Consider the following 71168-nt stretch of genomic DNA (forward strand, 5'->3'; position numbering starts at 1 on the left):
ACCCGCGTGGTGGATGAGGGAAAGGTTGTGGATGTCGTTTACCTGGACTTTAGTAAGGGCTTTGATACGGTTTCCCACAGCATCCTCCTGGAGAAACTGGCTGCCCACAGCTTGGACAGGAATGCTCTTCACTGGGTAAAAAACTGGCTGGAGGCCAGGCCCGAAGCAAGATGGTGAATGGAGTTAAATCCAGTTGGTGGCCGGTCACCAGTGGTGTTCCGCGGGGCTCGGTATTGGGGCCAGTTCTCTTTAATATCTTTATCAATGACCTGGACACGGGGGTTGAGTGCACCCTCAGCAAGTTTGCAGATGACACCGAGTTAGGTGGGAATGTTGATCTGCTGGAGGGTAGGAAGGCTCTACAGAGGGATCGGGACAGGCTGGACGGATGCGCTGAGGCCAAAGGTGTGAGCTTCAACAAGGCCAAGTGCTGGATCCTGCCCTTGGGTCACACCAACCCCATGAGTGCTCCAGGCTGGGGGCAGAGTGGCTGGAGAGCTGCTGGCAGAAAAGGACCTGGGGGCGTTGGTCGACAGCTGTCTGAATATGAGCCAGCAGTGTGCCCAGGTGGCCAAGGAGGCCAACAGCATCCTGGCCTGTGTCAGGAATGGTGTGGCCAGCCGGACTGGGGCAGTGACCATCCCCTGTACTGGACACTGGTGAGGCCCCACCTCGAGGGCTGTGTCCAGTTTTGGCCCCTCGCTACAGGAGGGACATTGAGGTGCTGGAGTGAGTCCAGAGGCGGGCAACGGAGCTGGTGAGGGGTCTGGAGCACAAGTGCTGTGAGGAGCGGCTGAGGGAGCTGGGGGGGTTCAGCCTGGAGAAGAGGAGGCTGAGGGGAGACCTCCTTGCTCTCTGCAACTCCCTGAAAGGAGGGGGCAGCAAGGGGGGGTCAGTCTCTTCTCCCAAGGAACAAGCGATAGGACAAGAGGAAACAGCCTCAAGTTGCCCCAGGGGAGGTTTAGGATAGGTATTAGGAAAAATTTATTCAGAGGAAGTCAAGCATTGGAACAGGCTGCCCAGGGCAGTGGTGGAGTCGCCGTCCCGGAAGGTATTTAAAAGCCGGGCAGACATAGTGCTGAGGGACATGGGTTTGGCGGTGTTGGGTTGATGGCTGGACTCAATCTTAAAGGTTTCTTCCAACGATAACGATTCCGTGATTCACCACAGAGAATAACACTGCACAACTACATCCTTACATGAAATACGAGCATTATGATCTGGGCTCCCTATAGAGAGAAACTCCCTGGTGAATTTTCTCTGAGATTAATTCTGCTGTCCTTTGAGGATACGACCATGGTTCCCTCTGCCTTAGACGACTCAGGTAAGAAGCTCATACCCTTAAAGCCTGCATTGATTCCACGGTGGTATGTCCTCCATTAAGGAAGAGCGGTGCGGGAGTTGGCAGGAGCACGTGGGAGACAACAACGCTATGGAGCTCTTTCAGGAGTAGATGTGGCATGCAGAAAGGAGATCGCTGCTTACCTCTCTCTGAGATGAGGAACGGAGCATCACAGCAGAGCTAAAGCCAAAACTACTCTCATCTCCACCAGCTGGAGCCCACACGCAGAAGACAGAGTACTGTAAACCATACGATGATAAAATTCATAGAATCATAGAACTGCCTAGGTTGGAAGGGACCTTTCAGACCATTTTGTCCAAGGATCCTGTCTCTGGGTCTGTCCACTTCAAAAAGGAACCATTCCTACACCTCGCGGAGTTATCAGCTAGCACTGAGGATGGGGTAGTTGCCTATGGTACAATTTTATACTGAGTACGGACTAGTGAAAAGGAGCAGGAAATGGAGCTAGGCCAACGATGAACACGGCGGCTCACAGCATTTCCTAGCGGCTAAGGCGGCGTCGCTGCCGCAGCTCGCTATCTGCTCTTGTTCTCTCAAGGCAGCATCAAGTGGGCTGAATGGAAACAAGCCCTTCAGCGTGTGGGCTGGAAAAGTCAGCAGGGAGAGAGGAAGGAGACATTCACCTGCTCCAGCTACTCAAGTCCTTCCCTCCGCTTCTGTTGGAAGCCGTGCTATTGATCAGCGAGGACAGCACTTTCCACGAGCGCTGCATCTACCTACAGTTTAGAGGAAAGAACGGTTTAAAGGAAAGCGTTGATTTGCCTCTGGAGCACAGCGGGCGACACAGCGGATCTCCTTTAGGAGAGCGCGTAGCTCATTGCCCCCCCTTTCCCTACACGCAGGAAGGTCCCCTGGGATGAATCATCTCAAACAGCCCATGTGGCCTCTGTGCTGGTTAAATGAAAGAAGGGAACAAATAAAATGCAAAACATTTATTTGAGTGTGTTGTACAAAAAGTTTCCAGTCATAAAATGTATATTACAAATCATTGAAAAAGACAAGACATTTGGCATGCATATTCTAAAAAGAAAAAAAAACACTTTGAAATGATAAAGTCTAGATCATCATGTAGTTTTCCTAAGTTCCATGTGAACATTTTCATCATTTTGTCTTTTTATTTCAATTTGCAACCTTTTTCACAATTCCTATTTTAAAAACTTGAACCTTCCAAAGACTCATCTGCAGCAGCTGAACCAGAGGTGGTCAGTTAAACTGACCCCTGCCCTAAAACCAGAGCTATCTAAATAAAGATGGTGTGAAAAAAGTAAAAAAAAAAAACAAAAACCAACCAACACAATTCAAGTCACAAGGCATCACTGTTCTGAAAATAGAGTTCAACTGAGAAGGTATTATTGTGCCCCAATGGAAAGCGTTTTGGCTTAACTTACTCCAGATAGCTTATTGCTTGTAATTTTAGTGTAATGATGATCTGGGTAGCTGGAATACACAATATCTACCTTATTCAAGACGGAGTTGTCACTTCGTTAAAAAGCTACCTAGAAAATTTGGAAGTTCAATAAACCACGTTCTTTTCCTGAACTCCACGTCAGTTCACTGTTCGTGCTATTCTGAATGGAGTCTTTCAATATTAAGCATCCTTTTCGCTCTCTAGACCTTAGCATTTCAAGAAAGGCATTATGTTTACAAATAATAACTGCATGTAAATATGGTCTTGTATAAAAAAAAAAAACACTTTTAAATTATTTTAAACTGGTTTAAAGCTAAGCATTTGAAGGGCAAATAAAAATTCTGTTTCCCAGGCTATTTTAAGTGAGAAAAGAAACTCTCCAATATAATTTGTCTTGACGTTCCGCTAAAACAATGCTTTGAAAAAATGCAATCACCATCTCACCTTCCACTCACTGGTTCACAACAAGGTTTTGTTTCCTGCTTGCACAGGGTTTGGACCCAACAGTGGCAATAAAATCCAGTATTTAATATAGATATGCTTTTGTTTAAAGACAAGACTTTCAAAAGAAGGTACAGAAAGAGACAGAATGGCTTAACACTTAAGAAGTGAGAGAAGTGGCTACAAGAGATATAAAGCACCCGGCATGCATGTTTTCATACAGCATCAAAACCTTTGACGCACACAAAAGAAACAGATTCTCAAATATTCTGGGGTGTGGAGAGGATTTCTACGAGCCTCTTCTAACCAACCCCTCCTCAGGCTGCAGTTAAAGGGCCTTTATACAGGATGAGCGTTAAAAAAGAAGAAAGAAGGGTGTATAAAAACCAGTAAGATCCCTGAACTGAACATGAGGTGTCCCGTTGCTCAAGGATAAACACGCACGCGAAGTCACCTCCTTTCACAGTACGGTCTGCTTCATGCTGCGATACAATTTTCCTGACTAATGCGAGCTGCAGACGGCCTCGTCTGGCTTTTACATCACAGGTCATGGGAAGCAGGTGTTTTATTTTCTTCCTGAGACTTCTGGTTCCTGCTACAAAAACCAAACTGTGCCAGGCAACGCCTATCTAACAGCAAAACAGTGCTGAAGACAAGTGATCAATGCATCAGTGTAAACTACTGTGGTTTTTTTTTTCAGGGCGAACCCAGCGTCCCGAACTAGCCTAAGTAGACGCACTGGGAAATAAAGCTGTGCAGCAACAGAGGAATGACGGCCGCTCGAGGACTTGGAATAAGTCACTGCAACACAACGGCTGAAGTCACAAACGCGGAAGCGAGGGAGCTGGAAGCGGCACGAAACGTCAGAGGCTCACTGGGACCGTATCGCACTCCGCATGACGCCACGCTCGACGGTTCTGCAGATGGATGGACTTGTTCTGACACAAACGTTTTCACCCGGTACAAACTTAGGAGCAGGCAGTATGCATTTATCATATTTCATATGATATTCTGTTATGCCCTACACTACGAAGATATTGGCTTAACTATTCTGCTGCAGGAATTCTGTTATTCCTTCCCCCTCTTAACAAGTGAGAATCATTTATGCATCTTTTTTACTATTTCATCCAGAATAAAAGTCGCGCACTTATTTTTCTGGAATAAGAACATCCCTATCGAGTAGCTACTCTTGATAAAAGCTATACTGGTTAATTTCCCTTATCAGAAAAGCCTTAAAATAATTTTTCTCTTGACAAGTCAAATCTATTTCTACTTCAAGCTCCACACCTGATATCAGACACTGGAGCAGAGGTGCTGACTACCCTCCATAGTTCTTCAGGAGCGGTTCACATACAGGATCAAAGAGGAAGAGAGGGCAAGACGACACTATATTTTATTTGACCAAAAAGCTTTAATTATCCTGGCAGGGGGGTGGGGGGAATAAATCCATGAATGACCTAAAAAAAAAAAAAAAGAAACAATGCTTTTTGGTTTGGTAAAGCCAAAAAAACATCCCGGTATGGAGCACGAGCTTTAAAGGGACGGTGCCGTTATACCGAAGCTCAGCATCAAAAGCAAGAGGAAAGGATGGCGTTTAGAGAAGACGTGCGCACGCACGCAAGAAAGTACGTGGAATACAGTAGTTTTCCCTGTGTCTTGTAATTTACAGCTAGGAATTATTTCTCATGTTTTTAGTAGCCTTTTAGAAAGCCCTGTGGTGACAGAATCACCCACGTTGAGACTGTTGGCGTTCGGCTTTTCCCACAGTGTCAGTCACTACTTTACATGAACATGTGCATAACACCTAAAACATGGTACTGAAGAAGAAACTAAACTGTTTCCAAAGTTAAAGGACACGGTTACAAATCTAAAGGACAAATTCTGCAGACTGTTACTGAAGGGCACCGGTGCTCATCACAAAAAAAGTCTGCAAGCACCAGTCCGTAAAGCTACAAGACGACACGTTCCCCATACAGTAGCTGTTAAGAAAACAATGGCTCAGGTAGCAAGAGGTTCTCTTTGTTCGAGCTGCCTTTCCTAGCCCATTCTTTGCAGGAAAAAAAAAAACCAAAACAGAAAAATGTAAATACAGAAAAATACAGAAAAAATGTAAATGAACTACACACTCATTGCTTTAGTATTTAAGATCACAGAACAATCTTGAATTTACAGGACAACCTTAAAGAAGAATAAGCAATCTGAAAACTGGCCAGTGTGGAAAAAAAAAAACAACACAGACCTTTAGGAAAAAAAAAAAAAGCAAAAAGCCCTCAAACATTATCTAAATATATTATAGAAGCTGTGGGTCAGAAAGGGAAATTCGGTCCAGTGGTTGGAAGGTGCATTGCAAAAATGCTTTTACATTGATTGCATTCGTTTGCATAACAAATTTAGAAGAGGTAATTGATAACAGTATGTCTGAGAAACATAATTTCACAAGATACATTTTACAGAGAGATAGACATGGTTTACTACATATTTAACCTTCTATTCAAGCAGAGTGGGAAAACTACATTAGAAAAATGGACAAGTACATCAACAAAGTTATCCCATTAGCCCAAACAGCCAAATCTTCATACTGGTTTTTTGTAATGGATCTGCTAATAACAGATTAAAACATAATTCTACATTTCTATTAGTTTAACTTCAGTAATTCAGTCATCCCACTCAAAGAGAGAAAAGTAGCATCTTTGATTTATTTTCAAATGGCAAAATAAATCCGGAAGCTTAAAAAAACCCCTTTGTTCCCACCCTGCTTGCGTTACAAAGCCATCAGTCAAAGCCACTAAACTGACACTCTAGGTTATATCTGTCAGTCACAATACTGTTCAGAGAACATAATGTCCAAAAGCCACCGAAAACATCCAAACCTTGTAGCCCGTTTGATGAGTCTAAACTATTCGAATGACAAGGTCAGAGTTCAAGAGTGCAGGTAAAAACAGGATTCTATGCTGGCGTCAAATGGTATCTAAATTTTGTATTCAAACTAATAACTACTGGAAAAACCCCAACTTTTGCTTGTACAGTAGCCAATACATTCTTTGGAGCAGTCAAGTATTTTTCCTAGTGCTTAAAGATGCACTGCTCTATGAACACTAACCCTTATGGGAGTCAGAGTTACCTCCACAGAAACGCAGCAGAAGAAACCTAAAGCTAAAGGGACACTGTCAGATACAAAATGCGTCATACCGAAATAAAAATCGCCGGCTACTCATAAAAGCATTTTTGTAATAAAAAGCATTATTCTCCCTTCACTCGCTGTTAGACTTGACTTCAAGCACTTGAACGCTGCAAAGCAATGCTTATGTCCTACAGCAGCAGTTCCTTTCAAGAAGTTATTAAACTATTTCTGTACTATTTTGCAAATACCGCTCCTTAAGTTATCTGACAAAGCCCCTTTGAATATAAGAGAAGTATGAACAGGCTGCATCTAGCTCTGATTAAAAGAGCCAACATTTACACAGGATAACCTTTAAAAATCCCTTTTTAACATCTAAAATCTTAACCATTCTGTTTAATGCTTAATATGTCAAAAGCATTAAACTGTGATGCTTAACATCATAAACACCGTGCATCAGAACTTGCGTCCACGATGTAACAAGGTCTCATCGGTGACAATGTCAAACTCCCCTGAAAATAAAACTCTGGTTTTCACGCTTCCATACCTTAAGCTGGTGTCTGTATTCAGTAAGCAGAACCCCTCATTCTCCATCTTCTGAAATAACAATCCAACGCTAAGGTGTTGACAGCCACAGATGTTTTTACCACTAGGCTGTGAAACCCCGCAGCAGGGCAAGATGCTGCCGTCCTGAGCCGAGAACGGCCGAAATGCAACTTCCCTTTGTTACTTCCATTGGTGAAGCAGCATTTTTAATGAGCTTGGGGTCTAATTTTCCTAAGCTGGGCGCTGCTGAGGATACCAGGCAAGATACTACCATTTCTTAAAGTATGGAGGAAACACCACTGTGAATCTCTTCTGCGGCCCCACAGATGCCCCCCCACCCTTTTTTTTTTTTTTTTTAGTTATCCTGGTCACCCGTGCCATTATAGATTTACCATACACTCAAGGACTCTCACCCCACGTTAGCTAAAAACTTCTTTTCTGCTGCAGGTTTGTACATAAGACTTTAAACTCTGTATGGGAAAAAATGTTGTATCCCAATATAGTGTTTAAACAAAGCGGGAAAAATAAAGAAATCTATTAAAAATTCTGGCAGTTGTGTTCAGTAAAGGGTTTTTTTTTTGAATTTTTTTTTATCAAAATGTACCAAGGAGTAAACTTCAAAGAAATCAGATGATGCATATAAAAATAGTTTTCAGTGGCTCTGAAGGGAAAAAAATAGCAAAAGTAAAAGGAAGTAAATGGAACAAAAAAGCAAGTAAGAGCTTCTTTTTTCGTTCTTCACATCACTGCGCATCCTCTAGAGGTTGTTCTGGGATCCCCCTAAAATAAGACAGACATAGTTGAACTCAGTTCTTACCAGCTTCTCATATTGTAAGCCTGGACTCTGGTTATCATCTCAGTTGTCAAAAGCATATTTGTTTTTTTGTAGTTTGGTTGTATTCAGGGAGCATCACAGCTGCAGAGAATGCACAGCCCGTGTTACAGCCTGCTGCCAGGATTAAGACACTGCTGCTCCGGTTGCGGTTTTCTACAGGGGGCTGATTGGTAAATCCCCACACTTCCAACATCAACACAGATGACAACTGAAAATCACGATGCCATTAGCTTTAGAACAGGAAGCGCCTTCCTTTATTTCAAATGATGTTTCCATTTGAGAGAGATCTATGCTGCGTTAGCTGCTGCTTTTGGTAAAAAAAAAAAGTTTCTGTTTCAGCTGCTTTATACTACAAATACACTGCTCAATCTCCTGGAGACCAAAAAAGCTTTCAGAACTCAACTTCAAACCTGCGCAGAATGAATCTTTGTGAAAAAGAGCTACTAATGGCCACTGACCGGGAGAACAAATCACTCGAGTTTGAAATAAATTTAAAGTATTTTCTGATATCACTTGTATGGAGTATCTTTCTCCTTTTCACTCTACCGACTGCTGGTCAGTTATTTCCCAGTACTTAACTAAAGGTTATGAAAACATATAGGTGGTGTTATTAAGAAAAACCAAGTTTATTTCAGAGGTAGCAGGTATGTACTATCACAAAACACACCATAAGCTGAAGCCTCCAGCAGCAGAAGCCCTCCCCTTTTCCTGCTTTTTAGTAGTTATATTTCCCAATGGTTATATTATGCTTACAGCAAGAATACCACCGACTCTTTTTTTATAGAGGAGCAAATACTGGAACGGGAGGAACACTGACTGCTGGAACTAATCTTACTAACCCTAAAAAGAGTCTATGTCATTGCAACGCTGTAAATCTGTGCTCTGTTGCATACCTTCCACAGATACCCTGGCATCCTGACCTGACATTAGCCACTGCTTGAGCTGTACCGTTACTGATTTGAGCAGCAATTCCTGGAAAAATTGCTCACATCACGCCCTCTGCGCGTTGTAGTAATGCTGCAGGGTTGCAAGCCATTCCGAGATCGTCCTCTGCAAGCATCCATTGGAAAAATGGACCAGGAAGCTCAGAGCTGGCAAAAGTTGAAGGGACTCCCCCTAAATCTTATGCCTGATTAATCCAACCAAAAAGGCACAAGTTAAACATCTGGTCTGCATTTTATTACCTGTTGGTTGAAAAGGTCGTCTTCTCCGAACTCTGCTTCATCCTCTTCCTCTTCATTCTCTCGCACAACTACTGATTTAGTAACACTTCTCACTGCAACTTCCTACACAAAGTGAGAGAGATAAGGAGATGGTCAGTACTCTGTCTCTTAAGTTTTTGCTATACCATCAATATAATGCCCCTGATTAAGTTTTGGATGGTTTAAAGCACCTTGCCCTAGATGTAACATTAGCTATGCAAGCAAATACCGGTAATATCCTGCAAACCACAACAACATTCCCATTTCTATCCACTAAAAGGCATGGTAATGCAATTGAGCTTCAGGAAGTTTCTTTCATTGCCTAGGGATCTGAGAAGCAGCAGCCATGTTTCAGGTGGTCGTTAGTCAATTTTATACAAGGCCACGGCAGACCCAGCTACGAGCCATCTGAGACATACCATAATGTGAGAAAGCTTCTCAGTCTGATTACACAGCATTAAAGTATGTTCCTAATTTCTACCAACTATTCTATATCAATTGCATATATCAATTATCAGGATGGTCTTCCAAACCAGGCACTAAAAAGAATTCTAAAACCCCAAGAAGCTTCATTTATTACTACATTATTTTTAACACTTCTTAGTAGTACGAAGTTCTTCTGCACACTTGCACCCTTGAAATCACAGGTGCAAATTTCTACTTGTGGAAAAAGTCACTCTAAACATACACTTCTGAGCAGGGTTACTAAAGGTAACCACAACGGGAACGGACGTGGATTTGAATTTTTTTCAGACCCAGTTTAACCACTTCTATTTGGACACTAAGGCAGTTAGCTTTCTATTTGTACAAGCGATCGGCCCTCTTGGCCCATCCTGCTGTTCCTGCACAAAGTGCTTCCACAGAATTGCCAGCAAGAAAGGCAGCATGAAAACTGATACAACTGTGGTCTGCTTCACTTTCCCATTTGTACCAGATCACTAGGAAAATGGCACATTTATGAATAACAGCCAAAGTAGATCCTCCCTTGCAGGAGTCTTCTGCAGGGATGGTTTTAAGAAATCAGTTGAGGGCAGGTGTAGGACAATGGAGAATATACAGGAACCTGTGCCAAATGAAAGCTTCCGATATGCTTCCAACATTGAAAGGACCGCCCTCTTCCTACATTAATATTTATACAGCACCCCAGAATATCGTAGGTACTATGTAATGTAGGTTTGAATTGCCAGCAGTACTCATTTCCGTTGTCTCTTCTGAAAATACGCACTCAAATTCCCAACAAATTCTGTACTAGCGGGGTGTTTTTCTAAAATAGGACAAAAAAGTCTATGGATGTTATTAGGACAATGATCGCAGTTTTCCAAAAATCTCAGAGTTACATATAGATATTTAAGTATTTCCGCGTTATAAACTGTCTTCTTTTAGAAGACAATAGGGGAGAGATCTTAAAAATCAGGATTTTGTCATCTGCCCCGCCCCCCCGCCCTCCCCACATTAAAGTCAAGGAGATAACCCAGACCACATCTTTTTTTCTACAGACACGGCCTACCTCTCCTTCAGAGTTTACGAGGTACGTGCGAATGTTTCCTCCAGTGCCCCAGCTGCCTTGATTCTTCCACACGAGAACAGAAGGGGGGCTATGAGATACGCCTGCATCTGCGCCCCAAATCTAGTGAGAAAGACATTCTGTAATTAGCTATTCATACACGTTTTATTTTTAAATATACAGAACCCCCTCATTCTCCTACTTTACATACCAGTTTTGTTTCTGAATTCCAATGGCAGTTTCACCCCTTTACCTACACCACTACTTGGAGTAAGATATAACCTCAGTTTACCACAAAAAGGAACGCTAGCCATAAAAAAAATTATCTAATATTGCAGTCATCAATTCTTTACCAAATACACAAATTTCTCCTCCTACCACTGTCTCAATGACAATACTGTATAAAGCCAAGACATAAAATGCAGCTTGTAGTGTAATTATTTAATCTTTTATATTTATCTGAGCAATTGATGCTTAAGTAGAAATAGCTGGAACTGATTAAAAGAAAGCCTTTTTTTTTTTCTTCTGAAAGAACGTCTGTTGCAGACTGAAAATAAAATGCAAAATTATAGAAAAGCAGCTGTTCTACTACAGTCAAGGCTGAGAAGGTCTCGTCTTAATCTTAACTAGAGTCTACTGAATGAATACTCTGAAACATTCCTATTTCATGAAGGTGTTGAGCAGGATTAGCGTTCCAACCCTGGGCAAAGGTGTTTGAAAACAAACAGCCCTTGACCCACTCCCCCAAAATACCTTTTTCTTCAACTTTCTCTGTGCCTGAAATGGTCCCAAATACTGAAGTGCTAATATAGAAAGTCAATTTCTGTTCTGTATATTTATAACTGAAATCCTGCTCCTCTGAAGTGAGATCCATGAAATCAGGAGTCACACGCCAAGTCCGGCTGTACCAAACATCACATTTACAACTGCCACAGCAACAACAACAAAGTACGTTGTTGACATACTGCAAGTGTAACTTACTGTTACAGTCTGCCCAGCTCTGAGGACATATTTAGGAGTAAATTTGTAAGCAATTTCTTCTCCATCTCCAATTTGTCTTTTCAGTCTCCAGTTACCCAAAGACTGATCCTAATGGAAAGAGTCATAAGGTTATTTAAGGTGAGCAAAACAGAGCAAACAGGCATCAGAGTTTTCTCTAGGTCTCTTTGTTATTAAAATAATGCAAATATAAATTTATTCACATGGTTGTTAGCCATCTGCATTCTAACTTGAAAGTGTTTTTCTATACCCATTAATAGTCTAACGTGTAAATCCCATAAGGTCATTCATCAAAATTTAAAAAGATACACATCTCACACAAAAAGGTTCTGCTAGAGTCAGCAAAGCTATTTACATAAGCAAGGTAACAGCACACATTTAGACATCTGGGACACAAACTATGTTCTCTTCCTGCAAACATTACACTCATGTTAGCACACTGTAACGTTCAACCTTCAAATGCCTGTGTTTATTATCGCAGGACGCTGCACCTTGAGATGTTGCTCCTACTCTCCAAGTGACTCCACACACTTGTGCTCCAAAAGGCTGTAGAACATTTCAATTTAGCTCCTCCTCCTCGTTTTCTAGGAGTTCTGCTGACACTCACCTTCTCCGAGTTGTTCTTAAGTTGAACATATTTGCCCTCCAGGTCTATCTCTTCTATGCTGATACTTCCCGTAGCTGAAGCTTGCTGGGACATTTGGAAGCTACTGCTACTACTGCTGCCGCTAATGCTTCCAGTGCCAATTCCACTTGTTCCGCTGCCTGAAAACTCCTCGGTTTCAATACGTTTTCTCTTGCCTCGGGAAGCGCGAACGAGCGAAGTACTGCTACTGCTGCTGCTGGAGGTAGCCCGAGAGACTGTAACACGGGAGGAGGGACTTGGAGAGAGCTTCAACCTTAACACAACGAAGCAAGCGTTTTAATTAACTCATCCAGGGAACTACACACAAAGCAATAACACTACAATATACTCAGTAACCAGACTATAATATACCCCAAGGCTGAAAGTAGCCTCACTGTGTGTGTCAGGAGGACTACATAGAAAAGAAAGGCTGGGGGGGCAGCTGTGCATCCCTGAGAAGTTGTCTAGCGTGATTACATGACACGGAAAGCATTGCTAACGAGAGCAACACAGATCACTCAGTCCTCCCCTCTGGTATATCTACTGCTAAACACACATGGGCCACATGGTTTAAAAACAGGAAAACACAAAAGCACTTGAACAAAAAGAGGAGATGAACGCAAAGCACAGAATGATATACACCCCACTCTGAGACCATTATAAAAAGCAAAATAAAATAAAGATAGCGTTCACATGAGAACACTTGCAAGTGTTCCATGTAAGTGTTCCATGCAACACATGCTGGGAGTGAAGCCTACATGACTTTAGCAAAACAAAATCTGGGCATTCCTGCTCAAATGGTAGAAAAAAAAAAAAAAGCACAAGAAATGAAAAGGACACCTGTTAGTCCAAAGAAAAGAATATGGGATCCGTACATACCTTTCCTCTTCCCCTTCCAGGAGTTTTCGGTAAGCACTGATCTCCATGTCCAGTGCTAATTTAACATCAAGCAGTTCCTGGTACTCTGTAAGCTGCTGCTGCATCTGGTCCCTCATTTCTGTCATTTCCCTCTCCTTTGCATCTAGCATCTTCCTAAACTTTTCCCGCTCACCAGCCATCATTTCCTCCAATTCACGAATGCGATCTTCTGCTGCACTAGCCTAGGCAGACAGCACAATGGAAAATGCAGTTGGCATCTATGTGGGTACCGTGGGTTCATCTCCCTCCCAAACAAACAAAGATTTCTCTCCATAAAAACCAGAAACTATGAAGGAACAGAAGTGTTGATATAGAGAGCACTGTATTGTTTGTATATCAGAGATGAAATCAAATTTAGTCCCTTTACCTGTTTCTGAAGGCCAGAAAGCTGGTAGCTGAGAGCTTCTATTCTCATGCGAGCCTCCTTCAACTCCTCTCGAGCTGCACCAGCAGCTTTGTCATTTTGGTCAGAGGCCAGCATGGCATTCTCCAGCTGGAAGGCAAGTTTTATTATACAAGTCACTTGCATTGAGTCAGATACCCTGCCCAGATACCTACCCCTTTTGGTAAAAAATAGAAGCTACTTAATCTTAAATAAAATTTTTTAAGATGCAACCTCGTAAGTTTATGATAAGAATTGCGTAACATTAGGGAATGTTGGAGAATGTTGTCTGAGGAAGTTGGGGTTGTTAAGCCTGGAGAAGAGAAGGCTCCAGGGAGACCTTAAATCACCTTCCAGTCCCTACAGTGGCTCCAGGAAAGCTGGGGAGGGACTCTGGATCAGGGAGGGGAGCCACAGGACAAGGGGGAACAGTTTTAAACTGGAAGAGGGGAGATTCAGGCTAGATATAAGGACAACATTTTTTATGATGAGGGTGGTGAAACGCTGGAACAGGCTGCCCAGAGAGGTGGTAGATGCCCCGTTCCTGGAAACATTCAAGGTCAGGTTGGATGAGGCTCTGAGCACCTACTCTAGCTGAAGATGTCCCTGCTCACTGCAGGGGGGTTGGACTAGATGGCCTGTAACAGTCCCTTCCAACCCAAACTATTCTATGATTTACAGACCACGGTTTTCATCACGAAAGCTGGTCCAAAAAGGTCCACTACCTTGCCTGAAGTCTCTCTGCCACCAATAAAACCACAACCGCATCTAGTAATTTTCCAATCCAGAACTAACTTCGATCACTGAAATGTGATAAGGATTACACCCATTTAAAAGAGTACTGGGGCCAGCAAGAACATTGCCAAGGCCACAGTAAGAGTAAAGTGACAATGCAACCTTAGACGTGGAGCCCCTCTCAGTACGTCCATGTTAATTTGCAAGCTCACTGCATCCAGGCAAAAGCCCATACTGAAACGCAGCCATGCTCCAAGCTCTCCAGCTTCTCAGAGCCAACACACTGTACCTATTGCAAATCTCCTCCACCACCTCCATTTTGAACACAGAACTGGATCTACTGACATCAAGAAAAAAATCAAAGCACTTACAGCAGAAGAAACTGTTTAATCAGCTGCTGCATGATGTCTGCCATTCCCACTGTGTCCTCCACAGTGACCAACAGTTCCAGATATTTTCTCACAAACCGGCCTTTCTTGGCTAAAGCTATTCCTAGCTATTACCTCTGGCTATGACCTCCCTGGAAATGCATCTGCACCCAACACCAGAGGAGGCATCTGAACACCAGGACAAAGCTTCTTCATATTATAATTACTTGTCTCCCCAAAGACAGTAGGGCTGATGGAAATGGTTTTATCTCGCCAACTGGGCTTCCTGTCAGCCAGTGCTGTGGCAGCAGTAGTTACCTTAGCCTGGTAAGTCTGCTCAAGCTCCATCTTGTACAGTTTGACTTGTTCGTCATGTTGATTTCGCAGATCCTCCAGGGCCTGAGTCATTTTGGATTCATACTCCTGTTGGCGACTAGTGTCCACCTCTACCAAGCGATGTTCATGTCGTTTTCTTGTTTCCCTTATTTCCTACACACACAGAAACGTGGACAAAATTCCCACATTAGGGTAAACAGTACAAGCAATTACATGCAGACAACAATTAACTATTTCAGTGCTAATTATTTAGTATATAGGAGCTACAGTACTAAAGGCATTTAAGCCTAAGAATTACCGCGTATACTAACTGATGCAAGTTACTGTTTTCATTTGGCAGGATATAATTCTTAAAAATGATCCAACTTAAAAACATGTTTAAAAATATCCATATACAATTTAGGTAAGCAGCTGTTTTATGCTACAAAAGTGGAAGTGGGGGAAGGGGCGGGGCGAGAAGAGAACATGAATTTTTACACAGCAAAGAGATTCCACGTGCTGCACTACAAGCCTTTTCCTTCTCAATATACATCCCTACATTACAATACCAGTCTATAAGGAGTCAGATAAAAACAAACACCTTTTGTGAACCATTAGATATATTGAAAAAAGAATCACTATAAAGAAAAACTGCATCTTCAAATTTCACTTTTAAGCATGCGCACATCTTCTCTCTTTTTCTATATACTGGATGACTCATTAGATCTTGATTACATTAGTAATAAAGCACCAACCCAAGCAATCCTGAAGACATAATTTTTTCTAGTCAGAGTTTGTACTAAGAAATTTTCGTTTTTAGAGAAGTACGACTTTCTCTGTGCCCAGAACACTGGTCCCAAACTAGTGAGGTAAGACTTACTCACGCACTTATTCATGTTGAGCCCTGCAGAGACCTGGCCAGGCCTGAACGCGTGGCACCAGAAAGAAACAATTTCTCCCTTCAGGGTAAGACAAACAAGGGAGCGGTACCGAGTGCTGAGAAGAGGCCTGAAGGTAGCACCAGGGCCACGACAGCACATGCTCACTTTGCATGCCTAGACTGGTGTCACAGCGGGCTAACACAAATTCAGAGCAACTTCACAAGTTGTTTTGCAGAAATAGTCTACGCCTAAAAATAGACTCTTCGAAACATGCCCTTCTACTCACAGCAATGTGCCCTGACGTGATCTGGAAGACACTTTCCCTTCTGCGGTGAATTTTTATGCCAAGAAAACTAGCAAGCAGCAGCCTCTCAGTAACTGTAGGCAATGACTCCTTGGAAGCCACAAAACCATCATGGGGGACTATAAAGCATCAGGTGAAGGACTGAGCTGATCTAGCAGCTCAACGCCGCTAGAATAAGCAGACTTCACTTGCCACACTCCAATCACGGCGTTCTAATTCTAATAGAGCTTTGGACCCTTCACTGAACCAAATGAATTCACTAAGCTAAAGGATCAAAGGGCTCCAGGGATGGCTGAAGGAACAGCCCCACTTCAGCGTGGCAAGCTTAAAGATTAGTTTCTGTTGTCTCATTTAGCTTCACCTTTAGTCAGTAGCAACGCAGCTCTCCTCAGGAAGCAAAGTTATTTTAAGGCCTCACAACCAAGCAAGGCTCTGCCACTGCAGTCGCATGCAGAAATCCAACTACTCCAGGGCATGGCAGTGAGAGAATGGTCAGTAAAACTCAGGGTGATCTACCCGGGTGGCTCCTCTGCCCTGCTCCAGCCCCTCTCCTTAGCAACACAGACCCACCTCATCCCTTAATCCAGTCTGGGCACTCATTTCATTCTGTGGTAATACATAACTCAGCCGCTAAACTGGCAAGAATTACACTCAACCAAAACCCACTACCTATTTTGCTAGTTAATCAGGCTGAAATGGTTTGGTGCACGGTGAGCCAAACACCACAACTAGCATAGGTGAGATGAAGGGCAGAAACATGTGGCAATTGCTCAGCAGCCACGAACTGAATGAGCTTGCAGAAGAACCAAAGGTCAGCGCTGGCTCCGCAAGATGGAATAAACTGACAGAGGTGGTCATGCTTCCCTTTCCCAGTCCCCACCTGTGCATTCCCACTAATGACTTTATAAAAACTCTGGTCCTCACTAGAACCACTATGAGCCAACTCAACTCACTAAACAGGCAGAAAACTAGCTCTGCAAAAAGCAGGGTAATTGCATACTGTTCTCGACAATGAAAACAGGTTATAGTCAGGTCCAACCACCACCAAAGTTGGTGCAAGTAAGGAGCAGTGTCATGCAACGAGGTCCAGAGAGAGGGAACAAGCTCTCCCTTTCCCACAGCAGTCAGCTGCTGCAGCAGCTCACCTGCTCATGGAACAACACCCTTGTCACTTGGCTCTCATGCCAGCTCTGCCACTGATTTCCCATCTAACTCCTGCAAAACCATTATCTATTTTATTACTTAAGCCATTTATAGCAAGGATAATACTGATTTTCCCTACCTGGACTAGTCAGTAATTGCTTATAGTCAGTTTGAATAAAAGCTACATAAACTTCAGACTATGATGGGATTGCTAGGTTGATACCTCCTCAAACACATTCTTCCTGAAATCCAGATCCTCTTGCAAGCTCTGGCACCGATTCTCCAGATCCACACGCATGAGTGTCTCCTTCTCCAACTGCTTCTTAGCCACAGCATGGCTATCTTCAGCCTAGTAAAGAATTTTAAAGATAAAGATGGAATTTTGTCTGGATCCCTATTTTCCATCTATAACCCTTTCATGGCTTTCATTTCACATTTTTGGACTGATTATTCACAGCAACAAATCTAATGTCAAGCCACTGACTCTGTGTGTGCGTGAATATTTAAAACAAGCTTTCATGTTTATATACCAGTTATTTAAAACCTATGATTATTTCAAAACAAGACGATAATGGAGCTGAGGAATATTAATTCCTCAAGCACAATATCTTGCACATTGTTCTTTTTCTTGCTAGTGCAGTCCCACTGGGTACTCCAACACAGGTTTAAAATTGTGCAGCACCTTACAAAGGACAACATTTAGTAAAGTGATCTCTCATGAATATAGAAGCACCAGAGATTTTTAAATAAAAGCTTTTGACTAGCAAAATTTTTAAAACACCGTGTTGCTTTGGTTTCTTATGATTTAGTTTTATATGCAAGAGGGGCAGGCAAAGGTTCAGCAGTAAGCGAACAGGATCAGTGATGTTCAGAATATAAACTAACTGCAAAGAAAAATAACAAGTTTTATAACACGTACCCTCTCCTGTGCTAAAGCAAGGCGGCATTTGCTGACATACCTTAGCAAGTTGGGCACGCAAATCGGCCACCTCTGCTTCCAGACTGCGCTTCTCATTCAGGACAGTGTTGAGTTCTGCTTCACTTCTATGGAACAGCACTTCAAGATCCTTAATGCGACCCTGAGCCACAGACAAATCTGCATCTTTCTTCTTGTAGCTGAAATAACAAGAGTTACTTAAATTTATACGTGGGCGCACACACAGCTTGAGCATGTCTTGGTTACAACTACAGATCTTTTGTTATTATACACATTTTATTAGGATTAGGGTATCATTAGACAGCTCCTAGAGTAACCTGCAAATGCAGCTAATAGAAGTAATCACAGACGCCTCTCAAAACTCACAGCTTGCACCAATGTGTTGCAAACACATTGCCTGATAAAGAAGAACATATCTCACGGGCAGGCAAGGGAAAAACAAGAAGGCAGCTCAGACAGCTAAGAGATGACAATAAAGCTGCGTTACACACAAGGCGTGAACAGTATTTTTTTCGTCTCACTGCTGCACAGCACATTTAGCCGCTGCCTTTGGAGTACAGCCCCTGCGAAGCAGAGCACATGCATCTCCCCAAAGAGGCCCACGCGTATCCCCAGTGCTTCGTACTTGATGTGGCCGAGCCCGTTCCCCAGGATGTATTCCCCACAAAGCAGTAAAGTGGGGACTTGGAAACACGGTCACCCTTCAGAAACAAACCAGTATTTCTTCAGCAGTTTTCATTAGGAGCAAAGCAACTCTGGTCGCTTTAAATATGATTATTTGAGCTGTTATATCCAACTCACAGAAATCATCCAGGTCATCTTCCTCTTGCCCACCAATATTTGTTTACCTTTTCCTCTAACACACTGGCTTTCTGCATCTTCACTCAGCACGTGTCTGTTATTAAAAAACTGTTTTGTTCCACGAAGTAATCCTTCCTTGCTGCAGCTCAAGCTCGCTATTCTAGTCTCACACCACTAAGAATGCAGGGAACGGCTTTTTGTCTTTTTCTCTTAAACCAACTTAGAATTAATTTTTCTCCTTCCCTTTCCTCAAATTTCTCTTCTAGAGATCTGTAGTTTTCAGCCTGTGGTCACTGGGCTGCTCTTAAGGGCCCACAGAAATAACTTAAAGAGGAGTCCTGCTATTTATAGGCTTTAAACATCTCTGTATTTGGTCTGCAACTCCAAACATGGAAAAAATATTATGTTTGCAAAGGGAAAAAAAAATGCCAAAAAAACCCACTGCTCTAGATTATCCAAACCTTGCTGCCCAGCCCAAACCCTGAGTCTTGGTTCCCAAAATTCTCATCACTTGTACTGTCCTCTTGAATGTTTAATTTGCCCATTACTCTAACAAAACGTGATGGCCAGAATTATTTTTCCAAAAATCCTGCTTTACGGGGCACTGGTGTGCCCTACAGACAGTATTTCTTGACATGCCTCATCATGACGTGTATCTCTTTCTGACTACAGAATAAATTGTCAAGTTATTTTGTGATACACCTTAGCTACAAAGCTCTCTGCGTTCCTTAGTGTAAGTATCTGAATTTGCTTTCATTTAACTGTAACTGTTTTTTCCTTAATTGTTGTTACAATCTGTCGCTGTGAATCCTGTTCTGTAACATATGTGCAGTGTCTGCGAGCTCCGCAGCCTGCAGGAGACACACAGACAAAACATGACTTCTACTCGAACGAGAGTTAATTGGCAGCAACCAGAAAGTCTTCAAAATACTCTCCAGACACGTGTCCCTGCGTTGCATGTGTCGCACAGTAAAACACGCCACTGTGCGCGTGTCACAGACAATCGGATCTGGAAACCACCTGCCTGTGCGGTACCTAAAGGTCAAACGCCGCTTCCCACGGAGCATGAACAACAGTTACAATTTCAGCCTGGTTTATTGTCTTCACGCAGCGAACTGACAGAAGACTTTACGAAAGGTGCAACCTGCTTTAGGAGGACTCTGGATGCCTGGAAGTTACAAACGGCAGTCAGCGTGTCTGCTGAGATGTGCCAGTGTTCTCTGAAGAACACCAGGTTACGGTCGCTCTCGAGAGCTCTCTTCCCAGAAGGCAGCCAAGTTTGCTCAAGGGAAGTATTTCAGTGACCATGCGGGGTAGCAGGCAGAGGAAGCTGCAGCAAGACAGTCTCCCAACTCATTGCGTTGGGCTCAAGCAGGAAGACGGCTAAAGGAGCAGATGGATGAGGCCTACACATGTCTACCTCCAGGCTTTGCTTCGCCTGTGGACCTGTGACACGAGTAAAGATATGAATGGACACTTCACGAACATCACGACAGAAGACTTTCCTTAGCCAGGTCATCAAAGTTACCTATGCTATGGCAGAATGCACCCCAATCACTACCCAGGTCTGGTTCTGCAGTCTTGTGGGAGCGTGCTGTTCCACCAAAGCAAAAATGCTGTGCATCTCACTAGTAAATTAAATGTTCCCACCGTGCTGCGAGAAAGCTACGACCCGGTTGCCATTACTGAAACCTGGTGGGAGGAATCCCGCAGCTGGAGTGCAGCTGTCGATGGCTACAGGCTCTTCAGAAGGGGCAGGCGAGGAAGGAGGGCTGGAGGCTTCGTCCTCTACGTCAAGAGATGGACAGAGTGTGAAGAGCTGTCTCCGAAGAACAGCCACGAGCAGGGTGAAAGCTTACGGGCAAGAATTAAGAGACTGAGGCCACAAAGGGAACCTTGTGGTTGGTGTCTACTACAGGCCACCTGATCAAGGGGAGCCTGTTAACGAAGCCACCTTACTCCAGCTCCAGGAGGCATCGCGCTCGCAGGCTCTCGTCCTGCTGGGGGACTTCAACCACCCCAGCATCTGCTGGAGAAGTAGCACGGCGAGCTGTAGGCAACCCAGGGGACTCCTGGAGTGCATCGAGGGTAACTTCTTAAGCCCGCTAATAGACAGCCCTACCAGAGGGGATGCGATACTGGGCCTGTTGGTCACCAACGGAAGTGAGCTAATTGGTGACATCAAGATTGGAGGCAGCCTTGGCAGCAGTGATCGCACACTGGTGGAGTTCACAGCACAGAGGGATACGGGTCAGGTGAAGAGTAAAGTCAGGACCCTGAATTTTAGGAAAGCGAAATTCCAGCTGTTCAAGGAGTTAGTCAATAGGACTCCCTGGGAAACTGCCCTCAGGGACAAGGGAGCAGAGCAGAGCTGGCAGATCTTTAAGGACACTTTCCATAGAGCACAAGAGCTCTTGATCCCCAGGTGTAAGAAATCAGGAAAGGAAGGCAAGAGACTGGCATGGCTGAGTCAAGACCTTGATGGCCATGTAACACTGACTGCCACGCAAAATATATTATCTGAAGTAAATGCCAAGACTGCTGGCCTAAGGCGTTTAAGAGGGAAATGAGTCCCAACAGGAACAACACAGTAGGGCTGGGTGGTATTCATCTCACTTAACTTCAGGGGTTCACATCTGACCTAGTTACCGTCAGGTCTTTTTACGGTTAACAAAGGCCTAGCTAACTGAGTCTGTAAATTTTAGCGCACAGGTCGTCAGACCACACACAGGCATCTCTTCTAGTATGAACTGTGCACCAAGTTCAGTAGGCTTTACAGTGACTCACTCAAATGGAGATCCTTACACTGCAGCTATTTCACATTTGGACAGTAATTCTAGGGGCAAAGTCCACAAAACCTCTCCAATGGCTGACTAACAAGAAGGCCCAGCACAGAAAGTGAAGATCTAGTGATATAGCAAAGTTTACCGAGAAAACAAGAAATGTTTCATCATAAATCAACTAGTTAGAAAAAAACACAAGGGAGGGAAACACTTAATTCCTTTTATAACCACTTGGATGTAAATGAAGGGAGATGAAAGACTTGCAGTAGGCCTGTACCGGCACCAGTGGATTAAAAGCAATTTTATGGCCAACAACATTCATATATGGGTGATGTACATACTGACATGCTCAGGAAAAATCTTTTAACTCCCAAATCTTATCTATCAAAACAGGTATCAAAATTCAATCAGCAGTGAAAAAGTGATTTTGCCACCACATATATTAATTCTAAAATGAAGTTTCAACTGCTGAACAGTATTTTACTATAAAAACTCCCTAGAGTGGGAATTGAAATAATGGATTACATTTGGCTTCAGTAGGCAGTTTATTAGGCCAATTCTCTTTGATGCTGACTGAACAGCAGTTTTTTTAAGATGTAGTTGGTACAAGGTCTTTTTCCTGCATACTTACATTTTTCAAGCCAACACTGCTTCCATATTCCCAATGTGCTCAGGGCCTCCCTTTTCCTTTTTATTCATTTCTGCCATCAGTCAATACAGTGAACCAGACAATAAAACTGATAATGTTTAAAAATTAGCCTTCCTCAGATGGGTCAATTTTAATCTAGATCAGTTTCTCAATCCAATTTACCAAGCAGCTATACGTGCGCATGTTCACATCAGGAGAGGTACAATAGGACAGAAGCAGGCACAACCGATTCCTTCAGCCTCTATACGTCTGAATTGCTCAAATCACAGTATATTAATCTTACATCTACAAATACGTTTGTGTATAGACTGGTCAGATTATCTGCCTAGCTGTGCCGATGAGCTGAGGCATTTCCCTCTGACAAGCCTGTATCTTTTCACTGATCTGCAGCGCTTCCAAAAGACACCCACTAAGGCATTTTAAGCAGCATCATTAGTATCATTCCCACTGCAAATATTGACCATTCTAGTTGTAAAAATATTTATTTCTTTATATATATATACGTGTCATGCAGGACTTTCCTTACCTTTTATTGAGCTCCTCAATGTCCGCCCTCAGTTTTCCTATTTCAATCTGTAATTTAGCCCTCTCTTTGGCAGTTTCATCCAGAACTCTTCGAGCATCAGCCAGTTCAGACTCATAGAGAGTCTTGATTCCACTCACCTAAGGGGAAAAAAGTATTCAGATATGAGAACATCCCAAAGAACTATCAAAGAATCGAAATACAGCACCAGGTTTCACACAGCTTTCTTTGGGAAAAAAAAAAAAAGGGTTCACGATGATTTTTGTTGTTTAAGAACGTTCTATATCAAACATTTTCAATTAATACGCACCTACAATTAGATGTGACCTAGTCCCAAAGACACGACTTAATTTTTATTCCCAGTGGGACATAACGAAACGTAACTATGTTTGTAGTGTGCAAGCCTTACAAAGAGATAAACCAAAGCAGCTCAGTACACCCTACAATCAGATCTTAAAATATTCGCCCTCATTTCCAATACTCTGCTGTGGGAATTTTTTTTTTTTTAAACAGTAATACCACTTAAAGATAAACAACGATAGACTTGTTTTGTGGAATACACGTCTGAGGCCCAATTTAACTCTCCTACTCTTGCACTATAAAGCTAAAAAGAATCTGAAATTAGATGAACTACAGAAGTGTGAACTGTTAAGGGACGAGCTTGCACTCCTGTTCTCCACCTCAGAGGATAAGGATCTACAGACCCCTCCCTGTCCCAGCTCAATATAGTACATAATCAGCTATTCAGACTGCAGCAAGGCACCTCAAAGTCTTCTACATCTTAATTTCTCTTTTTATTTTAGAATGCAAGATTATTTTAAAGATATATCAGATAGCTAAACTGTCAAGACCGCGTAAGATTGCTGCTATTGCTTCTATCAAAGGATACCAGGACAACCACTACCAATATGGAATCAGAAACAGAGCAACCGTAGAGTGAAAAGAGCCAAATGCAGAATGTACCAACTTTAGGATGAGAAATTTCATAACAACGCATAAAATGTAGAAACAAGGAAGCAAACTGTGCTATTCCTAGGAGTGCCTATTTCAACATCAGAGCGGCACCAATGACAGACTCAACCATCTGGTCTTCAAAAAGACTGATTAAAAGCAGTTAGTATATAATTGAGTTCCTGATAGACTATATTCTCATAAACCTTCTGAAATTAACTAAAACATGAGGGTATGAGGGCTGAGAAGCCTTTAGTTTACAAGCACACCACACAGCAGAAGTGACATGGCTGTCTATCCATTACTTCTTTTCTTTAAAGAATTATTTCAAGCTTTATTCAAATTTTGAGGTTTGGGGTTCCCCCCCCACCCCCAGCTGATAGCCTATGGCACGAGACAACACAACTCTGTATTATCAGTTACAAAATTTAGGAAGTTCTACAAAGAAGCGCACCACGACTGTGCTAAACTCTTTCATACAGCACTCCACAACGCCGAGAAAAAAAAAAATAATGGCAATTTTTAAGGCTGTAAAGCCTTTCATTATGGACGACCCTTGAGTAAAAATACAGTATTTGCAAACTGCAATACAAAATACAATTGCCCAAAGGCCAAGTACTGATTCTGCGCCATCAGGTACTGCATCTACAACACTCCTTTCTCTAATGCTGGCCCTTCTTTAGACCATCTGCCCTTCAGCTCTTAAATCTGTTCAAATCCTTGCCCTAGGACACCTACCAGGATCTTGGGGCTGTATCGCTGTAGGTTCAGACACACACCAAATCACAAGTGCAGGATACAAGGACAAATCCCACCCCTGTACTCCAGGGCATAAACTGGAATTGCACATCAAGGTACAAAGGAAGAAAACTTTTTCCCTAGGTTTTTGGGAATACTGTCACAAAAAGGTATTGCTGGTGCGATACTTACAACAGACAGTAAATAATTTATGCTTTTGAGGCATTACTGACGATATAGAGCTTACCACCACCAAAACAACAATTCTCTGAACTGAGAATAAACACTTCATGCAATTCCTGTGTGGAGCGTAGAGAGGATATACCTAGATGGAGCTAAAAATTGTGTTCAGAACCTGTTGACAAAAAGAGAACCAGAAACTGTGCTTCTTAATTAGAAAGGACTGATCGAGCATTGCCATGGTTTGGGCAATCCAAACCTGGTTTGTCCTCAAACCAGGACAAGCATAACCAGTTGTGGTAGCTTAGTATATTATTTTTTTTCTCCTGCAGCATGTTAACCTCTTCTCTGCTCTTCCTCCAGTACCAAACGTGAAAAAGGAAACACACGGGTCCCATTCACAGTCCAAAGTGTTAGTCAAAAAGCCACTTTTCACTAGAACTTCAAGCTAATGCACCGAGAGGACAGCAATAACTGAGACATAAGGATGCATTGCAGCTTTCAGCACAGGGAGGCAGCAGACAGCTGGGAGCAGCAACACCTTCAATCACTGCGAAGAACAAACCCTAAACCCAACCACCCCCTGCTGGAACTCTAACAACAGGATGCAAAGAGAATATACATTTATGGTAATATTGATAAAAGTTTTAGATGATCAAACTGAACTGGAGGACAGTTCAAGATGGTCTTGCTAGATCATAAAAATAACATCTTGTTTATTTTCAGCACTGATCAAGCTGAGAGAGAGAACCAAACGCTGCAGGAGGCGTAAAAGAAAGTAAGTAGTGCCAGCTCAGCTGAACTAGCCTGGTATTATGTGCTTGACAACACTTCTAGCCCAAGGCGGTTATTCATTGAAAGCGCCCTTCTACCCCAGCACTGCGAGAAATTCTGGAAAGTATTTCTGTTCCCTCAAACTCTGTTCTGGTGGAAGGAGCTTAATCTAAAGCTCTATTAACTCTCCAAAAATCTACAGAGAAGTACCATCCCCAAAGTGCCTCTCTTTGGTGTACATCTACGATTTTGCTTTGGTTTGCCTCTACAAACAATCTTCTGCCCACTCCCTTTTTTAATCACTTTACATTTGTTGCTCAGTTTGGTCTCTAATATAGTGACACTTCTTACAATGTGCTGTTAAACCAAAGCAGAACCTCCGAGGATAAGCCTCACGTGCCCTTCTGGACAAAAAAAAAAAAAAAAAAAAAAGTCACTAGGATCAACAGCCAGTATCCACAGCAATAAGAGAAGGAAGTTGAATAAATGCACCTGGCAACTGCGAAGCCCGTTCCTGGTTCCTCGTCTCATCACGCTTAGGAGCAGAGTGCCACCAGACAGTGTCTACCTGCCCCCGAACACTCCCAAAGAATACTGGATGCAAGAGATAACCCGTCTGGCGTCTTCCATTTCTGTCATCTTCTATCAGTATAATCCACCAATTTAAATTCCTTCCTTCATTTGTTGTTTCTCATCATTTTCCTTGAGTTACCACAACCCATTGTCTCCTGCTTCCCACATTTGAGAAAGGTACAAACTCCTCCTTGGAAGCCTAGGCCAATCCTTACAGTGTAAGCCAGTACGAAGAGCAGCTGGTAGCAAATGCTGAAGAGAAAAAGTATAGAGAACGACGCAAACATACAATAATTGTTCTCTCACATTACTCCCAGCTTCTAAAACTTTAAAAAAAAATTATGAGCCAAAAATTGTGTCCAGGCACCCAAACCCAGTAGTCACCAAGTACTGTTAATTTGTCTAATCCTTTTGTAAATGTCTTTAGCTTTTGGTTTCCACAACACCAGAGAGCATCATACAAGCACAACCGGTGGATTAAGACCTACCATTCGATAACTTATAGAATCATACAGTCCAACCATCAACCCCACTCTGCAGAGTTCTCCCCTACGCCATGTCCCCCAACCCCACATCTAAACGAGTCAAACACATCCAGGGATGGCGACTCCACCACCTCCCTGGGCAGCCTATTCCAGTGTCTGACCACTCTTTCTGGGAAGAATTTTTTCCTTATGTCCAGCCTAAACCTCCCCTGCTGCAGCTTGAACCCGTTCCCTCTTGTTCTATCACTAATGACCTGTGAGAAGAGACCAGCACCAACCTCTCTACAATGGCCTTTTGTAGAGAGTGATGAGGTCTCCCCTCAGCCTCCTCTTCCTCAAACTAAACAGTCCCAGCTCCTTCAATCGCTCCTCATCAGATTTATTCTCCAGGCCCTTCACCAGCTTCGTTGCCCTCCTCTGCACTCGCTCCAGCACCTCGAGATCTCTCTCATATTGAGGTGCCCAGAACTGGACACAATACTCAAGGGGTGGCCTCACCAGTGCTGAGCACAGGGGGACAATCACCTCCCTCCTTCTGCTGGTCACACTATTTCTAATACAAGCCAGGATGCCATTGGCCCTCTTGGCCACCTGGGCACACTGCTGGCTCATGTTCAGCCGTGTGTCAATTAGAGCCCCCAGGTCCTTTCCTGCCAGGCAGCTCTCCAGCGACACTGCCCCCAGCCTGTAGCACTGCATGGGGTTGTTGTGGCCCAAGTGCAGGACCCGGCACTTGGCCTTGTTGACGCTCATACCGTTAGCATTGGCCCATCGGTCCAATCTATCCGAGTCTCTCTGTAGAGCCTCCCCATTCTCATGCAGACCAACACTCCCGCTTAGCTTGGTGTCATCTGCGAACTTACTGACGATACACTATGTCCTTATCGAGATCATCAATATACTCAATAAAGATGTTAAAGAGAAATGGTCCCAACGCTGAGCCCTGAGGAACACCACTTGTGAGCAGCCACCAGCTGGATTTAACTCCATTGACCACCACTCTTTGGGACCGTCCATCCAGCCAGTGCTTGATCCGGCTGATCGTCTGCTCATCCAGGCCGTGAGCAGCCAGTTTTTCCATGAGAGTTCTATGGGGAACAGCGTCAAAGGCTTTTCAAAAGTCCGGGTAGACAATATCCACAGCCTTTCCCTCGTCCAATGATTGGGTCATCTTGTCATAGAAGGAGATCAGGTTCATCAGGCAGGACCTGCCTGTCTTGTGAGAAATGTTGAATATTTGCTTCCTATAGAAATCTCTTTGTTTGGACTCGTGACTCAGGTTTCTTCTCATGCCTTTTCCAGATTTACCCCTGGTCAGAAATTATTCTGCTGCTCTGCTCATCTTTGTCACCTTTTCCTTACACACAACATTTCCAGGCTCTGGATGTTTCAAAATAGGTTAAGAGAACTGCAAGCAGCATTCAGAACACAGAAACCACATTGATTTACACAGTGATTATTGACCACCAGCTATAAAGGAAAACAGGGGCATTACAGGAGATCAGAGAGGCAGAAAAAGCAAATTCTTACAGGTTTTAATTAGCCCAAGCTGTAATCCAGGAGGTGATGCCTGAGCTATGTTTTCATACGCTAGCAGCGAGGCGCGTATCTAGAAGGCCACAAGAGAGAAAGCAACTCTTCACCTGGTTCTCAGCAGCACATAGGAGCAGATTTGCGAAGATACTGTTAAGAACCTCAGTTGGCTTGATTTCAGCATCCTTACAGAAGCAAGAGAAGCCAAAAAAAAAATAATAATACAAATCTACAATTGTTGCAATTGTTTCAGTATGGCAACTGGGGAACACTGAGGTATTTGTCAAAATAAGTAAAAAAGCAGTTAAAAATAAAATCTTTTTAGAAAGCTTTAGAAAACTCTTTATTATATAGAGAGCTCATCACAGACCATACATACAAAAGGTTTTAAGATGCTCAAAACAAGAAGAATGTGAGACACAGTAAAGCATTTTTCAACAAGCCAAGGTCCCGTACAGACAAGACCACATCGATCACGACCTCTGTTAATCACAATACAACACGGCAAGTTAAAAAGAGAAGCTTGAAGAACAACTCATGAATGGTGTAGCAAGTAATTGCTGTTGCTCTGCTCACGAAGAAGGCATATGTGAGAGTCCCTGGCCCCACATCGATCAGTTTATGTAGAACCACCATCAAAAAAAAAAAAAAGCAGTGAAGACATAACTTTTGGGTTTGATGGTTTTTTGGTTTGATGGTTTTTTGGTTGTTTGGGGGGTTTTTTGACTTATATCTGCACCAGAGGTATCTTTAAGACATTTCGCAACTTGAGCATCAGTTGAAAGTATCATAGAACAAATCAACAAAACAAGCAGTAAGAAACCATCACATTTAGAAAGTATTAACAGCATTATAAATCCCACTTTTTGAACCTAAATCCATCAGTATGTTACTTAATCTCTCATTTAGAATACACTTTTGTACCAGATAATTAGAAGATGGCTCATGCCATACAATCTTCTGAAATAGGAACTACCCATCACTAAACTCTGAAGTCTGTGGCAGGACAGTAGACATTAACCTGAAGAACAGAATTACGGGGCACATGAGTAAGAGTCATACTGAGGAAAAATCAATATGACTTGTGCAAAACAGTTTCACAACGTACTGGCCTTGCTCAGTCAACCAGGGAGCAGGTATTTGTGACAAATCCAGTAAAAAAAAAAAAGCAGTGGGTACATGCATAAGCACGACAGAGTGGAGAAAGCACAGTCACAGAGTATGGCTTTTTTAAAGGGAAGCAGCGGACAAGGGAACGAGCACATGAACAAGGGTTTGAAAAGTCAACAAGCCTTCAGAAAGGGGAGACTGAGCTAAAACACTCTGCCTAGACTCTTAAAAGGCTTGAACAACATCACCTACCAAAGGCTCCTACAGAGGCCACGCAAAGTCCAAGCAGGCATGGGGAGGAAAAAAAGACATCACCTTCCAGGAATAGAGGTGAGGTTGATTGGCCTGTAGAGTTCTCTGGATCTTCCTTCTTGCCACTCCTGAAGATGACATTAGCTTTCTTTCAGTCTTCAGGAATATTTCCTAATCATCATGATCTTTCAAAGATAACTAAGAGTAACCTCACAATTACGTCAGTCAGTTCCCTTGGCACTCATGGGTGCAACCCATCAGGTCCCACAGACTTATGTCCGGTTTGTTTAGATGTTTCCTATCCTGATCCTCCTCTAGCAAGAGTAAGTCTTCCTTGCACCAGACTTCCCCTCTCGTCTCAGGGGCCTGGGATTCCTGAAGGCTGGTCTGACCACAAGAAGGCACTGAGTACACCAGCCTTCCTTAACGTCTGAGTTTAGCCAGGACCTCTTTGCTCATCCATACAGGTCTCCTGCCACCTTTGCTTCATTTCCTGATTGTTAGGACAGACCACGCTTGAGCTTGGAGGAGGTTACCCTTGAATATCAGCCCAGCTCTCATGGACCTCTTTTCTCTCCAGGGCTGTAACCCATGGGATTCTTCCAAGCAGAGCCCTGAAAAGGCTAAAGTCTACTCTCCTGATATCCAGGGTTCTGGTCTTGCTTTTTGTTCTGCTCCATCCTCTAAAGATCCTCCGTCTCATGGTCACTGCCCTGACCTTGACATCCCTGACCAGTTCTTCCTTATATATTAAGTATTAGGTCCAGCAGAGCACAAAGACTAGGGCACGTGAGGCTTCTCGCAGTTGACTGAAGGAGGCCTCGTTTAACTCTTCTTCTTGATCAGATCAGTAGCAGACACATACCACAATGTCACCCATCTTGGTCTGCACACCAATCCTGACCAACAAGTTTTCAGGTAGCTCATAACCTGTCCTTATGCAGAACTCCAGGCATTCCCACTGCTCTCTCATAAAGGGCAACTCGCTCACCTGAAAAGCTTGTACCCAGCTGTCGTAGCACTCCAGTCGTACAAGCTACCCCTGATCCCAGTGAGGTCCTAGTTCTGCAACTGCCCACAGACTTCTCATTCTCCCTGTTTGTTCCTTGTGCTGCACACATTGTGTTACAGGCGTTTCAGGGAGGCACCCAAGCATGATGATGAATCCCCAGGAAGAGCAGGGGAGCTTTCCCCACAGGGCTGTCCTGTAGGCACTTCGTTCTTTACATGCCTATGCTTGGGGCATTTTGATTTCATCCTTTTTCTGTTGCTTCCTCTTTTTTTCACACAACCCCAGGCCTTTTGCTTGCCTATCCCATCCACCACTTCCTCACCCGATCTTAACTGAGAGAAGAATCTCTCCCTCTCCCATCATTCCCAGTTTAAAGTTCTTCTTAGCAGGCTGACCAGCCCTGTTGGCAAAGATAATTCGCCCTACTTAGCCAGGTGGATCCTGTCTCTTTGAAGTAGTCATCAATCCTGAAAGACGGTTCCATGGTTGTAGAAACCCATATCCTGTTGCCAATAGCACTTGTGCTACCCAGTGTTGCTCAGCAGGATCTGCTCAACCATCCTCAAAACCTTCCCCATCCCCACGCCATTAACAATCATTCAGAGACATGTCATCACGTTTAATACTTTTCGGGTCACCCTTGCCAGCATCACTGGTGCCTACACAGAAGAGAGGCAGGGACAATGGTCACACAGTCGAGTGAACCTCAGCAGCCTCCCTACAACATCCAGAATGGAAGCCCCTGAGAAGCAGCAAACCTCCCCAGATGACAGGTTAGGCCAGCAAATGGGTCCCTCCACTCTGAAAACGTAGCCCCACTACCTCCCCATCTCAAAGTGATTGAAGAAATAAAACAAAAACCTCAAAACAGAGTTCAGCAGGAACCAGAACGCTACAGCCTGATACACTACATCTCAATGTACCCAAGCCTAACTCTTCCCGCACAGAGGCCAAGTTGGACGCCCTACAAATTGCACTACAAATGTGCTTTCACTTTTATTTTTTTCCTCTTTTGCCAGCAAAGGAGCCTGCAAGTTTGTAATTGGGCAACACAGGGAACAAAGAAATAGAGCACGTGGAGAATAAGAAAGTAGAGATGTTTCCAAAGCACAGTCTGAAAGGCAGGACTGTTGGATCCTCTTCAATATACCAACCTCTGCTGGGAGCACTCAAAGCTCAATGTGTGGTTCAAGGATAGACACACAACACAGACCCTCCCACAGCAATCATTTGATAAAAGCTGCAAGACGTCACTCAATGAAGACACAGGGAACATGCCAAGAAGGCAATGAACCTACATGCTAGGCAAGATGCATGCCCCATCCAACCACAAGTGAATCCAGACAAATTTGGTGATGAAACATTAATCTCAATAATGTCCATTAACGTGCAAAACATAAGTGTATTCCCACCACATGTGGATCAATATGTTCTTATTCACCCTATTATGGATTGATGAAGGACTGCCAGTCAGCTATGGCTCAGATTCGCCAAGAACACCAGTCAAGTTCTCAAGAACAATGTAGATGCGTGTTGCATATCACCACCATCACCTCCTAGATGATGTCTATAGCACCAGAAGATCACTCACTCAGCCCCATGTCTTGGAGGCTCCAACTCTTGAGGGACCCGCCATCCACTGCAGCACCTGAATATGTGTTTTGCAGGTGGCAACTAGGCAACACCAGGCCTGGTCATGACAACAGCTCTGGTTATTCCACATGGTGCACACAAAGGGCACAGTAGCTGCAGCGTTAGCAGATAAGCGGAGACCAGGTGAGACTGGAGTGAAAGTTCTGATAGCTGTGCCACACAAGATTGCAGCCACCTGCAGTCACACCCACAGAGGTGGGAAGACACAGGTGAAGAGGGAACCCTCTGTAGATACTGTTTTTTCACAAGGGCAATTGGTGTCAGTGGCTGAGGGCTCCCAGGGATCTTCTCTTTTTTTCTCCCTACTCCTTTCTGTGGGTGAGAACAGCGGGATGTCCTCAGAACAGGGTAGTAACCACTCCCATGACTATCAAGACATCTTTTCTGGAAGGCTGCAATCATAAGCACTGCAGGGGAGGGGAAGGAGCTAGTAGAAAGGGAATTGAGGAGAGCTCTAGGACTCTCTTCCTCTTAGCCCTTCCAATATTCCCCCTCCCAGCCTCACAAATTAGGTTATTGTGACCATGAACCCAACACGGCAAGAACAGCATCAGTCATATACTAGGGAGGTAGAAAAACAAGGGGATTAGCTAAATTTCTCTTCTGTCATAGGCTAAGCTACACAAGGATATTCAGGCAAGAGAGCAGAGAAGGAATGAGAACATCTACAGGTTCCCCCAGCTACACAAGTGAAGTATTTTTTCGTATTTGTCTGAGGGCTTACTGTATACATATTTATTTCTCTAGAGGCCTACAAGTAAAGATAGAACAGGACTGGTCAGGGTTAGGAAAGCAGGAACAAGGGCTACAATTAGTATAGGACTAGAGATGAATCTCAACTTCTGCAAAATTCCTTTTCTCTACTGTCAAGAGGTGGCAGCCCTGTGTTCCCCAAAGAGCAACAGGAGCTACTTTGTTCCAAGGCCATGACACAGCTGTGGTCTGTAAAAGATTGCCCAGCAGAGGAGAAGGTGGATGCTTTTTTTCTGTCTTCTGCAGATGGGTGAGTAAAACAACAGGCAAAAAGAACATTGTGACCAGCTGATGATTAAGGAGTCTCTGGTAGAACAGTGACTATGGTCCTTGTCTGAACAGCATCAGCAGAACTTCTCTCCTCTAGAAGATATTCCCCTAAACCACAGCCTTGAAACTAGATCAGAACTGCCAACCCTTTGTTCCCATGCAGGCAGGGGTGGGGGGAGAGGATGCCCCTTTCTCAGACATGGTCACTGCGGGATACCGGAATGACCAGCAACAGACAAACATCTCATGATAGCAATCCTCAACCTCCCATTTGCCTTGGATTATGGACCCATCACCTGCTCTCAAGGCAAAAGTCTCAGGTGTTGACAGAGCCCACTGGCGAGCGGTCACTCCTGCTTGCCATCCCACAACACGCATCATTCCACCTACCACGGTGGCAAACGATGTTCCCTGCCACTACCAGCGATAAGCCAAAAATATTAGACTATTTAGAAAGCTTAAAAAAAAACACCTAGAAAAAAATCTGAGTCAAATTTACACACAGCTGAAGACAACCAAGGAGAATTCTCATCTTGAACACCCTGGGAAAAGAAAATAACCTATTTTAAGCACACAGAGCTAATAGATATAAAGACAGAACGATCTAGCCAGAACAGTACGTCAACAACACTGAACTACGCTTAACTGTTCTACACAGAAATTAGAATTGCTTTGGGGTTTGTTTGATTTTTTGGGGCTTTCTGTGGGGTTTGGAGGGTTTATTTTTAATTAATATCTTATTTCATGCTAAGCCTACTCATTTTACGAGCACAAATTCTGTTAACAACTGAGTTGTCAGCAGAAAATCCAGTTTACTAGATTGATTCTGAAAGTGAAAGTTGATTCTGAAAGTGAAAGGACAGGATTCTCCCATTCCAGTAAACCCAAAATCTGACAGACATCCAAAGTTTTATTTCTCCCACAGTCCTAAACCACTATCCCGGATCAAAACAATACGACTATAAAGTCTCCTTTTCTGGACACACATAAAGAATAAATAAGCTGTCCTAAAGCGGTGGGAGAAGCATTTAACAAACGTGATCCAGAGACCAGAATCTTACATTGCCTCTGACACGTCAAAGAAGAGCTCAAGGAATCCTGACAAAGTTTGCTGGAATGTATCTAAGAGTTCGGACGTTTTTTGAAGTCTGGGAGAAAACTGAAGAAGGAAAGCTCGAGGGCAAAGTAAGCAAAATATTTATATCAAAATCCTCAACTTTATTTTCCGATTACCGCATCGGAGTATACTTCCAGAATTGAAAACACACAGAACTGGTATTAGGAGTCAGTTTATGCTCATATTAGAAATTTAACGAGATTATATCTATGTTTTCTGCTTGCCCTGTTCTTACTCTTTTTACATGTTTGCTGTCAATAGGATTACATTCTGCCTTCTACATTTAAAAGGCATACTCCTTCTAGCCTCCAGCAATCTACAACTTGGAAGCTCCCTGAATCACACGTGGTTATTTTGTTTATAGCACGATTTCACATAGGACGATTGATGTAGCCATGATTTATGTTTAGAAATATCTAGTTATTTTGAAAACATGGAAGTTATAACATATCATTAAGTGGTACAAAGGTACTTTAAGGTACTCGAATCCTGGGTGTACACTGATTGCAAGTAGGCTAACCACTCCCAAAACAAGACACTATCGTACCTGGTCTGCTTAAAATAAATGAATTCAAAACCTCCCCCCACCACCTCCAGCATCATCAAACTAGACCCTTATAAGGAGGGGGAGGGGGGGAAAGAAGCCTACACAGTGGCAAAGCAACCCATTGCATCACACAAATTACCGTCAAGGCTGTTATCTACTGGCTTCCCACTGAAGTTTAACTTCACCTCAGAGGTGGGACACCTTACCTTGCAGCCTGCCTCCAACAGATGGAGAGGGGCGTCGGGCTGGTACAGGATGGGTGGGACCGTCCCCAGCCGTGTCACTGACCATTTCCTTCCTCCATCGGGGAAGGAAGAGTCATGGGGGAAAGCAGATACGACAGAAGAGGGAAAAGCGAAACGCGGCTTAGGAAAAAGGATCGGCCCGTTTTGCCTCCAAGACCACAGGAAGCGGCCCAGACGCCCTTCCATGATGGGGACCGTCAGCAAAGAGCACTTCGCGCTCCAAGGATTTGATTCCCGGCATTTGCGGGGACTAAGACTTCCTCTGTCGAGAGGCAAAGTTAGTCTAAACCCTTTCAAATTTTTCATCTCATCACATCAGCCGTCAGGATAAAGAAAGAAAAAGTAACGTTCAGGTCACAGCTCAGCGCGGGGTCCAGCACACCGACTGCACCGCGAACCGCCGCGAAGAACCGGCCCGCCGCGGGTGAGACCAACGCCGAGCCTGAGCGGCGCCCGGGAACGGGGCGCTCCGTGCCGCCCGCTGGGCCCGGCGGGAGAGCGGGGTCCGTGCGACTCCCGCCGGCCAGCGCAGCGCCGCCCCCGCCCCGCCGCCCGGAGGCGCTCCGCGGGGGAGGCGGCCGCCGCCAGGCCCGCTCCCGCCAACGGCGCCGGCACCGTTCCGGGTGTCGAATTTTCACTCGGCGGCCATCCCGGGCCGAGCCGCCTTCACCGTGTCACCAGCAACCTCTCCGCTCAGCGCCGCGGCCGGAGAGCCCCCGACAGCCCCCGCGGGGCCACACGGACACAGGCAGGCGCCAGGTCCCCACAACCCCCCCGCCCGAAGCTCCGCCCGACCCCCGCAGCTCTCGCCCTCAGCCCCGAGCCCAGCGGCCCGGCGCAGCCGAGCCCGCTGCCCCGGGGCAGCCCAGGCCAGCGCCCGGCGGGAGCGGCGCGGCGGGCCGCGCATGGCGCCACCGAGCCCGCGGCCGCGCGGAGCCTCCACAGCGCGCCCCGCGGGACCCGGTCGGCCGAGCCCCTGGGCCGCCGGGCCCCCTCCCCGGGATGGAGCGGGAAAACGCCTCCAGCGGCCCGCCGCCGCTCGCCCTCCCGCCCCGGAGCCGCGGCCGAGAGCCAGCAGGCCGGCCCGGGCCGTACCTCCCGGGTGGTGACCTCCTCCTTCTCGGAGATCTTCAGCAGCAGCCGGTCATTCTCCAGCTCCAGCGCCCGCACACGGTCGATGTAAACGGCCAGGCGGTCATTGAGCTGCCGCAGCTCCTCCTTCTCCTGCAGGCGGGAGATGCGAGTCGGCGACAGCGGGGTCCCGCCGGGGGTACCGCGGCTCGGGGTGCCTGACATGGCGCTCAATTCGCGGGCGGGCGGGCAGCGGGCTCATTCAATCCAGCCGCACCGGGGGAGGAGGCAGCGCTAAGATGGCGGACATCACCTCCCCCGCCGCCGCGCCGCCTGGGAAATGAAGTCTCGGCGCCAAGATGGCCGCGCCGCAGGGCGCGCCGGGAGGTGCAGTCCCCGCCGTCGTCCATTTCGCGGGCTGCCCGGCAGGCCCCGGGATGCTCCTCATTCTGAAGCGTGGCTCGTGCCGCCCGTTAAAATACACAACTGGGTGGTCCTGAGCGCCAGTAAAGCGCAGAAAGCGAGGGGCCGATCTTGAAGGCAAGGGGTTTTTTCGTTAATGAAGCCGTGAGGGACCAGGGTTGCTCCTCTCAGGCTCCCCGGCAGCTCCTCCCGGCCCCGCTCCAGCAGCCGACCAGGGCTGGGGGGTGCGGGTCCCCCCGTGGGTCCCCACCCTGGCAGGAGCCGCCGGCCTCTGTCCCGCACCCTGGGCCGCCATCGCGCCTGTTGGTGTGAGAAAGGCAGGTCTTGTTTTTGCAGCGGAAAAAAGCCGTTTCCATCGGAGGTGACACGATAAGGGAACGACTAGACAAAGAGGCTCCAGCAAAGGCTTGTGGAACATCTCTTATCGCATGGACAGAAGGACAAACTGATTCCTACCGGATTAGTGACTAGAAGGGTGGTCAAACATTTACCCAGGGCTAGTGACATTGGGCAGTTTTACCAAAAAGGAAAGAAATAAACTAGTCAGATAATCCCTTTAGGTGTAACATAAGGAGAAGTAAAGAGAGGGCAGGACATCCGGGAAGGATCTGAGGCGCTCCGGAGAGGCTGTGAACCCCGGAGTACCCAACCAACGGGAAATGGGAGGGAAAATTCGGCTGGGGATTAGGAAATAAAAAGGTGTGTTTCAAGAACCAAAAGTGTGCCTGCTTGCTAGGTCACCCGCTCTTGCGGGAATGTTCAAATACAACGTGCTTCGTATCGTTCACGGCCTGAGCCGTTGGTGTTGGATAAGGAGCATTTCTCACATTGGGAGTGACGCTGGTGGTCGCAGGGTGACGGCCACCGGCACGGTGCTCCTCCCGTGGGGTGTATTTTCACACCCGTTATCTAAAACATCGCTTATGCTCTTTACAAATTTGCTGTGCTTTGCTATTAGCAGGGAAGGTCTATAGGCCAGCGCCCCGCTGTTTGCCTAAATTGGGGGTGGAGAGTCTCAGAAAAAATATCCATCGGCTGTTTCCGAGGGTGAATTTCTCGGAGCGCTCTTACGTAGATTTTGGAAATTTTTTCCAAAGTTTTACTGAGATGCCAGTCTCCGCTCAGGCCCGTTCAAGAAGGAAGCTATTCTGCAATCCTTTTGCTGTCCCAGGGAATGCAGCCAAATTTTGTACAAACTAGAATTCACTGGGAAGTTTTGCCTTCCTAAAGATTTGGAGTATTATTTTTCCCAAAACGTATTTTTGCTGAATATACCCCAGCTATATGATATATGAAAATGTATATGAAAATATACCCCAACTGTACGATATATGACAAGAAACTTAGGGAGCCAGGTTGAACAAAGAGGTGCAAATGGGTTTATCCTCAAAATAGAAGCTAGATGATCCTCATGTTAGAGGATCTGGGATCCTAATGTTGAGTACATCCAACTGGAAAAGCTCTGAATCTGGGAATTCTGGACGCTCAGTACCCTTGTTGGCAAATAGCTCTAAGCCCCCCTTGCAATCCCTGCGTATCTTTAGCACTGAACCGTGTACGCGGTAGGTTTTCACACGAATGCGTTTGTTTAAAAATACGCATCCGATCTGAAAAGCGTTGTCCTGGCTTCCTCCGCGGAGGATGGAGAGCCCATCCTGCCTGGCTGGGGCACCGTCTCCCCTGGGACCACACCGGCCGCTCCTGCCCCTCTGTCTCCTGCAGGGAGCTGAGGACGGGGACCCCCACACCGCGTCGCCGTGGGCCTCGGGGGGTTCGATAGCCCCAGTGACAGCAAACCTCGATCACGCACCACACACGCCCTTTCCGTAGGCGCTTCCGCACCCTCCCTCTTCGGAGGTCACCGTTACCAGATCTTTATCAGTGACACCTGACGATACGATGCACAAGTCCGTGCGAAACTCAGCTTTTTTGGCTGAATTCGAGTTGGTTTCGCCCCGAATGTTGTAACAGCCCCTTCCAGTCCCTAAAGGGGGCCTGCAAGGAAGGATGGGGAGGGACTCTGGATCAGGGGGTGTAATGAGAGGACATGGGGGAACGGTTTCAAACTGAAGGAGGGGAGATTTGGATTGGATCTCAGGAAGAAATTGTTTGCTGTGAGGGGGGTGAGCCCCTGGCCCAGGTTGCCCAGAGAAGCTGTGGCTGCCCCATCCCTGGAGGGGTTCAAGGCCAGGTTGGCCGGGGCTTGGAGCAGCCTGGGCTGGTGGGAGGTGTCCCTGCCCAGGGCAGGGGGGTTGGAACTCCATCATCTTTAAGGTCCCTTCCAACGCCAACCGTTCTGTGAATGCCTCCGGAGAGGGCAGGGGAGAGCAGAGACTACAAGTCCCGGCGTGCTGCGGCCGCTCTGCGCGGCGGGCCCTGCCCCCGCCCGCCGGGGCCGCCCCCTCCGCAGGGCCGGCCCCGCCGCCCCGGCCCCTTTGTCCCCGCCGCCGCTGGGGCCGCAGAACGGGGCGTCTTTTGAATTTTGGCGCCTTTCTGCAAACTGTGACCCAACCGCTGCAGGGGCGGCCCCAACCCCGGCCCCGGCCCCAGCCCCGGCTCCCGCCGAGCTGCCGGTCTGCGCCTGGGAACGGCCGACATCGCCGCCCGCCCCCGGCGCAGCCAGAAAACGCGGGAGCCCCGCGCCCGGGATGAACTTTTTCTCTCCCCAACACGCAGTTCCCAACGCCAGCGAGTGCGTGGAACAGCAGTTATAAACTTCGGTTACGTTATGCCACAAAAAAAAAAAAAAAAAAAAAAAAAATTTAGGGATGCTGAAACTCTCTGTGAGCATTTTTGGGTTAGCTCGTTTCTTCCCTTGTGATTTGATGTGATTCTCTGTGCGTTGTTATATCTTGGAAGTTCTTTTAAATCTTTTGCCTAATTTTGATCGATAATGTAACCCAGATACAACTCCCCTTTGTTCATGAAGTTTATCCCAACTCCCCCATTATTTTGTCTGTCCGATTTTTTAGATAATGGCTTAAAACTGTGAATGTGTCAAGGGTTTGGTTTTGTGGTTGGTTTTTTTTTTTTTATTTTTTTCTTCTCATGGTACCAGTTATTTTCATAGGGCTGGTACCAACTGTCTTGCAGTAAAATCTTTTTTTTTTTTTTCCTAAATTTACTTCCTGAAATATGCCTCAATATTTTCTACCTTTTTTAGAAGGTCCCTTTTCATAGCAGTAACCAGAAGACTTTGCACACTCGCATCATCTTCACTTTTCTCTGCTAAAAAGAAGAGAACAGTTTGGGAGTGGGATGGGGAGAGGAAAGCATCAAGGGAGGAGGGAAAGTGCAAAAGCTGAGTGCCCGCTAGACGGCTGTGTTTTACAGGTAGGACGATGCTCGCTTTAGTCCCGGAGTTAGCGTCTGTGCAGATGCTGGTCCTCTTGGCTCGCTCTGGGGACGCAGGTTAGTACTGAGCCAGAGGCAGTGCTGTCACTCCTCTCTCAATATTCAGCAATTAGGTGTTCATTAAGGACCTCGACAGTGCACTGCTACCCAAAACAATTTTATAATAAACTCCCTCTCTGCTTTCAGAAGGTCGAATTGATTTGTTAGCCCAGGACATAGTCATTTAGTGTTTAACAAAGGGACAATCTAGGAATGTGTCAGCCTTAGCTGAGTGGGGCGGCAGAGGGGCCGTGGCAATCCCTGGGGCCGCGTTCCCCGGCCTTTTGGGAGTGGGAACCTGTTGGGAGCGCACCAAGGCCCCGGCCTCACCCACCCCCGGCTTCACCCTTTGCGGGAAGCCGAGCACAGGAGAAGGCGGCTGCACCGACAGGTTTCATCCTGATACAAAGTCAGGAACTTGGAAATGCGCTGGGTTCAGCATCCAGCTCAAAGGTATTTGCAAAGGATCTGGCTGCCTGGGAAGGATAAGAATAAATTTTCGGGATGCCAGAGAACACAGACAGAGCCTAGCACCGAGTGCTTCTCCCATCAGATAAATGAAGAGGTTACTTACAGTACATAATAAAGGCAAAGGGAAAGCTCGGCATCCTTTGATGCACAGCATCTTCTCAGTCGTTGGCCGGTTTTCTGTATAGTTGGATGTAACGAGTTTTCTGACGCTGTCTGGGATTTCATAATGACTCTCACATTTTCACAAATCGGGGGACGCGGGATTTCCACTGCTATTTCTTATCTCAACTGCTTCAGTTTCTCAGCAGCTGTTGCCATGCCTTCCCCTTTCTCACTCTGCACTTGATTATTTGTATGCCTTTAATAGCAGGATCGCGTTCCTTATCTCACTCTGAACAGCCTGTCAATGTTTAGTCAATTGTCTCAGATATTTTCATTAATTTCAGGAAGGGGCAAGGACTGAATATGTAGCACAGAGCATTTTCCTATCAGTCCGGATTCAATCCAGCCCAGCGTTACTGGTTAAAGATTGCTAGCAGCGACTGCAAGCCTGGGAGGAGCACTCAGACCTCACCACAGATTTCTGCTCCGCAGTTTCAGCTTTCCCTGAATAAAATTGCTTCCAGCAGTGTCAGAGGAGAAAGCACGACAGCAAGTAGAGAAAATTAAGAGTATGCCATGTGTCGTGGATGAGGTCTTCCTCATCTGCCATGAGAAAGTTTGCTGAGAGACACGTAAAAAAGAGCAGAGAGGCCCACGGTGCACAGTTGTGTGAGTAAAGCAGACAGCAGACTGTACACAGAACGAGGATTTTTTTCAAGACGAGACACCACGCTGTAACGAGTAGAGGGCGTATTTATTTCTAATTCCAGGCATGCAATGCTTGGCAGGAGCCTTGAACAATAATATTCTTCTGCTACAGCATTTACCTCCTTGCTGCAGCAGAACTCAACCTGTGTCACGCCGGGGGAAGCGTTAGCCAAGGCTGGGGAGGAGAACTCAGGTCTCCGGTCAAAGCTCATTCCTTTGTGTCAGGAAGGCGAGTGACTTCCATGGCCAGGGGGGCCTGGGTGGCCATTTAGACTCTTGTACTGGAACCAGACCCCGGTCTCATGCGACCAGAAAGAAATGAGAATTTCATTTAAAAACCCCCTCATGTTTCCCCCCCATCTCAACAGAGAGGCGGCACGGGAAGAAGCTGGGGGGGTGGGGGGGAAGCGGTGCTCAGGGCTCCTCAGCTTTCCACAATTCCACTTCATCGCTTTTTTACACATTTTCTTCTAATATCACATGGTAAAAAGAGCCGGGTTTGTAGCACAAGAGCAATGGCGAGGCTTTCTACGGTACGACTCGTTCACGGCCTGTATCGGGCGACGGGAGTGCTGTAGGGTGCGATGCAGCACAGCCCATGGGACTTTGGATAAGTCCCCATAGCTCGGGGACTTATCCAAAGTCATAGGAAGACAGACTTCTTGCAATAAAATACCGCAAAAACACCAGTAAAAGTGAAAAGAAAGAGAGGATGCTTTTAAGAGATGAAAGTTCTCCAGAATGGACAGATAAGGCTTTGAATGAGCAAATATTGATGGCGAAAATAAAAACTGAACCATCTGAAGAATCAAACGTTCCTTATAATTCAAATGCACAACTAAGAGAGTGCAAGGGTAACGAATTTCAAGGGTTTGTCCATTCACTGCAGAGAAACACAGCTGCTCCTCCAGCATCCGAGGAGTTAAAATCTGAGCCCCTTTCGCCTCAAGATTTTTCTTTTTCCGAAACCGGCCTGCTAAGTAGGTTGCCGAGACAGAGTCAAGAGGGTTACCCTGCAGATGAGCCGGCCAGAAGTCACCGAAACAATGACCTGACACACCTTGAATCCGAGAGTCTTTGCACCACCGAAACCAGCCGAGGTGGACGGGTAGAACAGTGTCACCATCTCCTCCTGCTCCGGCTGCCAGCGGCCCCGCCGGCTGCGGGGACACGGAGCCGCGGGCGCTTGCGTGCGTGAGTGTGCTGCTCTTTATGTAGGTAAATAGCAAAATTAATCGAAGATCAAAGGAAAGGATTATTCATATCACCTTGAATGAAATACTGGGCCAATAACCTCTAACATTATGACTTTCGACTTTTACATACAGAGCTGAGTTTCCCTCTAATTATCCTTTCAGCGATGCCAAGATAAAAGACTCCTGCGCGGCCTGCCGGGCTTGCCCCGGGCTCTGAGCGCTCCGTGGGGGCTCCGGTTCCCTCAAAACCGGGGGGCAGCCCCCTCATCTGCTGGCCGTCCGGAGAGCGTGGCGGGGGCGGGCGGGGGGAGCAGCGCAGCTCCTCCGAGCCCCCAGCGCCAGCTTCAGCCGCCAGGAGCGGCCCCGGCCCCGGCCCCGGCCCCGCTCCGACAACCGCGGAGCTCCTCCATCCCCCGCCGGGGCTGCGGGGGGGAGCGGAGCGGACGGTGCTCACCCCCCCCCCGCCGTGTTGTCGTTATATAAAACCTGGCCGCGATCTCCAAGCTACCGAAAAAAAAACCCCACCCCGGCGTTTGGTTTTTTTTTTTTTTTTTTTGTTATTTTTTGTGGGTTTGTTTTTTTTTTTTTTTTTTTTTTTCAAAACAAGCCATTTGGCGCCTAATTTTCAAATCCGCAGCCCAACGGCAGCTGGCTGGGTGCCCATCACCATAGAGCTATTTACATACTTTCCCTCCAGCAGCTGCAGGAACCTGGTACGTGGGTGTCCCCCCCCGCTCCCCCCGCGTCTGGCCGGGCTGGCTCAGCCTCCCCTCACGGGTCTCACTGGAGACGGGTTAAGATTTCCATTTTATTGCGTTAAACACACAGACAAAGTCCCTGTGTGTTACGAGCGCGGCTTGTAGGAAAGAAAGGTGAAAGCAGAAATAAATCTTTGCCCCCCCCCCCCCCTTTGAAAGATAATTAGCCCGTCGTGCGCCCTAAGGTGAGAAATGCTGCCTGCATCTGGGAGTGCTGAGATTCCTCGGGACAGAGCCTGGGCCAAAGGTAAAGTTTACGGAATAAACACGTGTGAGAGGGGAGAAGACAGGGCTATGGAGATAAAGAGGTATGTGCATGGGATCATTCCCCCTTGTCCGTATTACGCGATTAATAAAGGAGATGAAAGGAATGCTTTCTGCCATTCCGAAGTGCGCTCCACCCGAGATCTCAAAGTCTTTTACAAAGGGTAATTTATCAAGCTTTATAATGATCTTGCGATGAAACTAAGATGACCGTGAAGATTACACAGCTAATGTCTGTATGTCTTGAGCTTCATGGAGCAGCCCTGTGGACCTGGCTTTCAGGTCCTATCAGTTGGAACTGGAAAACGTTTTTCCAGTCCACAGCTGGTGACAACAGCAAAGTGCTGGAGCACAGGCTCCATCAGCACTTGTGTTGGAGCTGCATGTCCTCAGCATGAGGGACAGCTCGGACTACACCAGAACCTACAACGGGAAGCCATTTGCTGGCTTGAGTTTGGGACTCTGCCCCTCTCGTCCGCTCTGGTGAGACCCCACCTGGAGCACTGCGTCCAGCTCTGGAGCCCTCAGCACAAGAAGGACATGGACCTGTTGGAGTGGGGCCAGCAGAGGGCCACGAAGGTGCTGGGAGGGCTGGAGCCCCTCTGCTGGGAGGACAGGCTGAGAGAGCTGGGGGGGTTCAGCCTGGAGAAGAGAAGGCTCCGGGGAGACCTTCCAGCCCCTTCCAGTCCCTAAAGGGGCTCCAGGAGAGATGGGGAGGGACTCTGGAGCAGGGAATGTAATGACAGGACGAGGGGGAACGGTTTCAAACTGAAGGAGGGGAGATTTGGATTGGATCTCAGGAAGAAATTGTTTGCTGTGAGGGGGGTGAGCCCCTGGCCCAGGTTGCCCAGAGAAGCTGTGGCTGCCCCATCCCTGGAGGGGTTCAAGGCCAGGTTGGCCGGGGCTTGGAGCAGCCTGGGCTGGTGGGAGGTGTCCCTGCCCAGGGCAGGGGGTTGGAACTCCATCATCTTTAAGGTCCCTTCCAACCCCAACCATTCTGCGATTCTGTGTACCTGACTGTACAGACCAGGAGAGACCCTGCCCTACCTCACCATCCTGCAGCCTCTGCTGGGTACAGGGTTTTGAAGGCCAGGGGCATCACACCATTTCTTTCTCTCCCCGCAGCGTGCTGTGGGTGGGGGTGGGTGGATAGGTGCAAGAATCGGATGTTTTGGGCAACCGTGAACGAGATTGGCTTGGACGGAGTAAATGAGCAGGAGCTACAGCAGCTGAGGAGAAGCTTTAGGTTGATGGAGGTATTTGCAGGTTACCTCAACACGGCTAAACTGCGTTTATGGGGATGAGAATATCATAGCTTTGTAGGATTTAATTTGTTTGACCGTGTCTGCAGAAATCTTGCACGTAAAAGGAAAATCAGCTTCAGCTCGGCCCTGTGTGGTGCAGCGGGGGCAGCGGCACGCAGTTTTGCCCACTGGAAAGATGGGGGCCATGACGCAGCGGGGGCTGGAGAGATGGGGTTGCTCAGTGGGTAATCCGCCCAAGTGCAGGAATTTCAAAGCTGGGCCTGCTCTGAGTGAAGCTCTGAACTCCCTCAAGTGCAAAAGATTATATAGAACTCCATGTAATCCAGGGAAACTGAAGACTCGTTTAGATGTGGTGTTAAGGGATATGGTGTATCCCTTTGTAGAGTGGAGCTGATGGTTGGACTCGATGATCCCAAGGCTCTTTTCCAACCTGAATGATTCTATGAAATGACTGGTGAGTTCGAAGTATTGAGCTTTCCACCTTGCAGACAACTAATAAATGACATGAAATCATTAGCTGACAGTTCTTCCCGTGTGCCGAAGAGACCAGGCCAGTTCTTTCTAAGTATGTCAGGAAAATTTGCCTCAGTTTACCAGCACGGTGCCCATCCCTGTCACCCTCAGTAGTGTGGACGGGTGCTCTGAAGGGGTCTGTGATACTGTCATCGTAATTGGTTCAGGACTTTATCACTCTCTGGGGATTTACTCAAACATTAACGGAGATGCTAGCTCCAGGCATAGGCCCCCTGCTGCGGCGTACACAGCCCAGTGCAGGCGTGTGCGACCTCCGTGGCACGCGTGGATGCGTTCTCGATGCCTTCTTGGGGTCTCGCGCCCCTTTGGTGCTTGTCTTGGAGAGTGGTCTGCTTGAAAACACCTGCCTGATGTGGGAGAGCTGCGCTCTGCTCAGATTTAACCGGGGAGGTTAAACTGGTGTCTGCTGGGTGGCAAAGAAGCAGTTGATAAACCACTGCGCAGTTGCTGCTGGGTTTGCATTTTTATCACACGTTTGGCGTGGGAGGCCGGTGAGGGTTAGGAAACTGCAAACCGGTAAATGGCCTCCGGCACGGAGGAAGGCAGAGATTGGTGTGGGGCCGTGCGGTCGGCGAGGCCATGGGCAGCTTATAGTGACAACTGAATTTACAAAGGAGTACAGCGAGAAGTCAGCGATGGGTCTGTGCTGGGGAGCACCACGGGCACGGCTGATACTGCCAGGGGGCAGCGTGCTGATGGCTGGACCGGAGCATCCTCTTCCCGCGCCTGCCCTGGGCTGGTCTCGACTGCTGTGGAGGGGCAGCAGCTCCGACCTGCGCGGGCCGGTCAGGGCTGTGCGATGCAGAACAGAAATCACTGTACCCCTCCCGCTGAGCAAATACGTTTCGATAATGCCTCACGCAGTGGTTCTGGTTCAGTGGCCGCCGCACCCAGTTTCCCAGTGGCGGGGGTTGGGTGCGCAGGACTGGCCGGAGGCCAGAGGGGAGAACACCTCCACCCTGCGTCTGGCAAGGAGCAGGGAGTCCTTCTAGTGTAGCGACTGGGTACCTCAGGCGCCCAAAGGTGCTCAGCCAACGTCAGGACATACTCCTTTGGCCGCACAACCAGGAAGCAGGACTCCCCCAGGGAAAAAGTCCTGTGTGAAGAACCTAAACTCAGATGGGCCGCCCCTGGGCACTACGACTGCTCACCCCTTTGCCTGTGCTCTGTCTTTACACAAATCTCTTGAATTCTGTTTACTTTTTCATTCAAATAATTTTCTCCTCCCCACCCTGCACATTTCTCCCTTGGTGTCAAACAACAGGCAGCACCCTGGCCGTGCCGCCCGATTTTCCTGTTTGTTCTTGTCAAAAATGCCTTCTTACATGAAAGTAAACGCACCATTTGCTTTCTACAGGACTCTCCCGTTGGCATACGTGCAAGGAAGGACTGACATCTCCTTGGGAGGCGGATACCCCCATCACACCCTTCTTCTCAGGAGACAGTCTTGCAGGGTTGTCCCTGCAATCCTTGGCCTGTTGGTGGGTCTTCTTCTGAAACAACTCACTTTGGGAAGGACCCCAGCCGTTGCAGTCCCCCCATCTTCCTCAACCCTGCATAGAGGTAACAGGCACAAACTTGACCATGGCAAGTTCCATCTCAACACGAGGAGGAACTTCTTTGCTGTGAGGGTGGCAGAGCCCTGGCACAGGCTGCCCAGAGAGGTGGGGGAGTCTCCGTCTCTGGAGACATTCCAACCCCGCCTGGACGCGTTCCTGTGCCACCTGCTGTGGGTGACCCTGCTGTGGCCGGGGGTTGAAGGAGATGATCTCCAGAGGGCCCTGCCAACCCTATGATTCTATGATTCTATGATCATTTTTGCTGCTTTTCTGGCTTGCTTTGGCCTCAGGACCTCTGTGACCGGCGGCTGCTTCCTGGCCTGCAGGAGGTCACAGGTGTGCCCCAGACTCTGCAGATGTCCCCAGCCTCCAAGGATAAAGCGTGGCCAGGTAATCCATCCATGCAAGCAAGGAGTGGGAAACACTAGAGCCTTTGCCAAACATGCTGTGTCACGAGGTCAGTCATGTAAAAATGCTTCGTAGCTGTCTGGTGGCACAGGGGGCAGACAGCACAGCTGAGAGCCAGCGCTCACGCAGCTGCTCCTCTGGAATGGTGTCACTGGAGAAAAGAAGGGGACTCTCTATGCTGGAGAGCCCTTCTCGCCATCACTGGGGCATGCCGGTCGAAGCCCACTTGGAGTGGGTAAGAGATGTCCCTTGCTTAGCAGGAGCACAGCGGTTCATAACACTTGTCCGGTTCGCTGGCTGTGCCTGCTGCCCATGTCTCTTGTCCGTGCCTCAGACTGAGGGCTTCAGCCCACCTTCCCCTCCGACCTCCTCTTCAACAGCCGGGCCCTTGGCACCCCGAGGGCTTCCCCGCAGGCTCCCGCGCTAGCAGCCCTTTCTCCTGTACCCGTCTCCCGCACAGCCGAGAGCTGCACCCTGGGCCTGGAGCGGCGCTCCTCCCTATCCAGGGAAAGGAAAGCCATGGCGGGCCAAGCACCTGCTGAGCTAGAAATGAGGGGCAGCTCCAAACCTCCATCTGAACCTTGAGGTCCTCACAGGCTCCACCGAGATGCCAATCTGGGCTTCTATCTCCCTCCGGGAGGCTCCTTATGGCTGGGACAGCCCAGAACCCCAGCAGCACAGAGTGATGATTGGGCTGAGCCCATCTGGCCTCCCAGCGCTGCCCAAAGGCAGCCTCGCCGCCCCAACCACACCATCCAGCCGCCTTTTTTGTGCCTGCCACGGGACTGGAGCGTGGGCTCATCCCCATGGAAGCCGTTCTATTCGTCCATTGCAAAACATTGGCCATCTTGTAATGACACAAATCGTGGTTGCATTTGTCCAAAGTGGCTAATCCTGAGGGAAAACTTTAGGGCTGTAAATGGGGGGAAACCTTTCCATCGCCAGCAAGAGCAGCAAGTAGGAGAGAAGGTAAGTCGGTCACTGCGGTCCTACTGAAGGGTGGGCAGGCACAGGGGAGAAGCAGCACGTGATACAGCAGTACAGTGGCTGCAGGGGAAACCGAGGTCCTCCTCTATGGGGTTCCCTTCAAGAAGGCAGGAAATGTGTTTCTCGATGACAGAAATAAGGGTTGTTTACCCAAGCATACCCTTTTCACTGTTGCTTTACAGTCTACACATCTATTTTAATTATTCTGCCTATTATCATTCAATGCGTGCTACCTGTACAAGCCTGTTCGACAGTGACTAGCTGGAAACCAACCTAATTGGCAATATCTGTGTATGCTTGATTAATTAGCAATTATTAGAATCATAGAATGTGTTGGGTCGGAAGGGACCTCTAAAGGCCACCTAGTCCAACCCCCTGCAGTGAGCAGGGACAGCTTGAACTAGATCAGGTCGCTCAGAGCCTCATCCAGCCTGGCCTTGAATGTCTCCAGGGATGGGGCCTCCACCCCCTCTCTGGGCAACCTGGGCCAGTGTCTCACCACCCTCCGTGGAAAGAACTTCTTCCTAATGGCTGATCTAACCCTGCCCTGCTCTAGTTTAAACCATCGCCCCTCGTCCTGTCGCTCTATGCCCTTGCAAACAGCCCCTCCCCGGCTTTCCTGGAGCCCCTTCAGGGATTGGAAGGTCTCCTTGGAACCTCTTCTCCAGGCTGAACCCCCCCGGCTCTCTCAGCCTGTCCTTGTAGGAGAGGTGCTCCAGCCCTCGGATCATCTTTGTGGCCTCCTCTGGCCCCGCTCCAACAGGTCCATGTCCTCCTTGTGCTGAGGGCTCCAGAGCTGGACACAGCACTCCAGGTGGGGTCTCATGAGAGCGGAGCAGAGGGGGAGGATGACCTCCCTCGATCTGCTGCCCACGCTTCCATTGATGCAGCCCAGGATGCCATTGGCCTCTGGGCTGCAAAAGCGCATTGTTGGCTCGTGTCCAGCTTTTCATCTACCGACCACGAGGTGCAAACTGACAGCGGCTAACACAAATTAGCCTTTTTAGCAGCACTGCTGGCTGCTGAGCTGGTCAGGAAGAATGCTAGAGAGGTTTCATGGGGATACGGCCTGAAGATGAAGGGATTTGGTTTTAATCAGCAAACTTACGAAATTAAACGTTTAAATTAAATTAAACAATTACATTTCATTTGGAAGCGATGAGCAACTTCCAAGGAAGGCCAAAGCTGAGGCCCCTGTGATTGCAGAAGTGGATACAAAATGGAGGCGTTCCGTTGCATGGGCAACAGCGGTGAAGGAGATCAGCCCAGAGTGTAAAATCCAAGCGCTGTGAGCCCAGTGTGGCCCCAGAAGGGTTAAATCCGTTCTTTCAGCAGATGGAAGCTGTCTGCCTGGACTGGCAGCTGCAGATGGTTCCCCTGCTCAGGCGCCAGCAGCTGGACTGGCCAGGTGGACAAAAACCATCGCTCAGAGAAGCCCCAGCGAACAGGCAGGGGTTGTTTTCCAGTGTTTCCTGGAGCAGGTGGACTCGGGAGCAGATGCGGCTGTGGGGCGGCACGGGTGACAGTTCTAGCAGCGTGCCTGGGCTGTAAAAGAAGCCTTTGCACAAAACATAACACTAGAAATAGGGACAGCCTTCCCTGTCCATCGTGCTAAGGGAACTGCTGCCTTTCCTCTCGCAGGAGTGCAGTTTCCATGGCTTCTCTGTGCGTCTCCGCGTGTCCCTGTGCGTGTGCTGCTGCGGAGGGGAGCCCGCGGCTTGAGCGGAGGAGCTGGTGCCTTTGCTTACGGGGTGAAGCACGAGGAGGATTTAGCCTGCTGTTTCCTTCCCTGGTTTTGGTGGTAGAGGCTGTTGGCTTCTGATTTTGCTGTGGAAAAGTCTTGCAAATTTCCAAATACTTCTGGGGGATATTGGCTGGGCCCCAGTTTATTTACCAAGACCAGAGTTTTCTTTAAAGTCATGTTCATAGAATCATAGAATGTGTTGGGTCGGAGGGGACCTCTAAAGGCCACCTAGTCCAACCTCCTGCAGTGAGCAGGGACAGCTTGAACTAGATCAGGTCACTCAGAGCCTCATCCAGCCTGGCCTTGAACGTCTCCAGGGATGGGGCCTCCACCCCCTCTCTGGGCAACCTGGGCCAGTGTCTCACCACCCTCCGTGTAAAGAACTTCTTCCTAATGGCTGATCTAACCCTGCCCTGCTCTAGTTTAAACCATTGCCCCTTGTCCTGTCGCTCCATGCCCCTGCAAACAGCCCCTCCCCATCTCTCCTGTAGGCCCCCTTTGGCACTGGAAGGCCACTCTAAGGTCTCCTCAGACCTTATAAATAGGTTCAAACTACTTCAGCTGGAAGAACCAAGGACCAATGTAAAAATTGCCCCATGATGTGCAAAGCAGTGGTTTTATTAAAAAATATGTTTAAACCTAACTAATAAACCACCCGCAAAGAAAGCGGTTAGACTCTCAGCTTGCCTGAAAGCAGGGCTTTAAAACTTTGTGAAAGACGCAGCGAGCACCACGTCCACTGCCAGCAGAAGGCAGGCAGGGGTTGGCCTGGGCCGAGACGGCTGCGGCACGTTCCCATGCACTGAGGCCGGCTTGGCAAACGCTATGGAAGAGGGAGACCAAGCGTCCCATGGCAGCGGAGTCATTCCAGTGGGAGAGGGCTGTTTTCACTAAAAGATGCAGCACTGGGGACTCTGCGGCGACCTTCGCTTCCTTCCCAAGCAGCTTAAACAAGGAAGGGCCACCTTGGTTTGGCTCTGATGGCTCCCTGGGCAGCACCGTTACACACCAGAGACGACTCCACCTCCAGCGTCTCACCGACGGAGGCTGGATGGGCCCCTTCCCGAGCTCTCTCCTGCCCTCTCCGAAGAGCTCAGTGGAGCAATGGTGGCAACTCCTGCCCAGTGCCCAAGCGCTGGGAGAAGGGCCTTGCTCATAGTCACAAGTTGCTCTGTCTGACAGCCACAGCCACTTCTTCGCTGGCAGAGGGAGATGTTATCACTTCTGCTGTCCCCACATCCTCTTTTCAGCGCCCTGTTCTATCTTGGTGCACGGGGGTATTTCCATCCCCGACTGCGAGGCCTCAGTTGCAGAAATATTGCGTAGGATGAACCCCGTGCAGGGACTTCTGCTGCTTGCTCTTGTCGTGATTTCCTGGCAGACGGCGAGGCTCCCTCGCTTAGGGAAACACCCTGCGTGGGCGGCTGGAGTTGTGCTGGTGGAGCAGAGACCAGACCTCAGCGCCGAACCAAACAGCCCCGAGCCCTGGGGGAGCGAATGGGCCTTTCAGGTGTTTGAGGTCCAGAAGTCTCCAGTGGAACAGCGCTGGGCACTTTGAGAAGAAACCACTGCCCTGAGAGCAACAAGGTCTCAGCTCAAAGGGGAGGCCGCTGGCTACCTATGGGAATGGCCTGAAGTGCTTTCACACTGATTGCTATGCATATTTTTGTTAATCAACATAAGACAGTAGCCTCTGCATTTAAAATAGGCTGGATTTAGGCGTGAGGCTGTATGTGTCTCCTCCTCGCCTTCCCGGAGCTCAGCGCTACCAGCCTCCTTGGGCCTGCTGGCTCGCAAGGTGACCCCAGCTGCTCGCTAGAAGACCTCTGGCAGAAAAACGTGGCTGAATCTTGGCAAACGCAAATGCCTGCATCTCGTGAGGCCTCGGCCAAGGTGGGGTAAGACAGAAAGGTGAAGTGCTGCTGGGCAGCAACAGGTCACAGCTTCCTGACTGTCCACCTCTTCTCGGGAGGCGATTAAGTTCATGCTTGGAATTACTGGGTAAAGGGCCTCCACCACCGCGCCAGCTCTGGGGGCACATCCCATGGGAGAATCGGGGCAAGGGTTCACTTCAGGGCCACCATGCCCATGGTAGTCAGAGACACAGCAGGTGGGATCTCCTCCTCCTGCATGCCCGGAGGTGATGGAGGCAGCCACCTTAAGATAGCTCCAGGCACGGGCAGTGACAGGAGGTGACACCACAGGATGGCAGTGGCAGGAGAGGTGACACCTCCTTCTCCAGCCTGGGGTATGCGGCAGCTCCTCCTGAAAGAAAACCAGAGCTTGTGGGTGAGAGGACCTTTAGCTGCCCCGTATGATCGTTCTCATTGGAAAGGAGGATATCAAACCTGGGCTGATTTTAGAGGTATAGATAACAAATTTGGCATTCCTAAGCGTTTTCGCTTGACTTTCAGAAATGTTGGAGTGAGCAGACTGGGGACAGGAGAGACACCTTCGCCCTGCAATTATCTGTCCATATTCTGCCCTCCTGTGGAGGAAAGCATTAGAGCAAGACCCGTTTCACGACCTGAGAGACGAATATTCCTCCCTGCGTGACTTGGTGCCGTGAGCTGGCGACCGACAGTCCAGCGAGGCTGTGCGCGTTACTTGGGACGACTGCCCCCGTGTCACCAAAGACAGGCCTCTGCTTTGCTTCTAAAACGATTGTTTCTTACTAACCTTCTTACTGTGTGAGAAAGTAGCTAATTACTGGCCTTCTTACTGTGTAAAAAAATAGTTAAGTCACCGAGCTGATGTTACGGATAGTGATAACAAGGAGACAGCCAGAAGTAGCTCATCACCAAGGGTGGGGTAACAAGAAGTAGTTAAGCACTTCAAGGTTCTTTTATATGTCAAGTACGTACTCCTGTACCAATTAGGACAGAGTTGTGGCTGCTTCAAAGAACATCCGTATTATCTTCAAGAAGTTGGCAAACTTACAGTAAACTTCTACTGTCCTGGGAAGACTCAATACCCTGAAAGGACAATGTCAGGAAGGGTCTCCTTACCCAAACGACCACCAAGACACTCACGCTTGCACAGAAGTGTTTTGCCGACAACGCAAAATTTGATATGCACGTGCAAAAAGGCTATTCGGCCATCCTGATGAATGTGTAAGCCTAGGTGGAGTTATGGATTAGGTAGGTGGAATTATGAGACTGTTTTGTGTATAAATAATGGGGTGAATATCCCCGGTAAGCTGTGCTAGACTTGTGGGTTTTCCCCCTAGCACCTGACATCGAAGAAAGTGGGATCTCCTCTCTAAACTACCTTTGGTTTCGAGAGCTTTTATCTCAGGTTAACACCGGTTCGGCAGGAACACATTCTGTAGCGTGTCTAAGAGCAAGATGTGAAATTCTGTTAACTTGCCAATTAAATTTGTATTTTCAACTAATTAAATGGAATTGCCTTTAAAAGCAGAAAACGCTTCGTCAGGAGGAACATGTAAGAAAGGCAGGTCTTGTTTTTGCAGTGGAAAAAAGCCATTTCCATCGGAGGTGACACGATAAGGGAACGACTAGACAAAGAGGCTCCAGCAAAGGCTTGTGGAACATCTCTTATCGCACGGACAGAAGGACAAACTGATTCCTACCGGATTAGTGACTAGAAGGGGGGTCAAACATTTACCCAGGGCTAGTGACATTGGGCAGTTTTACCAAAAAGGAAAGAAATAAACTAGTCAGATAATCCCTTTAGGTGTAACATAAGGAGAAGTAAAGAGAGGGCAGGACATCCGGGAAGGATCTGAGGCGCTCCGGAGAGGCTGTGAACCCCGGAGTACCCAACCAACGGGAAATGAGAGGGAAAATTCGGCTGGGGATTAGGAAATAAAAAGGTGTGTTTCAAGAACCAAAAGTGTGCCTGCTTGCTAGGTCACCCGCTCTTGCGGGAATGTTCAAATACAACGTGCTTCGTATCGTTCACGGCCTGAGCCGTTGGTGTTGGATAAGGAGCATTTCTCAAAATTTGGGGGCTCGTCCGAGATCCAAGTCATCCCCTCCGGGGTTCCTTGTTGCTGAAGGATGGGAAGACATGTCCTGTTGATTTCAACGGTCTCGTGTATCGTCACCTGGGGCTCCAAAGGGAATCGACCAGGATCCTGAGACCCGTTTCGCAGTAAACCATATCAACCATAAGGGGGGAAAAATGAACTTAATGCAGTAGGCACAGAGAGTACGACCAGGCAACTCCGTGCACGGACCAAGGTAAGAAAAATCAGACTGTTAAAGTATTGCCTTGGTGGTTGGGATGTTCTAAGAGACTTGGTGTGTGTGAGTGACCGAGATGGACTGCGGTACGAAGCGAGTGTGGAGTCCAGATCCGCAGTTTTGTAGTCCTGCGAGGGGCGCAGCCGGAGAAGGACGAAGCGAAAGGAAGGGGTGTAAGAAAAGTCTCTGTTCAGAATGGGAAATAAGGATTCTAGGCCTAGGGATGAAAAAGGGGATAATAAGAAAGACCCCGGGAACACTCCCCCAGACAGTCCTTTAGGGGAGAATATTGAGGTTTTGGGATGATTCTTCTTATACAGGGATAAAGATAAAAAGAAAATGATTTGTTTTGTTCAGACCGCATCCCAGCGGGGCCGGGGCGGGGGGGCCCGTGGACATTGTGGGGGCGGTCCCAGGGGGTCCTGTGTCTGTCTTAGAGGATCCCAGGGGTGTCCTGGGGGGGGATCCCAAGGACATCCCTGGAGGTCCCGTGCCCTGCCCTGCCCCGCCAGGCCCCGGTATGTGCCCGGGGCCCCCATAACCCCCCAGTATGTGCCCAGGCCCCCCATAACCTCACTATGTGCCAGGCCCCTCCATAACACCCCGGTATGTGCCCGGTCCCCCCCATAACCCCACGGCACATTCCAGGCCCCCCATAACAACCCCCCCGGTATGTGCCTGGCCCCCCCATACCACCACCTGGTAAGTGCCAAGCCCCACATAATCCCCCCGGTACATGCAACCCCCCCCATAACACTCTGGTATGTGCCAGGCCCCCCCCCAGCCCCCACAGTACATGCGCAGACCTCCCCATAACCCCCCGGGTACAGGTATGGCCCTTCCATAACCCCCCTGGTAGGGGCCAGGGCCCTCCATAACCCCCCCACTACGTGTATGGCCCCCCCATAACCCCCTCCCGGTACATGCCAAGCCTCCGCACTACCCCCCCAGTACATGCCCGGCCCCGCTGTCCCCCCAGCAGCCCCCTGTCCCCCATGGCCCTGTCACACCGCTCCCCCCATGGCTGGGGTGACAGGGGTGCGGTGTCTCCGCAGGTTCCTCACCTCCAAGGAGCAGTTCCATGCCTACCTGCGGGCCCGGGGCGAGCCCAGTGGCGGGGGTGAGGAGGAGGAGGAGGAAGAGAAGGTCAAGGAGGAGGAGGAGGTCGGCAGCTGCCAGAGCGAGCCCCCCGCCAAACGGGTGAAGTCAGAGGACCTCGGTCAGGACGGGGAAAGCCGAGAGGATGCGGGAGCAGCGGAGAAGGAGCCCGTGGAGCGGAAGCGGGCCCAGGGGCAGAAGAAGAACAGGCCGTGTATGAAGCCCAAGCGCTACGAGCAGAGCAGGCTGTGCCCGTGGGTAACGCAGGTAGGGTGCGGGGGCCCTGCTCTGCGCTGCTCTGGGGTGGGGGATTTGGGACCCCGGTGATCCCTCCAGGGCTGCATTGATTTGGAAGTCTAGGGAAGCACACTGAAGAGAGAGACGCACCAGGGCAGGCTCCCAGCAGGGAGCGCGTAGCAGGGGGCTGCGCCGACAAAACCAGCTCCGTTGGCTGCCTGGGAGAGGGTGAAGCAGGATGAGCTGAGCGGGACAAGTAAAGCTTCAGCTTCGCTGAAGCGCTAGTGCTAAAATGTCCCCTCAAGTGGGTACGTCACCGCCCTTCTGCGGCACGTTACAGCAGTCGGCTTCCTGGGAGCGTTTCGTGGGGCACCCAACATCACCCGGGGAGCGACGGGTGCTTGGAGCAGTTCTGGCCCCTCTCCGCGTTCATCCTTTAGCCAGTCTTGCATCCCTCTATATCTGTAACTGCTTTGAGTTTTCTCCAAGCTGAGCAGCGAAAACAAACGGAGCGGTTCAAGTTTCCGGTTCTTTTCTCCAAGTGATACATTCTCTTGGAATAGTTGGGGCTCTCGAAGAAAAACCAGTGATTTCCTGGGTTTCCCACTGACATTTAGCCAAGGCAAGTGCTACAATTGCTACCTGGAATATCCTTCTGTTTAACCACTGCTGCTTCAGCTCTCCTAACATGCTCCTTCATCCTTCTTGTTTTCCAGTTGGAAATCCAAGGCAAGCTCTACTTGGCTCCGCTGACCACGGTAGGTGGATAATTCTCTCCTTTTGTCCAAATTTGTCGTTGCCACATCTGGAACAGAGCAAATCTCCTGACAAACCATCTCTCTGCTGTCTCTTTCAGGGCAGTAACCTCCCTTTCCGAAGGCGATGCGAGCGCTTTGGGGCAGACGTCACCTGTGGAGAGACGGCTGTGTGCACAAACCTGCTTCAGGGCCAGTCCTCCCAGTGGGCTCTCCTCAAACGGCATCACACCGAAGGTAATTTTTGGGGTGCAGGTGGGTGCTGTCATCTTGAGAACCAAAGAAATGATAACTCGCTTCTGAGGAGAAAAGCTGCTGCTTGAATTCATGCAACCTGTCCCCCTCTGGCAGCCGGAGGGAGCATTTCCAGACACGATGACCAAATGTGGCTCTGCACAGGCACGGCGAGAGGTGGGGAGGAGCTTTTCAGTGGCTCCTGCTGACTCTCGGCATGGCATTGCCAGGGGTGAGGCTGGTCTTCAGGTCACCAAACTTCAGAACCCGTTTTGGCACCGATTCTGGGTGACTGCCCAGCAATAGGGGCATTGCCCTTGTCGGGAGGCTGCGTCCCTCCAGTGCTGGGGTTCAGGGTTAAAGCAACCAGGTCTGTTAGCAACCGGATCATTTTAAATCCTTGTTGGGATCCGGTGCCATGAAACCAATTAAACCTTGCAGCGGATAAAGCAAGGATGGACCCTCCGGGCTGGGATCCTGCATGGCTTCATTAATGAGAGGAACCCAAATTAATACCGGACAAGTTCATTTTTTCATTGCTGCTGTTGGATAAAGTTTAGCTGGGAGGACTTTTTAACCTTAAAGCAGATGTCTTCAGGTCAGGGCTAAATTATGCCTCCGCAGGCTGTCATTATATCATGACAGGGGCAGGTCAAAGCTCAGCACCGGAGGCGGTTTTGTGCAGCAGCCCTAAATTTTCGGGAGGGTAGAGGCTTGGCTTGACACATCTGACTGCCATCACCTTCGCTGTAGAGCCACAGGGCCATACAACAGGGTACCGGTGGCTCTATTGTACTGGACACAAACCTCTCCTTGTTTTTTTTTTTTGCTTTGTTTTTCTTCTTTTCTTTCTTCTAGTGAGCTGCTGCTGGGTGCCGTAGCTACCAACTTCACCTGCCTGCCTAAACACAAGGCAAATTCCTACAGATAGGGCTGAGGAGGCCCTATGCGGATCCATTCTGCGGATGTTGTGCAGAATCCCGGCCTTTTCTGGGAGCATGCAGCGGTGGGTACCGTCTCCTCCCGGTGTCACGCACCCAGGGGAACTACAGCCCCCTCCGAGGGGGACCCAGAGCTGCTTGTTTCCCAATGAGGAGACTAAAAGACCCGAGAGCAGGATTTGAGGGAGGGCTGGGCAGGGGAGCGTGCCACCGAGGGATGCTGCGTGACCTTCCCTCGCACCCTCCAGGTCCTTGTTCCTGTCTCTGCGTCACTCCAGGCAGCGCAGCACAGGCGACAGTCACAGAGGCATTTGCCGAGTGGCACAAGGAGGCTGCGGGTGCAGCTTCGTCCCCACAAAGCTCGGCTGAACCAACTTGGTCCTTTCGCCCCCTGAAAAATACTGTTGAAAGCAAAAAGCACTTGCACACAGAGCCCCCGGTAGGAGCCGGGGACACCCAGCCCCCCCGAGCCCCTTCCCTCCCCAGGAGGAGCTGGGGGGGCTGTTGGGGGGGCCGTTGGGAGGGGGCGGAGCACAGGGAGCCCCAACATTCCATCCTGGAGACGCCAAAGAGTCCTTAGCAGCGGAGAGACTGAGGGGACTGACCATGGCGCTGCCACCTCGGTGGCTCCCACTGCGCGGCCCCCGTGCTCCCCCGGCGCCCCAGAGCCTTCAGGCATTTGTGGTCCCACAAACCTTCTACCCCCAAGGCAGGGACCGACCCCGACCCACAGCCCGGGGACGCTCTCGGGGCCAAGAGCGCAGGAGGTGACCACTGGCCATGGCTCCTGTCTCTCTTCCAGGTGCAGCCACCCTGTTCCCATCGACCGGGCAGCAGCTGCTCTTCCCCACGGCCTGGGCACCCCCAGTGGGGGCGGCCCCACAGGCCCCACCACCAGGTATGGCACCCCTGTCCCCTCTGCCACCCCGACACCATTGGTGTTCAAGAACCCTGGGCACCTTCAGCCTCCCCCTCCCCTCTCCACGGTCACCTTCACCATCCCACCTCCCCTGTTCCCCCCCCGGCAGTTCTGGCACGGGGGCTCAGCAAGCCCGGCTGAGTGTCCCTGCCCTCGCCTGCCCAGTGAATCCCAGTTCCTGAGAATTTCCACAATACTTGGGGCCACCTCTCGGGGACGAGAGCCCAGGAGATGACCGCCGGCCATGGCTCCTGTCTCTCTTCCAGGCGCAGCCACCCTGTTCCCACTGCCCGGGCAGCAGCAGCCATTCCCTGCAGCCTGGGCACCCCCACTGGGGGCAGCCGCACAGGCCCCACCACCAGGTATGGCACCCCTGTCCCCTCTGCCACCCTGACACCATCAGTGCCCTGATGGCCACAGGGGGCGGCTCGGAGGGTGCCCCCGGCCCAGCACGGCTCCCTCCCACCCACACAGGGCTGCACAGGGCCCCATGCGGCTGCTGCTGCTTCGACCCGCGCTTCGGGTCCGTCGACTGGACTGTCACCGACGTGCCTGTGCCGGCCACTGCCACCCTCGGCCACGACGCTGCTGCTCCGTCGGGCGCTGCCCTGTGGGGCCCCGGGGGCTGCGGGACCCTCCCGGCCTGGGCAGCCCCTGGCACCCCCCAGGGACAACCAACACCGCCCCAACTGACGCAGCTCCCAGCATACGGCCACCAGGGCACAGCGGTGCCTGCAGTCCCCCCGCTGCTGTTCAACTCCATCCCTGGACGCCAGCACCTCGAGGCCACCTCTGCGGGAGCACCCCCTGCCAGCCGCGTCCCCACGGGCACCTACTTCCCCCCCAGCCCTGCTGCTGCCCCCCACAACGAAGCTCCTGGTGACCTGGATGCCAACTTGGAAGTCACCGAGGACATGCTCCTCCAAGAGCCCCTCTGGCTCTTTTTTTCATCCTTGGACACCGTGGAGGTCTCCCAGGACCCCGACACCACCATCACCACACCTGGGGACCCCGGAAGCACCATCAGAGAGGGGAGAGCGGTGGCCCCAGCACCCACTGAGTTGCCGACATCCATCCCTGCCTTCAAGAACACCAAGGAATGGTCCTCAGAGACCAACAGCTCCAGCAGGGCCTCCCCCGCGCAGACACCCCTGGGCAGCGACATCTCCTCGAGCACCATCAGCTCCCCAAACAGCAACATCTCTCCCAGGAGCGACATCTCCTCTGAGAGCGACGTCTTCCCAGAGCTCACCTTCTCCCCGAAGAACATCACCTACTCAGAGCAGGACATCACAGAGTATGACACCATCTCCCTAAAGAGTGACACCTCCTCGAGCAGCGACAACTCCTGGGAGAGCGACGTCCCCCACAGCCAAGCCCTCGGGGACGCGGCCGGCCACCTTGAGAATGATGTCCCCAGGAGCCCCTCTGCTGTCCCCAACAGCCAAGCCCTCGGGGACACAGCCGGCCACCTTGCAGTGCCCCACGAGGTGCCTGTCAACGACTTTGGCGTGGAGGTGACCCGGAAGGCCGTTGTCGTCCTGGAAGATATCTTCTCCAGGACGAAGTCCCAGGAGTCGTGCGGGGACACGGGGAGGGAGCTGCCGCCAGCCCAGCCTGCCATGGCGGAGAAGCGGGGGACGAAGCGGGGGACGAAGCGCGGGACGAACTCTCCATCGCTGCCACCCAGGAAGCGCAGGGCTCTGGGGGACAGGCCGGGGGTGGCGGGGGGGAAGAGACGCCCCCCAGCGAGGAGACGGAGATGAAGGGGCGCGGGGGGGGGTGCATTTGGGGGGTGGGGGGAGGGTTGTATTTAGGGGAAGGGGGTGGGGGGGCAGATTTAAGGGAGGGGACTGTATCTGGGGGGGTGGTGTGTTTGGGGGGGGTGGGGAGAGGGACACGTTTAGGGGAGGGGGGGTTAGAGTAGCTTCGATAGGGCCTTTTCTCTCCTGTTTTTCCATTAAAAGTCGTAGCGGGCAGTGTGTTTGGGGAGGTGGGTGTGTTTAGGGGAGGCAGGTCTATTTAAAGGGGGGGTAGTGTATTTTGAGTGATGGGGAGGTGAGTTTAGGGGAGAGGGGGGCATTTAGGGGGGGGGTTAGAGTAGCTTTGATAGGACCTTTTCTCTTGACTTTTTCCATTAGAGGTTGCGGTGGGCAGTGTAGTTGGGGGGAGGGATGTGTTTAGGGGAGGGGGGTGCGTTTGAGGGAGGGGGGGTTAGAGTAGCTTCGATAGGGCCTTTTCTCTCCTGTTTTTCCATTAAAAGTTGTTTCTCCAGCCCCGCTCCGTGCCTGTCTGGGAGGGGAGGGAGCGCGGGGAGCAGCGGGAATCGGCCCCAACCAGGTGCCACAGCCCCACACGGGACCCCGAAGGGCACTGAGCCCCCCCCCCAGGGCCGAGTCACCGTCAGCAGGGTGGCAGTGGCGGGGGGGGGACTCCCCTGTCCCCTTCCCCAGGGGCAGCCAGGACAGACGGGTCCCCACCGGACCCACGGACACAGCCCCACGCAGAAAGCAGCACGGAGCCCCCGGGACAAGGACGGACCTTGGGGAGCGGGAGGGGACGGACACACACGACCACAAGGGCTGCCAGGCCTTCGGCTGGACCCCGGCCAGCGTCCCCTCCCGTGGGGACAGGGCTCGGGGCAAAGCCCCCAAAGCCTCGGCACAGTCACCCCCGTCCGCGGCTCCGCAGCCCGGCTTTGCCTCCCTGCGCTGCCCAATCACCCCAAATCACCCCCACAACGGCCAGGGGGGAGCTGCCGGCCAGGCAGGGACCCTCCTCCCCTTCTCTGCCTGCGCCTTGGCCAGCCCCGACACCAGCCGGGGGGGGAAATAAGGAAAGAAATAAACAAAGAAATCACGGCGGGGGCCAAAAGTGTCTGGAAACCCCAGCTCTTTATTGCCCGTTCCCCCTCCCAGCTCCACAGCCCGGGGCCAACGCAGCCAAGGGCGCCTTCGGGCAGCAGCCGCCCCTCTGCGGGTCTGGCGCGCAGAAGGTGCGGGGGGAGGTCCCCGGTCCCCGCCGGGGCACCCCTGGTGTCGGGGGGAGCCGCTGCGGGCCCCAGGCGGGCGCAGTCCCCTTGGCCTCGGCAGGGCCCGGCGCAGCTCCTGGCACCGCTGCTGCTCCGCGTCCGGCCTCCCAACCCCCCGCCCCGAGCACCCTCCTGCACCCAAAACTCCCGTCCCCTGCAGCAGCTGCACCGCCACCGCCCGCAGCTCTCGGGGGCCGCGGGGAGCTGCTCTGCGCCAGAGAAGGCGGCAAAGGGAAGAGAAAGACCAGAACCCAAACTGCAGGGCTGACCTCGAGTTAACTGCAGGGCTGCCCAGCACCGCACACAGTGCTCCAGGTGAAGCCGCACCAGCGCTGAACACAGCGGGACAATCCCCTCCCTTGGCCGCCTGCTTCTACTGTCTTTGATGCCCCCCATGATGCGGCTGCCCTCTTGGTGCCAGGGGACACTGCTGGCTCCTCCTGAGCTGCTCACCACCCCCACACCCCTTTCTGCAGGGCTGCTCCCCAGACGCCCCCTCCCCATTCCCACTGGTGTCGCCGTTACTCCCTCCCTCCCACCTGCAGAACGCGGCACTTGGACTGGTTCCATTTCACGCCGGTCACGATTGCCCAACGCTCCAAGCCATCTAGAGCCTTCTGCAAGGCCTCTTGGCCCTCAACAGACTCAACAGCACCTCCCAGTTTGGGATCACCAGCAACCTTCCTAATGGGGCATTCAGCTCCCAAAATCCAGGGGAGCAACTCTGCCCACCCTTTTTCTGACAATTTGAAACTCAACCATTTCATGATGTCTGCAGCCGAGACCTTCCCGTCTCCCACGAGTCCTTCTCCGCTCACAACCACCAGGTCTCGGAGGGCATCTTTCCTTGATGGCCCCCTGAGCGCTGCTGACAAGAAGTTCCCATCTCCCACAAACTGTAGGAACTGCCCAGCCCTGCTCCTCACAGCACCAGGGGCTTCCCACATGCTGCCTGGGAAGATGAAATCTGCCAGAAGGAGAAGGGCTCCTGACACAGAGGTGTCTCCTCAGCCCCTAGAGATTCAGAGACTCACGGCCTCAGTGCCAGCATCCTGGCTGGGCGATGGGTCGCAGACCCCCACTGCACCATCGTGGCTGGACCATCAAACCTCTCCTTTAGGTACAGTGCGACCCCTCCACCCCTGCCCTGCCACCCCCCCGGCACAGCCCGGCACCTCCAGCACGGCCCCCCAGCTGTGGGACCGTCCCACCGAGCCCCACTCACCCCGAGGATACCCCAGCTCTGGGAACACACCAAGGCTCCAGCCAAAGGCACTTGCACCTACAGCCCCCGGTAGCCGCCGGTAGGGGCTGCAGGCCCTCAGCCCCCCCGAGCCCCTTCCCTCCCCAGGAGGAGCTGGGGGGGCTGTTGGGGGGGCCGTTGGGAGGGGGCGGAGCACAGGGAGCCCCAACATTCCATCCTGGAGACGCCAAAGAGTCCTTAGCAGCGGAGAGACTGAGGGGACCCACCATGGCGCTGCCACCTCCGTGGCTCCCACTGCGCGGCCCCCGTGCTCCCCCGGCGCCCCAGAGCCTTCAGGCTTTAATGCTCCCGCAAACCTTCTACCCCCAAGGCAGGGACCGATCCCGACCCGCAGCCCGGGGACGCTCTCGGGGCCAAGAGCGCAGGAGGTGACCACTGGCCATGGCTCCTGTCTCTCTTCCAGGCGCAGCCACCCTGTTCCCATCGACCGGGCAGCAGCTGCTCTTCCCCACGGCCTGGGCACCCCCAGTGGGGGCGGCCCCACAGGCCTCACCACCAGGTATGGCACCCCTGTCCCCTCTGCCACCCCGGCACCATTGGTGTTCAAGAACCCTGGGCACCTTCAGCCTCCCCCTCCCCTCTCCACGGTCACCTTCACCATCCCACCTCCCCTGTTCCCCCCCCGGCAGTTCTGGCACGGGGGCTCAGCAAGCCCGGCTGAGTGTCCCTGCCCTCGCCTGCCCAGTGACTCCCAGTTCCTGAGAATTTCCACAATACTTGGGGCCACCTCTCGGGGACGAGAGCGCAGGAGGTGACCGCCGGCCATGGCTCCTGTCTCTCTTCCAGGCGCAGCCACCCTGTTCCCACTGCCCGGGCAGCAGCAGCCATTCCCTGCAGCCTGGGCACCCCCACTGGGGGCAGCCGCACAGGCCCCACCACCAGGTATGGCACCCCTGTCCCCTCTGCCACCCTGACACCATCAGTGCCCTGATGGCCATGGGGGGCGGCTCGGAGGGTGCCCCGGATGGTGCCCCCGGCCCAGCACGGCTCCCTCCCACCCACACAGGGCTGCACAGGGCCCCATGCGGCTGCTGCTGCTTCGACCCGCGCTTCGGGTCCGTCGACTGGACTGTCACCGACGTGCCTGTGCCGGCCACTGCCACCCTCGGCCACGACGCTGCTGCTCCGTCGGGCGCTGCCCTGTGGGGCCCCGGGGGCTGCGGGACCCTCCCGGCCTGGGCAGCCCCTGGCACCCCCCAGGGACAACCAACACCGCCCCAACTGACACAGCACCCAGCATACGGCCACCAGGGCACAGCGGTGCCCGCAGTCCCCCCGCTGCTGTTCAACTCCATCCCTGGACGCCAGCACCTCGAGGCCACCTCTGCGGGAGCACCCCCTGCCAGCCGCGTCCCCACGGGCACCTACTTCCCCCCCAGCCCTGCTGCTGCCCCCCACAACGAAGCTCCTGGTGACCTGGATGCCAACTTGGAAGTCACCGAGGACATGCTCCTCCAAGAGCCGCTCTGGCTCTTTTTTTCATCCTTGGACACCGTGGAGGTCTCCCAGGACCCCGACACCACCATCACCACACCTGGGGACCCCAGAAGCATCATCAGAGAGGGGAGAGCGGTGGCCCCAGCACCCACTGAGTTGCCGACATCCATCCCTGCCTTCAAGAACACCAAGGAATGGTCCTCAGAGACCAACAGCTCCAGCAGGGCCTCCCCCGCGCAGACACCCCTGGGCAGCGACATCTCCTCGAGCACCATCAGCTCCCCAGAGAGCAACATCTCTCCCAGGAGCGACATCTCCTCCGAGAGCGACGTCTTCCCAGAGCTCACCTCCTCCCCGAAGAACATCACCTACTCAGAGCAGGACATCACAGACTACGACACCATCTCCCTAAAGAGTGACACCTCCTCGAGCAGCGACAACTCCTGGGAGAGCGACGTCCCCACAGCCAAGCCTCGGGGACGCGGCCGGCCACCTTGCCGTGCCCCACGAGGTGTCCCTCAAGGAGGCCCTGAGCCTCTTGGACTGTGACCCCGGTGGCACCGGCAAAGCCGCCCCCCTCTGCGACGTCGACTCCCTCTCGCTGCCCGAGGAGCTGCTAATGCTGGATTACAGCATGGAGGAGCTCCTGGAGGGTGCCCGCATCCTGGAAGGATTCCTCTACGGGACAGAGAGTGACGTCCCCAGCAGCTCCTCTGCTGTCCCCAACAGCCAAGCCCTTGGGGACGCGGCCGGCCACCTTGAGAGCGATGTCCCCAGCAGCTCCTCTGCTGTCCCCAACAGCCAAGCCCTCGGGGACACAGCCGGCCACCTTGCAGTGCCCCACGAGGTGCCTGTCAACGACTTTGGCGTGGAGGTGACCCGGAAGGCCGTCGTCGTCCTGGAAGATATCTTCTCCAGGACGAAGTCCCAGGAGTCGTGCGGGGACACGGGGAGGGAGCTGCCGCCAGCCCAGCCTGCCATGGCGGAGAAGCGGGGGACGAAGCGGGGGACGAAGCGCGGGACGAACTCTCCATCGCTGCCACCCAGGAAGAGCAGGGCTCTGGGGGACAGGCCGGGGGTGGCGGGGGGGAAGAGACGCCCCCCAGCGAGGAGACGGAGATGAAGGGGCGCGGGGGGGGGTGCATTTGGGGGGTGGGGGGAGGGTTGTATTTAGGGGAAGGGGGTGGGGGGGCAGATTTAAGGGAGGGGACTGTATCTGGGGGGGTGGTGTGTTTGGGGGGGGTGGGGAGAGGGACATGTTTAGGGGAGGGGGGGTTAGAGTAGCTTCAATAGGGCCTTTTCTCTCCTGTTTTTCCATTAAAAGTCGTAGCGGGCAGTGTGTTTGGGGAGGTGGGTGTGTTTAGGGGAGGCAGGTCTATTTAAAGGGGGGGTAGTGTATTTTGAGAGATGGGGGGGTGGGTTTAGGGGAGAGGGGGGGCATTTAGGGAGGGGTTTAGAGTAGCTTTGATAGGACCTTTTCTCTTGACTTTTTCCATTAGAGGTTGCGGTGGGCAGTGTAGTTGGGGGGAGGGATGTGTTTAGGGGAGGGGGGCGCGTTTGAGGGAGGGGGGGTTAGAGTCGCTTCGATAGGACCTTTTCTCTCCTGTTTTTCCATTAAAAGTTGTTTCTCCAGCCCTGCTCCGTGCCTGTCTGGGAGGGGAGGGAGCGCGGGGGGCAGCGGGAATCGGCCCCAACCAGGTGCCACAGCCCCACACGGGACCCCGAAGGGCACCGAGCCCCCCCCCCAGGGCCGAGTCACCGTCAGCAGGGTGGCAGTGGTGGGGGGGGGACTCCCCTGTCCCCTTCCCCAGGGGCAGCCAGGACAGACGGGTCCCCACCGGACCCACGGACACAGCCCCACGCAGAAAGCAGCATGGAGCCCCCGGGACAAGGACGGACCTTGGGGAGCGGGAGGGGACGGACACACACGACCACAAGGGCTGCCAGGCCTTCGGCTGGACCCCGGCCAGCGTCCCCTCCCGCGGGGACAGGCCTCGGGGCAAAGCCCCCAAAGCCTCGGCACAGTCACCCCTATCCGCGGCTCCGCAGCCCGGCTTTGCCTCCCTGCGCTGCCCAATCACCCCAAATCACCCCCACAACGGCCAGGGGGGAGCTGCCGGCCAGGCAGGGACCCTCCTCCCCTTCTCTGCCTGCGCCTTGGCCAGCCCCGACACCAGCCGGGGGGGGAAATAAGGAAAGAAATAAACAAAGAAATCACGGCGGGGGCCAAAAGTCTCTGGAAACCCCAGCTCTTTATTGCCCGTTCCCCCTCCCAGCTCCACAGCCCGGGGCCAACGCAGCCAAGGGCGCCTTCGGGCAGCGGCCGCCCCTCTGCGGGTCCGGCGCGCAGAAGGTGCGGGGGGAGGTCCCCGGTCCCCGCTGGGGCACCCCCGGTGTCGGGGGGAGCCGCTGCGGGCCCCAGGCGGGCGCAGTCCCCTTGGCCTCGGCAGGGCCCGGCGCAGCTCCTGGCACCGCTGCTGCTCCGCGTCCGGCCTCCCAACCCCCCGCCCCGAGCACCCTCCTGCACCCAAAACTCCCGTCCCCTGCAGCAGCTGCACCGCCACCGCCCGCAGCTCTCGGGGGCCGCGGGGAGCTGCTCTGCGCCAGAGAAGGCGGCAAAGGGAAGAGAAAGACCAGAACCCAAACTGCAGGGCTGACCACGAGTTAAAGCGTGTTCTTAAGGGCATTGTCCAAGTGCCTCTTGGGCACAGAGAGACTTGGGGCACCAACCACCTGTCAAGGACGCCTGTTCCAGGGTTTGACCAACCTCTTGGTGAAAAAACGCTTCCTAATGCCCAGGCTGAACCTCCCCTGGTGCGGCTTTGAGCCATTTCCACGCATCCTATCCCTGGATGCCTGGGAGAAGAGCTCAGCACCTGCCTCTCCACGTCCCCTCCTCAGGAAGCTGCACAGAGCCACGAGCTCGCCCCTCAGCCTCCTGCTCTCCAGAGGAGACCAACCCCCAGTGCTCAGACGCTCCTCAGAGGACATGCCTTCCAGCCCTGTCACCACCTTGCTTGCCCTCCTCTGCACCATCCGAGGACCTTCCCACCCTTCTCCAATGGTGGGGCCCAGCACCGCACACAGTGCTCCAGGTGAAGCCGCGCCAGCACTGAACACAGCGGGACAATCCCCTCCCTTGGCCGCCTGCTTCTACTGTCTTTGATGCCCCCTACGATGCGGCTGCCCTCTTGGTGCCAGGGGACACTGCTGGCTCCTCCTGAGCTGCTCACCACCCCCACCCCCCTTTCTGCAGGGCTGCTCCCCAGACGCACCCTCCCCATTCCCACTGGTGCCGCCGTTACTCCCTCCCTCCCACCTGCAGAACGCGGCACTTGGACTGGTTCCATTTCACGCCGGTCACGATTGCCCAACGCTCCAAGCCATCTAGAGCCTTCTGCAAGGCCTCTTGGCCCTCAACAGACTCAACAGCACCTCCCAGTTTGGGATCACCAGCAACCTTCCTAATGGGGCATTCAGCTCCCAAAATCCAGGGGAGCAACTCTGCCCACCCTTTTTCTGACAATTTGAAACTCAACCATTTCATGATGTCTGCAGCCGAGACCTTCCCGTCTCCCACGAGTCCTTCTCCGCTCACAACCACCAGGTCTCGGAGGGCATCTTTCCTCGATGGCCCCCCGAGCGCTGCTGACAAGAAGTTCCCATCTCCCACAAACTGCAGGAACTGCCCAGCCCTGCTCCTCACAGCACCAGGGGCTTCCCACATGCTGCCTGGGGAGATGAAATCTGCCAGAAGGAGAAGGGCTCCTGACACAGAGGTGTCTCCTCAGCCCCTAGAGATTCAGAGACTCACGGCCTCAGTGCCAGCATCCTGGCTGGGCGATGGGTCGCAGACCCCCACTGCACCATCGTGGCTGGACCATCAAACCTCTCCTTTAGGTACGGTGCGACCCCTCCACCCCTGCCCTGCCACCCCCCCGGCACAGCCCGGCACCTCCAGCACGGCCCCCCAGCTGTGGGACCGTCCCACCGAGCCCCACTCACCCCGAGGATACCCCAGCTCTGGGAACACACCAAGGCTCCAGCCAAAGGCACTTGCACCTACAGCCCCCGGTAGCCGCCGGTAGGGGCTGCAGGCCCTCAGCCCCCCCAAGCCCCTTCCCTCCCCAGGAGGAGCTGGGGGGGCTGTTGGGGGGGCCGTTGGGAGGGGGCGGAGCACAGGGAGCCCCAACATTCCATCCTGGAGACGCCAAAGAGTCCTTAGCAGCGGAGAGACTGAGGGGACCCACCATGGCGCTGCCACCTCCGTGGCTCCCACTGCGCGGCCCCCGTGCTCCCCCGGCGCCCCAGAGCCTTCAGGCTTTAATGCTCCTGCAAACCTTCTACCCCCAAGGCAGGGACCAACCCTGACCCGCAGCCCGGGGACGCTCTCGGGGCCAAGAGCGCAGGAGGTGACCATGGCTCCTGTCTCTCTTCCAGGCGCAGCCACCCTGTTCCCATCGACCGGGCAGCAGCTGCTCTTCCCCACGGCCTGGGCACCCCCAGTGGGGGCGGCCCCACAGGCCCCGCCACCAGGTATGGCACCCCTGTCCCCTCTGCCACCCCGACACCATTGGTGTTCAAGAACCCTGGGCACCTTCAGCCTCCCCCTCCCCTCTCCACGGTCACCTTCACCATCCCACCTCCCCTGTTCCCCCCCCGGCAGTTCTGGCACGGGGGCTCAGCAAGCCCGGCTGAGTGTCCCTGCCCTCGCCTGCCCAGTGAATCCCAGTTCCTGAGAATTTCCACAATACTTGGGGCCACCTCTTGGGGACGAGAGCCCAGGAGGTGACCGCCGGCCATGGCTCCTGTCTCTCTTCCAGGCGCAGCCACCCTGTTCCCACTGCCCGGGCAGCAGCAGCCATTCCCTGCAGCCTGGGCAGGCACCCCCACTGTGGGCGGCCCCACAGGCCCCACCACCAGGTATGGCACCCCTGTCCCCTCTGCCACCCTGACACCATCAGTGCCCTGATGGCCACAGGGGGCGGCTCGGAGGGTGCCCCCGGCCCAGCACGGCTCCCTCCCACCCACACAGGGCTGCACAGGGCCCCATGCGGCTGCTGCTGCTTCGACCCGCGCTTCGGGTCCGTCGACTGGACTGTCACCGACGTGCCTGCGCTGGCCACTGCCACCCTCGGCCACGACGCTGCTGCTCCGTCGGGCGCTGCCCTGTGGGGCCCCGGGGGCTGCGGGACCCTCCCGGCCTGGGCAGCCCCTGGCACCCCCCAGGGACAACCAACACCGCCCCAACTGACGCAGCTCCCAGCATACGGCCACCAGGGCACAGCGGTGCCCGCAGTCCCCCCGCTGCTGTTCAACTCCATCCCTGGACGCCAGCACCTCGAGGCCACCTCTGCGGGAGCACCCCCTGCCAGCCGCGTCCCCACGGGCACCTACTTCCCCCCCAGCCCTGCTGCTGCCCCCCACAACGAAGCTCCTGGTGACCTGGATGCCAACTTGGAAGTCACCGAGGACATGCTCCTCCAAGAGCCCCTCTGGCTCTTTTTTTCATCCTTGGACACCGTGGAGGTCTCCCAGGACCCCGACACCACCATCACCACACCTGGGGACCCCGGAAGCACCATCAGAGAGGGGAGAGCGGTGGCCCCAGCACCCACTGAGTTGCCGACATCCATCCCTGCCTTCAAGAACACCAAGGAATGGTCCTCAGAGACCAACAGCTCCAGCAGGGCCTCCCCCGCGCAGACACCCCTGGGCAGCGACATCTCCTCGAGCACCATCAGCTCCCCAGAGAGCAACATCTCTCCCAGGAGCGACATCTCCTCTGAGAGCGACGTCTTCCCAGAGCTCACCTCCTCCCCGAAGAACATCACCTACTCAGAGCAGGACATCACAGAGTATGACACCATCTCCCTAAAGAGTGACACCTCCTCGAGCAGCGACAACTCCTGGGAGAGCGACGTCCCCCACAGCCAAGCCCTCGGGGACGCGGCCGGCCACCTTGCCGTGCCCCACGAGGTGTCCCTCAAGGAGGCCCTGAGCCTCTTGGACTGTGACTCCGGTGGCACCGGCGAAGCCGCCCCCCTCTGCGACGTCGACTCCCTCTCGCTGCCCGAGGAGCTGCTAATGCACAATTACAGCATGGAGGAGCTCCTGGAGGGTGCCCGCATCCTGGAAGGATTCCTCTACGGGACAGAGAGTGACGTCCCCAGCAGCTCCTCTGCTGTCCCCAACTGCCAAGCCCTCGGAGACACAGCTGGCCACCTTGAGAGCGATGTCCCCAGTAGCTCCTCTGCTGTCCCCAACAGCCAAGCCCTCGGAGACACAGCTGGCCACCTTGAGAGTGATGTCCCCAGGAGCCCCTCTGCTGTCCGCAACAGCCAAGCCCTCGGGGACACAGCCGGCCACCTTGCAGTGCCCCACGAGGTGCCTGTCAACGACTTTGGCGTGGAGGTGACCCGGAAGGCCGTCGTCGTCCTGGAAGATATCTTCTCCAGGACGAAGTCCCAGGAGTCGTGCGGGGACACGGGGAGGGAGCTGCCGCCAGCCCAGCCTGCCATGGCGGAGAAGCGGGGGACGAAGCGGGGGACGAAGCGGGGGACGAACTCTCCATCGCTGCCACCCAGGAAGCGCAGGGCTCTGGGGGACAGGCCGGGGGTGGCGGGGGGGAAGAGACGCCCCCCAGCGAGGAGACGGAGATGAAGGGGCACGGGAGGGGGGGCATTTGGGGGGTGGGGGGAGGGTTGTATTTAGGGGAGGGGGGGCAGATTTAAGGGAGGGGACTGTATCTGGGGGGGTGGTGTGTTTGGGGGGGGTGGGGAGAGGGACACGTTTAGGGGAGGGGGGGTTAGAGTAGCTTCGATAGGGCCTTTTCTCTCCTGTTTTTCCATTAAAAGTCGTAGCGGGCAGTGTGTTTGGGGAGGTGGGTGTGTTTAGGGGAGGCAGGTCTATTTAAAGTGGGGGTAGTGTATTTTGAGAGATGGGGGGGTGAGTTTAGGGGAGAGGGGGGCATTTGAGGGAGGGGGGGTTAGAGTAGCTTCGATAGGACCTTTTCTCTTGACTTTTTCCATTAGAGGTTGCGGTGGGCAGTGTAGTTGGGGGGAGGGATGTGTTTAGGGGAGGGGGGCGCGTTTGAGGGAGGGGGGGTTAGAGTAGCTTCGATAGGGCCTTTTCTCTCCTGTTTTTCCATTAAAAGTTGTTTCTCCAGCCCCGCTCCGTGCCTGTCTG

At 51.3% G+C, this 71168-nt stretch overlaps 1 protein-coding gene across 1 annotated transcript; it reads right to left on the reverse strand.

The window, feature by feature from the left end:
* Positions 1-4870: 4870 nt before the first annotated feature.
* On the reverse strand, positions 4871-36905 carry LMNB2 (lamin B2). The gene is made up of 12 exons (XM_063358023.1): positions 36069-36905; positions 22784-22920; positions 18047-18203; positions 17311-17436; positions 14763-14933; positions 13327-13452; positions 12921-13141; positions 12024-12315; positions 11399-11506; positions 10421-10540; positions 8896-8997; positions 4871-7656 (listed from the first exon to the last, which is right to left on the reverse strand). Exons 1-12 carry the CDS (start codon positions 36267-36269, stop codon positions 7615-7617), a joined length of 1803 nt encoding a protein of 600 aa, XP_063214093.1. The 5' UTR covers positions 36270-36905; the 3' UTR covers positions 4871-7614.
* Positions 36906-71168: the final 34263 nt, after the last annotated feature.

Source organism: Chroicocephalus ridibundus, chromosome 22 (genome assembly GCF_963924245.1).
Source record: "Chroicocephalus ridibundus chromosome 22, bChrRid1.1, whole genome shotgun sequence".
Classification (NCBI taxonomy): domain Eukaryota; kingdom Metazoa; phylum Chordata; class Aves; order Charadriiformes; family Laridae; genus Chroicocephalus; species Chroicocephalus ridibundus.

What these genes read in the sequence shown, in the direction of transcription:
- LMNB2 (XM_063358023.1), bottom strand. Translation starts at nt 36,269, where the DNA reads ATGTCAGGCACCCCGAGCCGCGGTACCCCCGGCGGGACCCCGCTGTCG. An exon ending in AGGAGGTCACCACCCGGGAG is followed by an intron (nt 22,921 to 36,068) that starts GTACGGCCCGGG and finishes TTTTCCCCTTAG; the next exon opens with GTGAGTGGAATCAAGACTCT. An exon ending in GAGCTGGGCAGACTGTAACA is followed by an intron (nt 10,541 to 11,398) that starts GTAAGTTACACT and finishes CTTTCTCACTAG; the next exon opens with ATTTGGGGCGCAGATGCAGG.